This window comes from Aptenodytes patagonicus, chromosome 27 (assembly GCF_965638725.1).
Source record: "Aptenodytes patagonicus chromosome 27, bAptPat1.pri.cur, whole genome shotgun sequence".
Lineage (NCBI taxonomy): Eukaryota > Metazoa > Chordata > Aves > Sphenisciformes > Spheniscidae > Aptenodytes > Aptenodytes patagonicus.
Genome location: NC_134975.1, coordinates 1,159,396 through 1,227,670, shown reverse-complemented (window position 1 = coordinate 1,227,670; position 68,275 = coordinate 1,159,396). Strand labels below are relative to the sequence as shown.

The window sequence follows — 68,275 nt, the reverse complement described above, 5'->3', positions numbered from 1 at the left end:
GAGCCACACGGGACCTCTGCTCCCCTTGTATCCCAACACCAGAGGGACGAGCAGGTAATGTGGGCTGGGGTGCTGCCCTGCCTGGTTTAGAGCAAGGGCTGGAAACCTTTCCCCAGGAGAGGAGGAGGCTTTTACCCTCCTGACCAGGGCGGTCAAGGGCTGCTCTACCCTTCCTTTGGAGGGTGTCTGGATCCACCGAGCTGCAAACCCATCCCATAGCACAGGGTGGGGGGAAACCGTCACTCAGGGGACTTGGATTCCCCACTGCAAACCAAGCAGAGAAGGGAGATCCCTCCCCTTCATACCTGCTCTGCTTTGGCCCTTGCAGCCACCCTGAGAGGCAGCTTTGTGGCTGTGAACCCACCGAGAGAGGCAGCGGGACCGGAAAGCATCGCACGACGCCCAGCGCCGCTGTGCTAGCGTCCAGGAGCAGCGCTGGTGATGCCCAGTGGGTACCTACATCCCTGAGCATCCCACGACGGGAGAGCCAGCGAGAGGCACTGCAGGACCATGCTGAGCTCCTCAGTGGCCTCCACGCAGTCCCCAGCCCGGGGGACACCCTGGAGTGTGGTGACACAGTGCTGGACCTGCTGCGGCTCCGAGCTCAGCCCCTGGACCTGACGCAGGGGAGGGAGAAATCCCCCCCAGCGCTTATCCTGGGAAGGGCTCACATGGCGTCCCCAGGTGCGTATGCCACAGCGCTGTCAGCCCTCAGCACCTCCCCGTCGACGGCAGAGACTCGGTGGCTCCTCAGCAGAACAAAACCAGCTGGGATTTCGGCCTGAACGAGCCGGGAACGGTGCCAGGAGCAACCTCCCGGTGCAGGAGCGGCTCCCAAAGCCGTCTGCGAGACCCCGGCGAGGGAAGGAGAGCCCCAAAATGTCCCGCGGTGGCTGCCGGCCACAGCTCACCGCCCTGCCAGACCCTCCCGCCGCCCTGGGACGGGGCGTAGGTGTGAAACGAGGACTTCTGCAGACCTCAGCCTGCAAGGAAACGGGGGTTTTGGCCGGGACGGTGGGGTGACCATGGTGGGAGCTGGCGATCCCCAAAGGGGTCCAAGCCTCATCCCCTCCCCGCAGCTCCAAGGGGACCCTCAGCTGGACGCACATCCCCGTGGTGTGGGTGTCACGGAGATGAAGATCTTCCTCCGGGGCGGGGGGGGGGGGGGGGGGGGCCAGCTCCCCCCCAGCCATGGCCGGGCCACTGCTGCCCTCCACCGGCCACTGCCCACCCTGCACCCATGGGTGCTCCCAACCAGGCCGGGGGCTTAGCCCCATCTCCCACATCCCTCCCTCCCATGCTGCCGCCAAAAGCTGCTGGTGCCAGGATGGGGGTCCCCCTTCCCTTCCCCAGAGGAGACCTCTCACCTCTCACCCCAGAAGCCCCCAGCGAAGCTGCTCCGGGTCCCTTCAGAGAAGGCGGCGGCCAGTCACGCCGCCGAGGATGCAGCTGAGCCCGGCAAACTCATTTCATTTGTAATTAGAGTCGGAGCGGAGCTCGCCGCACAGCAACGCTGGCTGGCGCTCCCAACCACAGGGCTGCGGAGCCTTGGACTCTTCCCTCCTGCAGGAAAAGCATCAAAAGGGGGAGAGGCCGTCCCAACACTTCCCAAATTTATTCCAAATGTTCTAATTACCGTGGCCTCCCACCAGCCGCTGCACTGGCTGGCAAGGCTACGGAAAACAGATGATCAGGAATCAAGATGCAGGGGCCTCCCCCTACTCTAAACCTCGCTGACCCAGGGGACTCGGTCACGGGTGGGGGCACAGGGTCCTGGTCCCAGCGTCAGTGACAGGACTCGTGACACCAGGCAGAATTGGGAGGGGAAGAGCCGCTCAAGGGCCGGCTCAGCACAGTACCCAGCCTGCAGCGAGGTTTGGAGAGGAGGGACCTCCACCAGCATCAGCCCACAACGGGGGCGCACAGCCACCCCCGCGTCTGGTGCTTGGTTGGAAGAGCAGAGCAGTGGCTCCCACCAAACTTCCAGCCAACCTTCAGCGCTGAATTTAAGACTCTGCCTTGCATTTTTCCTCCCTGCTCAGCTTCCGAAAACTGCCTTCTCTTTCCCAAAATCCTAAGAGGAAGAAGAGGTGCAGGATTCCCGTTTCCCCCTCGTCTGCCGGTGGCGAATGCCGTTAAGCGCAGGCGCTGGACGAGCCTGCTGGGAGCACGCTTACCAGCTGAGACCACACAGGGGAGACAGGCAGCTTGCTCCGAGACCGCAGCTGGCGTTCAGGCAAGAGCTAATTGCTCATCCAACCCCAGCAATTTTTAGACAGGCCTAATACCAGAAGCACAAGCACAGAGGGAAGCTTCTGCGCACCCAGAGCTAGAGGGGATTTGGGAATCTCACCTGCGGGCGCAGGGATTTACACCTCCCGTGTGAATCCAGGCGAGGCTGCTCAGCCATCGGGAGAAGGTGGCGACAGCGCCGGGGCCGCAGGACGGGCATCTCCACGCAGGATGGATGCCTCCACGCAGGGCCTCCTTCCAGCCCGCTGCTCCTTCGCTGCTCCCCGGGGCAAGGGTGGATTTCTCCGCTGAGGGCTTGCGCGGGAGGTGCAGATGTTCACGGCGCAGCAGGAGGCTGGGCAGTGCTTACGCTTGGAGATGGCAAGAGCAAATGCATCGTCCCCACCGGTTTGAGCCCGGTTGGATACCACCAAAGCACTAACCCTTGCCCCGTCCATGGCATCAAATCTGCTTGGCAGAAGCAGCAGGCTGTTTATCCTCTGTCCAGCCCAGGCACATACATGCACCTATTACCAGGACTCGTTTGCAGAGGAATGGCCCTACTCATCTCTCTCGGCCCATTCCTAGATGGGCACCAAGCTCTCACTGCAGCCAACGACGCCTGAAATCCCACAGAGAGTCTCTTCATCGGCTACAGCGTCCTTTTTTGTCCATCCTTTAGGAAACTGATGGCTTAATCCAAACTCCTCCGCACTGAGATGGACGCAGCCTGGATGAGACGTGTCAGATCCGCCTACGAGATTAGATAAGCGAGTGCCTGCACTGTCTCTCTCCAAGCTGCAGACAAGGCAAGAGAAATCAGAGGCCAACAGGGGAAAATAAAACAAAGAGCTGCCTCAGATAGCTGGCATCACCACCAGGCTAATCAGCCCACACTGACAGCAAGTTCTGGCCAAGCTGAGAGGGTAAGAGGGACTGTGAGGCGGCTGAAAGAGACCCGGACTGTCTCATTCCAACAGCAAAAATAAAATCTGGAAGTCCCAAAGAGGAAAAAGAAAAAGTCAGCACCCTGGCCCCGGGCAGTCAGCATACGGCTTTTCACAGGAAGATGAAATATCCACACACACACCCCCCAGACTATTTGACACCCTCCACTGTTACACCACCAAAGCCTGCAACTTTCCAACTCTTTTAAGTTACCAGATGGCCTCGTTTGCGAAGGGCAGCACTGCTTGTAACCCCGCCGGACTTCACAATCCCCATCCTACGTCTAATTCCGTGATTGGCAACGCGACACGTACACGAGTGATGCTCTTACCTCTGCGGCTGCGCTTCGTCTGCTGTAAGAAATGAGGAGCCCTGTACACAAGCCACCCTTCACGGGACCTCTTAAAAGAGAAAATTTGTGGCTCAAATACGATACTGCACATCAGAGTGACATTTCAGGAAGGGGGGGGGGGGGGGGGAGACAGGGCTTGAAGTTGCAGCCAGGTTTGCTAAAAAAGTGGTCGAGTTTTGGCTCCTGCAGGCAGTAGTGGTGGCATGCCCGAGGTGGGGATGACAACGGCACGGAAATCAGGAGTGCTCCCATCGCAGCGGATTATCCAGCCGCCCCCCCCCCCCCCACCCATACGCATCCCTTCCCCTCGCCCGTTTGCTGCGGGGTGCAGACCACACACACACACACACTGTAGTTCAAACAGAAAGGGGCTGGAAACAACATCACTTGCTCAAAAATTCCTTTGTGCTGAAGACCCAAAATGCAAAGGGATTTGCGGGGGGGGGAACACATTAGGCATCACCACCTGTGGATCCAGATGTTGAGGGTGCTGATAACGATGCAAGGGACAGAGCACAACAGAGGGAAATGCCGGAGCTCCACATCACCCCAAAAAACAAAGTGTTTTGTACAATTCACCCGTCCTTCCCGCCAAGAGTGATGCTCCTGCAGGTCGTCATCAAGGGAGGGAGAGAGACAGAATTTAACAACTTGACAGGGAAAAAATCACTCCAGACACTGGTTTGGTGAGAAAGATGACTGTATTTCTGCTCTTACTGTGGTGTCGCATACAAGTTATAGTGTGGTTTAGTACAAGGAGACACTGGGATACACACAAATGAACCCCACTGTGAATTACATCATCCCACCGCAGGACCAAATCTTACACCAAGCGTGCAAACGAAGCATAAACAATGTAAAAATATATTATATATTTACATACACAATCTTTTAAAAAGCCGAGATGCAAGTATAAATTCCAGAGCTAAAACATGTCAGGGAGAAAATGGGGGTTAGATTCAGTGAGCTGTTTGTAGGCAAATTTTACAGTCACAAAAATAAACTTTAAAAATCTCCGGGGTAAGCCGATAGGACCTGGGGACACGTGCCCAAGAAAGGAGCCCCTGATGTGCCGCTATGAGATGCCAGTGGCATGCAGGCAGGAGGGCTCTGTAATTTAGTGAGAGACAGGGACAATGTGTTGCTGTAAGGCAGCAGCAGAGCTCCATCGGTCTGACCGGTGTCGGGATTTCTGCGTCCCAAGCACGCCACAATCCGGTTATCAGAGCTGGGGCTTGCACCGGCACAGCAAACGCGTGGGCAGTGTTGTGTTGGGGAAACGTAAGGTGAGAGATGGCTTATTGAAACGACCGATGCTAAAACCACTTGCAAACTCCAACAGTGGGTGCCACGGCTTTGGGCAGAGAAGCGAGATGAGCTATTCCATCCCCTGCCAGGCATGCTGGCAGCCTGACGTCAGCAGTAAGGGAGATTTTAGTATTTAAAAGCCTGAGTATTAACCTCATAAGTAAGCGCATTTCATACTCGCAGCCTTTGTCTGGGTTTAGCAACTCCAGCAGGTCCCTGGGCAAAAGCTGGCTACAACCTCGGTTTACAAGCTGACCCAAAGATGTTCCTCAATCTAGTTAAGTCACCTGAGGATCTTCCTACCCACGAAACCGGGGAATGCACTTCCAAAATCCCCTCAACAGCTCAAATGAATTACCGTGTGCTTGAACCACTCATCTTCCGAAGCAAAACACAGACCAGCGAAGGTGTGGATGGAGCTTTCGAGTGTGGAGAGGGATTCAAACACAGCTAGGTCAGAGCACACCGCTAGGATAAGATAACAGAAAGGACAGTCCAAGATACTCCCCAGCAGACAGCTGCACAAAACCAGACTGGGGAGTTTTGTGTGGCATGAGAGAAAGCTGGGCTGACAACAGAGCACGTAGGACCTTCCACTCGCACCTCTCTTGGTCACAAACCCCTGAGCAGGTCCCGTCACCCACCCTCTGCCACAGATTGCCAAAAAGGCACTTCAGAGAAGGCTCCAGCAGCACCTAGAGAAGTGGCAGGACAACTGTGTCTGGGAGACTCCTCCAAACACCTGCCTTGCTCACCTTCCATCGGTCTGCAAGGGAAGGGGGCTTCTTCCTGCCTCTCTTCTCACCCACCTGTAGAATTATTCGTGGAAGTTGCCATTTCCAGTTTGTAGTAGCCAGCACCATCTGCCTGACATGGCAAAACACCGGCCTGGATTCTGCCAGAGCAGCAGCCCAAAACCTTTAGCTGGTCTGAAGTACCAGCACAGTTAATAAGGAAAGATGTGAACGCTTGAAGGTTTCAAGCTTCTCAGGGTAGCTGCTGACAGGGAGGAAAACACAGGGATTAAGGAGGTCACTAAGTCCACTCAGGTTTTAGGTTTGTCAGAGCAGCACCACGCACGGCTGATGTGCAGAGGGAAGGCTTCACTGCCATCAGGCGAAAGACGTGCCGGTCGAGCCCCGCTGTTTCCAGCACACCAGCCCAGGAGTATAGACCTGTCACCTCTTAACTCACTGCACGAGAGCCCAGCCATTTATCTATGGTTGCATCATGCCGGTGGCACGCGTTACAGAGGCTTGCTGGAAGCTGACTCTGGATACCTTTCTGATTTTTGAGTACCATGGCTCCTCCCGTCTCTCATCCTGCTGACTGTTACAGGGAAGCTGAGCAAAGAAAAGCTCACAGTACTGCCTACAAAAAGATGTCTGTTTTTTTTTTTTTAGAAGAATCATATTCACGTTTCTCCTGAGGTTTGGGTAGGTAAGCCTTTGCCCAGTACATCTTTCACCCAAACACCCAATTCTACATGCTACAAATTTAAGTGTTAAATACGGTATTAAGTTCCTTTTTAAAATGATGCTGGATAGCAGCCAGAATCAGCATTCTCCACCTCTGACAGAGCCTTGAGATGACTAGCGCTTCTCTGCTGATGGCCCGTCCCTTGGGGCTCATCCAGACCACAGGAGAGAGCTGACTTTGTGTACAACGTGTAAAAAGAAAACACTGGAAGATGCGGGGTACTGGCTGGAAGGTACATAGGGACTTCTGCCACAAAGAAAGGCTCATCTCTCCCTTTCTCTGAGGAGCAGAGCAGTGCAAAAGGAGCTGACTTTCACACAGCAGGGTTCTTCGCTACACACATCTGAGGCACCCACCTGAAGCAACCTGGTGATGCACTCACAAGGACAAGATGTCGGGGTGCTGCGTCCATGAGGTATGAACCTACAGCTCCTGGAGGGCCCAGGACTTCCTCCTCACTAGAAAGCTCCCCTGGACTTCGGGGCAACACAAAGAGTGGATCTAGGCCTGCTGTGTGTAAGCACACGGAGTCCTTCACCTCACTACCAGACACAGGGACTCCCAGGGAAGTTACAGAAAGACTAGATCGACATCATTAGCCAAACTTTAAATGGTTGAGTAAAAGCAATTAGGAAAAACCCCTACTGCAGACAGACAAACCAAGCAGCACTGGGTGGGTTCCTTCTCCGCCTCTTGTACATCTCTTGCACGTACCATGCCTTTGGGGGGCAATTCAAACATCCAGCACCTTCAGACAGGATTGAAGTCCAAGCGTTAGAAGTCACTGAGGATACTGATGTCTGCAAACTCATTCCTGTACCGGTAAGCGTACAAACTGAGGAGGAAGGCCCATTTCAAGGAGATGAAACTCCAGACGCACGACAGGTAGTAGCTTCTGGGATCAGTCAGGGCTAGGAGAGAAAAGGATACAGATACATTTAAAAATCCCATTTATCCCTCTTGCAGTCTGGCCAGGAAGAACCCAACTCAGCCCCCCAGTTCCTGGGAGCTTTTCAGCCTGTATCTAAAGAGCTCGTTCTGTGAGTAAGGCTTAATCAGTGCCTTATTCCCAGCCCTCTTGATTCAGATTGTAAAATTTCCTCATCTCTTGCCACAGGAGAGTATTCTGGTCACAGGCTGAAGAAGGTTGTTATCTCTTGAGAGGCAGATCCTAAGAGCTCCAAGGTCACCCACTCAACCACCCCAAACTCTCCTTGCTCAGGGCCCAACGGATGGAGTTTGTGTGAATTCCTGGATGGCAGAAACATGTGGCTCAAGAAAACCACCTCAACCTGCAGTTCTTAATTTCGCTCACCCTGGCTTACTACTACTCCCTTCTGCCCCACCGTGGCAGGGAGAGAGGAAATCTGCACATCTCGGGGGAAAACAGGAGATAAAATATATTCTCCTTCTAAAAATGCTTTTACCAACCATTGTGACCGACATTTAATATATAATACTGGTGCACTTCAACCTGTACTGCAGGTCTTCAATACAGTGCTGTGATAATCACACGTCAGTGAATGACATGAACAGCCTCTTTTTAGAGAATCTTTGCAAATGAACGCGTTTCTTCTTTATCTATTATAAAACTGCCTCTGCTTAGGGATTACTTTGAAGTCAAGTGGGTATGGTTCTGCTTTTTGAGTGCGCGTCAGCGGTCTTCATATTTATTTTCAGCGTTTCGGGTTTTTTTTTGTTCTAGAGATGTCAACAATTTTGAAATACACTTCATACATAACCTAATGCGTAAAACAATTCCACCTCTAAGTACAAGCTGCCTGGTCATTATTAAAAAATAAAGATCCCCACTCATTAAATGTACCGGTCCTAAACCTTCCATACATAAATAACCTATGCAGATGTTCTACTTTCCCCCCAAATTAGGGCTTTCCCTAAAATATCTCCATTTCCCTAAAAAACCCCAAATTTTCCCCAGAACAGTTTTTCCTCATGTCTCCAAGAAAGGAGGCGATGAAAAAATATTTGGTTTTCTTTTTACATTTGTATTTCTAACGACTGCCTACGAGTATTTTCATACCCTTCCACCAGGCTGAAGCACTCAAATCTCCACGGGGAGTGTATTTAGGCTAAACCAAGGGCTTTTGGTGGGTTATGACCCCGACACAGCTTGCCCACCACCATGAATACAATAACAACAGGACTCTTAGTGGCTATCTGCCCAAATGCAGCAAGCAACAAACACAGGCAACTTCTGAAAAAACAAAGCCCAAACTCTCTCTTTGGTCTATTGCCAAGCAAATACTGGGAGTAATTACGTGAACCCTCCTTAGACAATGTTAAATATTTTATAGCAACACAGCTTTATATGCTGACTAAGTGTAGAAGGCATTTTCACCCTGCTGACTCGCGTTGGGATTCCAATATCCTCACCCACCTGCTTTATGAGTGCTGAAGAGACGACGTTTAAGAGCACTCCCTTTATTTGTCATAGAAATAAGTAAATTCCAGTTCCTATAGGAAAAAATGTTGGAAAACGTGGACTGCCTACCAGCAGTCCTATAGACCAGGCGTATCAAGGCAGCTATCAAATATTAGAAGATGCCCTAAGGGAGCAGCACTCATCGGGCAGCAGAATTACTCTTGTGTCATCAAGATACCACAGCAGAAAAATGAAATGCAATGGCATTCTTGCAGCCCCTCCCTAAAAGCCTCTCAACACCTCTCAGAAGAGATGGCAGGAGCACCCCCAGATTCACACCCCAGCCCTGCTTTGCAGGCTCTTCTGTTCCCTCAAATCCAATCCCAGTAATCCCAGCATCGCTAGTCATTTCTCCCAGTCGCCTACTGCAACAAAGTACTTACACTGGTGCTTGGTGATGGCCAGAACGAGGAATGTGCAGAATCCCACCACTGAGAGAGCTGAGAAGAGGATCCCGATGAAGAGGAAGAACCTCAGCCCTTTTAACCAGGTCCTCCAGTAATCCTGCACATACATCACATGCGTGATTAGGGCCCAGAGCGCCAGAACACCTGCTCAATTAGACAGCAAGGGGAATCAGTACCATGCATCACACTGCAACACAGAAAGGCGTCTAATAAATATACATCTCAGCAAAAACCCCATACAGAACGCCAGGGAACACGAACGCTTCATGGCCACGTCCCCCGCAAAGAGAGAGGAAACACCAGAATAAACGGCTGCCCGTGCAAGCACCGCTCCCCACGACCACCCCCCACGACCACCCCAGACCCCCTGCTTTTGCACAGGCTTTGAGACACAGATCTTGATTACAGGCTGGCACAGAAAGGACTTCATTCGTCGAATGGGTTCCCCCGAACAACTTGTTTGGTTTCCTGTTTTGGATAGACCCATTTAATGCATACTCAGCGCAGTTTTATTTATTCTCCATACAGCTTTCAGGACATTACACATAGCAAGCCAAGCACTTGGCAAGAATTAATGCACCTTTTCACAGAGGCCAGGCAGCCCCTTTTACATATGGAGACAATGATGAAGAGCACCACTACGTAACCACTGATTTTAGACACCTAAATCAAGATACGCAGGACCTGTTCAGTACTCAGCGTTTCACATCGTGTCTTTTAGCTCCAACGCATCTCTAGTTAACTTCATAAAGAGCCCATTTATACAAATCCCCTCCAAACACTTCAAATGTTTCAAGTAAAGGGGTGTAGAAGTTCAGCTCCCAGATGATTCATACATACAATTCCCACTTATGGCAAAGCACGGTCGCTAAGTGTTTAAGGTTGCCTAAATCTAACTCTGTACTTTTGGGTCTGGCCCAAAACGTCTGGATTACACAACCAGACAAACATCTGAGCACGTACAGTTTTTATATATATATTTTTTTTTTAAGAACAGCCAAATTCACTATGGCTTTAATAGGAATGCAGAAGGCATTTCCCTAGGCTTAGGTGACTAGTCCATAACCAAGTTTCAACTCCTTTGTCAAAAGGGAGGAAACAGGAGGGGAAAAAAAAGGGATTAAAGCATCCAAATAACAGCTGTGAACAGTTTCTGATATAGGGAAAAACAATGCATCCTTCCCTAATCTTGTTCTAAAAACTGCTATCTTTTCACCACACTTCAGAAAAAAAATTACAAGAGACACTCAACAGAAGAACTGTCCGTTCACCTGCTTAAAGCCTGTCAAAGTTTTTACAGCCCGCCAGAACAAGGCTGCCTGTCATTCCCCATTATACAATCCCAACTACAAGCAACACCACCAGCTTCAATTACAGCAAGCTGTTCCTCTGTTTAAGTCGCAGCGCTGAAGAGTATGACTAAATCTCCTTAAGCCGCTAACTCAACCTATAGTTAGCGCCACTTTACAGACTTAAAACATTTGACTCATTTTGGCAAAGACCTCTGCGGCACTTCTGAAATTTGAACCTCCAGTGGTGCAACTAACCGGCTTGTATTTCTTCTTCACTGCCACCTCCTTTCCAGATTTTATTTTAAGGGCAGCAGGGGAAAAAAAAAAAATAATTAAAAAAAAAAAATTACACCACTGATAAAATACCAGGCTGCTTTATATGATATCCTGCAATAACACAGACCTCCCTCTGCAGCTACTTCTCAACATCAAAGGAAGCAAAACCCAGCCTTGCCCGCTACAAGATAAACATTTTAATACTAAGGACAGCCACAAGTCTTGCCAGAGCTCATTTGTTACTGGATACGGTGATTAAACACGAAGCTTCCCAAGGCTTAAAAGAAGGTATTATAGCACAGAGGAAAACAACTGCGTCAAAACCGATAGATGAGCACAGCCGAGAGTCGCCCTACAAACCCGCTGGACTTGCTTTTCAGCTCCCAAGCAGCTCTCAGCTCGTTTCTAGCAGGTTTTCTGACCTCGCTGGCAACACGGACAACGGATGCACTGCAGGTGCACGTCAAACGAAGCTGAATGCACACAAAGTCACTTCCAGGCTAGACAGGAGAACCCTGGCAATGCTTTTTGCCTCTTCGATGTCTTGGGATGAGGCAAAGCAAGTTAAAATACCCTCAACGGTGGCCCACAAAAGAGGTGGGTGGAAAAAGGACAACCTTCAAAAAAAACCCCACCAAAACATAAAAGTGAAAGCAAAAGCACTCAGGGTGAACTAAAAACCCACGGGTAAAGTGCTGATATCCAGGACAGTTGGAGCTCACAGACTTTTTATCACCGCGAACAGGAAAGGTGGAATCAGTCCATTACTTCCTCTGGTCCGACCCGCTGTATCTAAGCATGTTTTCTGGCTCCAGGCAGTCAGGATTTTAATTCTGAGACTCTCGTCAAGTCAGCTACAGATACTGCTTTTCCATGACTGATTCCACACGGGCTACCACTACGCACGCGTGCTAGAGATCACAAAGCTGGCGGAAGATATTTCAGAGCTCTGCAGATGCAGAAGGCCGTAACTGCGTTGGCAATGCTATTCGAAAAGCCTGCCATGGGATTTGGTGGAAAAGCCTATCACTCAGCTTGCTACATCACCGCTTCCTTGACTTCATATTACCTTTAAGCTTGTGCTCTAGCTAGTTCAACCCACATTATTTTTTTTTTTTAAAAATGGGGAACTCGGGTTTTTCAGTCAGCAAAACAAGCTGCTTCCCCCCAGGCGCTTTCAGATGACCTGGCACAATTTATCTGAACTGCTGAGTCAAGTTGCTGGTGTTTCCACGCCAAAACTGCTGCCGATGCTCTGAAAGGTCTCTACGGAGAAAGCAGAGGCAGCACGTGAGCCGTCACTTGATCTTCCCCCCACCACCGGGCCTGCCCCTGCACCTTCCCCTGACCCTTCACTTGAAAGGAAGCTATTTGGCAAACGGTTGTGTTCGGTTAATTTTTAACATCTAGAGTGACTGCCTCATACATGACTAAGCAAAAAAAAGCCTCATGACAACTTCACCACGTGCTGAAGGACCGAGTCTGGTCACACGGTCATTAAACAGAGGGTATCCTTTTACAGGCAGCTCAGCCAACATCATGCTCGTTACCACGCGAAATAGAGGGGAAAGGAGTCTCCTCCAGCTCCAGCCGTATGTTTCCCTCCTTTCCTTTACACCCCGACAGCACTCAGATCCTTTGGTGAGGCTATCCAGCTTGCAGAGCAGTTGAGTTTTCTTCTTCCTTTTTTTTTCCCCCCTAAAATAGCAGAAAAGCATTCCAACAAGTGAAATCAGCTCACAACACTGCCTGAAAAACATCAACGCTGGCATTAAAAACATTGGCAGTACGCATTCAGGGACAGGTAAGAGAAATGGGAACAGGACTTGCTTTTTCAATTGCTTAATTTGCTCACCCTGAGCTTGTGAGATCACTCGGACGGGCACCCGAACCCCACCAGCGCTGCTCAAAACTAGGGAACAGCCACAAAAGCAAGCAAACCCCCCATCTAGATGTTGACAAACGCACGTGAATAGAAGGGGCATCCCAAGCGGGGCGATGCTACGTAACAGTAGGGCATGGCAAACCAAACTCGGAGTGAATACACGAGGAAAACAAACAATTACTGCAGGGAATCTCATTTAAGCAGAATATATTACTAAATATGGTTATCACTAACCAAACGTTTAAATACATGAAAACAAGTACCTTTGCTAAAAAGCCTTCTTTAAGCTAACTGCCTATCTACGTACGGCATTCAGCAGGAAAAAAACCCACACTGTTTCTAACTAACTCCAGAGGAAAAGTGTCCATGAATGCTGGAATGGATTCATGTGCAATTCAACTGAAATTGGGTTCAGGAAAAGAAAAAACACCTCCTATTCACCAATATACATAAGCTAAGTGGTGGGAAGAACAAATTAGTGGTACTGATTTACAGAAAAGACTTTCATTATCAGACAGAGAAACTACAACCATACTAGTATTTTTAATTAACGTGAAATCTCTCACTCTGTAGACCTTGAGAGCAAAAGGTTTGCAGGTTTAACACAAACGCGTTAGCTATATGTAGGCGACAGAAGAACAGCTAGCTCAGTCAGCTGTACAACTGAAACAGGTTTTACTGGAACAGGAAATAAAAGTTATGTCTCATTTGAAGTCTGGAATGATTAACTGCAGGACCTCCAGTTTTTCTTTTTCACCTCAAGCGATTCCCCCAAGTCCCTCCCTTCTCCACAGCCGCAGCCGTACTCGCCAGCGGAATCGCACTTTGCACAGAAGCAAAACCTGAACCTGCCCTTGGAGTGGCAATGGTGGTTGTCAGCTCCAGTTACATCGCCCGCTTAAAATAACATCAAAAAATCTTGCACCCGTCCCAGAGAAACATTTGTCTCGGTGGATTTACCCCACACATCATGGTTGGAATGACCCTAAGATAAGAGCCGCTCAGTAAGACACAATCAAGGGATTTCCGACACAGAGCAATGGGAAAGTTACCTCGAAATCAAAAACTAATTATCCCAAGCACACAAAGCTCCAGGAGAAGGAAACTGGCCGATCAACCAACCATGAGTGCATCTGAAACAACAGTGAGAAGGGCAGGTTTTTTAAACAGAAGTCAACAGGTATTTTGACAAGACAAATTCGTATTTAAAATACAAAAACTTGCAGCATACTTGGAACAAGTTTAAATAAATTCTAAAAGGCAAGTTCAAAAGCAGGCTCGCCCTCAGACTGTAACCTGGTACAGAAAAACACTAATATCTAAATATTTTGATAAGCCCTTTCGAAAGTTTGGCATGCTTTAGCTGAAGTGAAACAAAACTTTCCCTCTCTCCAAACATAAAAACAAAAACTGTGACAAACAAAAGGTTTTCTCAGACCCCTGCTCATCACTGACCGATTCTTCGGTCCCAGCAAAACAAGCTGCATTGTTGACGGGGAATAACAGCACAGCTGCCTTCCCTGAGGTCAGAGCAGCCAGAGGCCAAACGTGTCAGGCCACGTTTGCGCGCCGCGGTAGGACACTGTGTACAACCCTCACGGGCGTTACAGATTCTAGGAAAAAACAACAAACGTGCAACGGAGGCCAAAACACCAAGCAAACACACACACACAGAAGCTGTTCTGCCATGAGCATTCTTATTCCAGCCTTCTGAAGCTCAAAATGCACGATGATGATGGCAGACAAAGATGATGGCAAACAAAATGACAATAAAAATGAAAAACAGTATTAAAAACTACTTGCATAGTCCTGGAAAATATGAAGTCTATGGTGACCAATTAGAAGACTTTTTTCAGAGTGCTTACAAAGCCTTCAGACATTTTCCATCTAAACAATCTTCTTTTACGCGCTCTATTACTCTAGCTGGAGCATTAGAAATACCTGCTCTAAAAGGAGCCTGAGCTTTGCCAACCTAAGTTTGTTTTGCCATTTCTAAGTTTTGAAAACTTTGCCTCGTCTGGATGATCCCCTGAAAGGGTAAAATGTTTTCTTCCGGGAGCTAAAGCCAAGCTAGCTCAGCCTCAGCTGGTTTTGGAAGAGGTTAAAAACGGGTTTTCTTGAACAGCTCTTCTGCCAAAATAGCTGGGGATGAACACTGACATATTTTAGGAAAACAGCTCTCGAAGGAGAGGAGTCTGTGGAGTATTCTAGTGAAAACTGGTTTTCACTTGGCAAAATTTCCCTCTGGACACGTGCAATCGAGTGCTTTACTATTCCAGGGCATTTCGGTTCGGAGGAAAAGCAGATCGGGCCGCACACGTGCGAGAAAGAAAACCTGGCGTTTCAGCTTGCTGTTCAGCACCGAGTCGGTCTGCTCAGCCATTTTCAGAAGCAGGAAACAAGATTTACAGATTTCAGGTGCTCTGTGCCTCTACCATTCACACTGAAGAGGAAACCAACACCCCATTTTCCAGCACATCAGCAGCACTTACAAGAGACTCATTCTCCCCTCGCAACTTAATTAAATTATGATTAAGCAGAAGCCACATGCAGGCTTTTCTGCGTTTTCTTTTAGTGTGCTTTCCCTCCCTTTTCTCCATCCCTTAAGAGGATGGACTAAAACAGTCACGAGCCAAACCTCAATCGAACAATATGGAGTATTTTATATGCAAATCCAAACATTTAAGAATGCTTTACTCCATAACTGCAACACTTTTTGGCTATGCTATTCCAGCCTTGGACCGGGAACAAGCCAATTTGCATAAATTTATCTAGTATATGCACGTTAGATTAGTTATCAGAGTCTTCAGAGAATCACTGCTTTCGTATGCAACAGATACTGTGTTGAGCATAAACCAGCTTCTACTACTTTCACTTATCAGATATTTTTAAAGTGTCAGGAAAGTACATTTTGTGTTTCATCTTCTTTGCAGCTGCTTTAATATCTGGTCCACATTATATTCGCAAAGCACAAGCTTTATATTTTGCCAGAAATATCTGAGCAGCTTGGAAACAGCCAATAAAGTCTCTTTGGAGCAGAAAAAAAAAAAGAGAAGATGCATACACAAGAACATTAAAAGCCACTCAGGAAAGGGCTGGATACATCCTGAAAACATTTAATTGCTTTCTTCTCTTTTAAACTGCCTCTGGCAGAATGAAAACATCAGAGTTGCTTAGAGATTCATGGCCTACTTAAAAAGAAAAAAAAAAAAAAATATTAATTTAAGGCAGTGAGGGGAGAAGGTCAAACATACAAACAAGCAGTAAATTATAAAAGCCACTGTGACTAGCTCAAAATTAAATGGCAAACCACCGAGACAGCCAGTATTAACTCAGGAATGACTTTCTGGGTCCTGTGATTAGTCGATTAAGTTGCTGTCCTTCAGGTCACCAGAAGCACCTGATGGGGTGTTTCTGCTTAAAACAAGAGTATGATACACAAGGTCTGTATCTGATTTAAGATGATCCCCAAATTCCCAAGTATGCATGCCCAGAGGCATATTTAAGATTTGGAGGATTAGGGAGTTGATTTTACTAGGCATTGGGGGGGGCGGGGGGGTATTATTATGAAAGCCAACCGGAAAGACTGGAAAGCTAGTTTGCTCAGCACCTTAAATTACACGCTTCTGGTTTCATAACTAGAGGTAACTGAAGGCTCTAGTTACAGACTCATCAGTATGTGGCAATTTTCCCTCCAACAGAACTTCAATGCTAGAACTTGGAGTAAATAAATATCTAAGTCTTTAAATTCTAGGCAATGTATCAGAGCAAGTGAAAGTTAGTACAAGCAGCAGTGGAGGGCAGATTTCAATGCAAAATGTAGCAGGAAAGGTTCTCTAGAAGATAAGCAAAAGATAAATAAACTGATTACAAAGAGAAAGACAGATTCCTAATGAGACAGGAATCAGTAGGACTTCTTACAGAGAGGAAGGACATGGATACACATCCTAAAACACGCGTCCCTGACAAACCAAAGGCACATCAACAAGAGCTGCAGCAGGCTGGAACCCACCTCACCAACACAGGCAAGAGAAAAGCAACGACAAACACAGGAGGTGATGGGAAAACCAGAAAGATAGTTAAAACTAGATAAACATGTACAGACACACACTCGCAGAGAAGGCTGGCAGGCAAAGCCTCGGCTTTATCAGAGGCTTATTAACGAGGAACTGCTGCAAAGCTGCCAAATACACCAGCCTAAACACTTTTCTGCCCCCCACCCACGGTGTCAGAGCTCCCAGCCACAACAGCCTCGACCTGCAACTCGCTCTCAGGTACTCAGATCGCTTTTTGAAGCTTCGGAATGAATAAGGCACATACGGGCCAAAAAAAAAAAAGAAAACCCCATTTGTGCTAAAGACAGCGAACCCACACAGCAGAGCAAGCACACCTCCAGCACAGGGCTTTGATTTCACAACAACACCAGCTGCAGCAGCAACACGCGCTGCGCCCCAGCGTTCGAGCCGTGTCACACGTTTTGGGGGAGAAGCCGCCTTTCTGCGTTATGTCATCCTGTACAACACGCAGAAAGTTGCAACAGGTTTCTTAGCAGACTAAAGGGCACAAAACAATGCCTGACAATTAACTTTGCAATGTCTACATGGCGGAAAATTTCAGAAGCTCGCCCACTTCCTTTCCTGCCATTCTCTGCCACTAGAAGTAAGTACTAGTTAGCACGTTACGGTAAAAAAAGGGATGATTTAATGAAGTATGCCAGAAACAAACCAAGTGAATGCCCTGCTTACCTGAAACTGAAGTATCCACAGTGCCTAAGCATAATGCAAACCTCCTACACACCACGATTTTTTTTCTTAGAACAGTCTTACCTCAGCAAGTAGCCTTAGCTTCAATGCATGGAAAAAAAACACAGCTTTTTTTTTTTTTGGCTACTCCTCCGCAACTAAATAAGCAACCACTTAGCTCTCTACCCATGCAGGCTCCAACGTGAAATGTCCATTTGTAAAGGCTAGCAATGAACTGAGGGCACAACTTGACTTCAACATCTGTCTGGCAGCAGAACGAATTTACAAGGTCCTCCCCATACACGAGTGGTTTTATTCCCACTCCTTCCTGGCCCCTCCGTCGTGGGGATAACAATGTTTGTGAGACAGCACAGTACATATCCTCAGTTCAGGGGTGGGAGCCTAAAAGAAAAGTCTCATCTCAAATGTCTGGAGCATATTTCACCTATTGAGACCCTGAGGCGGTAGAAAAGTGAAGCAGAAGGGCAGGAAAAAGCAGCCATGAATTTAAGATGACAGGAACCCCTTAAATCAACTTTGTCTAACACCAAAACATATATTTCAACCTGTTTCTCAGGCTTTTTGATCCTGCTGCGACTCTACCCATGGGCATTTCACAGATGTTTGAGAGCAAATTCACACAAATTCATAGAGTCCAACCTAACAAATGACCGGTTTTTTTTTATTTTGTTTCTTGCTTACCTTGCTCCTTGTTATCTTAACTAGCTTGAATTACCTGGTAATTAACCAGTACGCAAAGCTCCTTCTCCCAGCAGACAATATCTACATAACTTCAGCACAGAAAGTACAGGATGGTTCCCCTCTCTGCTTTCTCATCAGACTCCTCTTAGAATGTGGACTTCTGAAGTTCCTCTCTGAACACAAAGACAGCACATGCATGCAGCATAAAATATTACTTGTTATTTTCTTCTGCATTTCTGGGGTACAACACTCCAACTTTCCTTGTGCCACCTAGTAAAGCAAGGTGTTGGAAGTGCTCTGCTTAATTCCCATTCCAGCTGGAATTAAAACTTTTTGGAGGGAGAGGAAGCAGAGAGACAACCACAACCCCGCACCTCGCAGCTGCTCTGCCAGCACAGCAAATACTGAGAGGTCCACGGGAGCGCTGGCGTCGCTCACACACCAGAAGCAAGCCAGATTCTTCACAAAGTTTAACTTCACTTTCTACTCTTCCTCCGGGCGATTACTCTTATTCATGAGCTGCTGAGCTGACAAACCAAGAGAGGACTACGTTCTGCTCCAACCCAATCATTAACTACGATCCATAACTGACGTAGGCACCTGAATCTCACTGATTTCAGTGGACGTTAAGATGCATTTTACAGCTTCTGGCCTCTACGACAAGTAGCCCAAACGCCTATTTCGGAGCGTCTGGCACAGGTGCTTTCAGCAGGTATAAACATCAGGAGGCTGGCGCTTTTCTTTTCTTTCCTGAAAACACAGAGCACATGTAAGTATAGGTTGCCAGACCAAAAATTTACTAGGGAAGTCAGCAAAGCTTTCAACTGTAACCTGGAAATAAAATCCCCTCTTCAGTAACAACGCTGGCTAGCGTATGGGGCTTGCTCTGACGGCCACATGCAATTTAAGCCTCAGACTTTTACAAGTTTTCGCTCCGTAGCATTGCGAGTTATACAACATCATTATCTAAAGCTATTCCACCACAAACAGCAAGTTTGCTAGATGTCGTTGCAAAAACCTTCTTGGGACCAAGGTGAAGACTAGAACAATTCCGTCTTCACTAGCGAGGTTATAAAATACACAGATTAATTTCCTTTTTCCTAAGGGATGAGCATCAAGAGATGCAGTTAATGTGTCCCACAAGCCGCGGTTTTGCATTTCAAGTTGCAAGTACAGCCAGACACTGTGAGCTAAAGTCTCCCAAACAGTTTTTATTAAAAGTCACTCTCTGAAGAGCACAACAAGTCCTTCCAGGAGGTCAGGAGTTCCTGGGCAGATCACAAAAGCATCACGTGGAGACTTCCCAAAACGGACCGCAGCCAGCCCAAGTCCCACAATCATACACCGTTCTCACCTACGCTAGCCGCCGCACAGAGCTCTTCTCCCCCCGCGTCACAAGCCCAGTTTTGCCAGCTTCGCCACCGAGATTCAAAGAAAACCAACGCGCGAAGCGTGGAGGGAAGGGAACCGCCAGGCGCCGTCGGCCTGGCGTCGACGCCATCCCCGCGCACTCACCGCCCAGGCACAAACTGTTGCTTCCCTCCATTTTCAGGCCGCTTGGCGATTTTTGGCGAGGTGAGAGCACGCACCCGGGCAGGGACCCAGGGTGGGCTCTGGGCTCACCCACCCTCCCGGGTGCTTACTGAGGGGTCTGCGCTCCCGGGGCAGTCCTGCTCGCCCCCCGCCCTATTCCCCCCCACACACACCCACACCCCTGGGACCACCCGCAGCAGCGCTGAGGCGAAGCCGCCCGCTCCCGCAGCCCGCCACCCCCAAGGGAAGGCGCTCCTCGCCCTCGCCCCGCCACCACCCTCACGCCCTCCCTCAGCACCCACCGGTGGGCCCCGCTGCGGGAGTTACCTCAGGCGGCGGCGGCGCCCCGGCCTCCCCCCCCCCGCCCGCAGCCCTCCCCCCCGCCACCTCGTACCCGAGAGCCCCCCCGCCGCCGCCGTGGCGGGCTGCCGGAAGGCCGGCGCCAGGCTCCAGGTGAAGAAGGCCGAGAAGCCCATGAGGGCGCCGGCCGCCGCGTAGGCCAGGCGGAGGGCGAGCGCCCGGCTCACCGCCATCGGAGCGCTGCTGCGCCGCCGCACGGCCCCGCCCGCCGACACCCGGCCCCGCCCCGCCCCGCCCCGCCCCGCGCCAGCGCACCCCCTGGCGGCCGGGGGGACCGGGGGGAGGCCCGGGGCGGGGAGGCGGGAGGGAGCGTGGGGATACAGGGGTGGGGACACGAGGGGACGTGAGGGACACGGGGGGGGGGGGGCATGGGGACACGGGGGGCGTGGGGGACACAGGTGGACAGGAGGGAGTGGGGACACGAGGGGGCGTGGGGACACGGGGGGGGGACATGGGGGACACGGGGGGGGACATGGGGGACACAGGGGACATGGAGGCATGGGGTGTGGGGAACGCGAGGGGTCATGGGGGACACAGGGGACATGGAGGCATGGGGGAGTGGGGACACGGGGGTGGGGACACGGGGGGACATGGGGAATACAGGGGGACGCAGGGGACATGGAGGCATGGGGGGGTGGGGACACAGGGGGACACGGGGGACACAGGGGGGACATGGAGGGGTGTGGAGACATGGGGTAGTGTGGGGAACACAAGGGGGCATGGGGGTGTGGGGACATGGGGGGCCGTGGGGACACGGGGGGTGTGGGGACACGAGGGTGGGGAGACATGGGGGGCATGAGGGACACAGGGGGACATGGAGGCTTGGGGGGTTGTGGAGGCACAGGGGGGCATGGGGGGACACAGGAGGCATGAGGACACGGGGACACTGGGAGATGGGGGAGCGCGTGGGGTTGGGGACGTTCTCTGCGCAGCTTTCGCTTCTTCTCCCGGGGATTTTTCCTTCTTCAACCAGCACCATCCTGCTCGGTTGCGGGATTGCGGTTTGGGGACACCTAATAAAAGTTCTTAAATAGTTTTGGGGCTTTTCCGTTCTCTTTTTCTTTTTTTCCTTTTTTTTTTTTTAATCTTTTTTTTTTTTTTCCATGTCCTGAGCTGCCGGCTGGGTTTGGCTGCGCTTAAACCCAGGGGGCAGAAACTTGCAATGGTGATGGAGACGAGAATGGGCTTTTTCCACCTATTTCGAATGAATTATTAATTGCACTTATGTAAGCGGCACATCGTCTGCCGCTCAAGGACGGCAGGGACAGATGCTCTGCCCAGAGCCTGGGAATCCATTACTTGCTCTATTCCAGCTCGTAATGTTTTTTCCTTGATTTTCCGGGTTTAGTCTCTACCAAGATGATCTTTCCAGGCCTGGGAAAGTGCAGTTTGGCTGCCGTGTCCGCACGCAGATGAGTCCCTGCTCTAGATGGCAGCAGCCTCCTTCCCTTTCAGCCTGAGACATCGCTGAAACAACATCTCCCTTTCCCTCCCTCCCTCTTTATCCAACGAGGTCTTGAAAACCACCAAGGATGGAGTTTCTCCATATATCCCATGTGAACCTCTCTGATTTCAGCCTCCTGCCATGAGCCACCATGGAGAACCTGGCTCCATCTTCTCAATAACCTCCTTGTGGGTGCTCAAGGCTGCTGTTCTGTGTCCCCAAAACTTTTCTTTGGGTTGAACAAGCCCCATTCCCTCATGGAGAAGCCCCAGCTTCCAAGCGGGCTTCAGCCTCCAACCGTCTTGGTGGCCCTCCGTTGAATTCACTCCAGTTCATTGGTGTCTATAGCATATTGGTGGCCCCAGACTGGACACAGCATCCAGATGCGGTGCAACGAGCGCTGAGTGGAGGGGAACAAGTGACAAACCATCGGAGAACGCGGGGAGGATGTGGAGGGTCTTCCTTTTTTGGAGGATGCGATGATGAGGACGGTCACTGCATGTCTGTAAAGGTTGGCATTCACTGGGGCTGAGAGATGTGGCTGAGGATTCAGCTCCACCAGTTCAAGAGCAGGTCATGGGATCCGAGAGCGGAGAAAATGTTTATGCAGTGTGACCGACCCGTGAAGCCTTATCACATTCTTGGCTGAAGAATCGGAAAATTCACGGGGGAGCTCACCGCAGGGCTTGGAGGAGAGACGGCATTTCTCAGACCGCGCCGTGGGACATTATTCCGCACACACCTCACGCCTGAGATGCTGAACGTGCATCGGTCACGGTCACTGGTGAAAACCCGGATAATCTTGCAGCTCGTTTGGGTTCAGCAACGCCACGTCTCGGCCTGATGCATCCTGGGGCTGAGCACAGTCCTCAAAGACTCGGTGACATTAATAAAATGCCAGGTGCCCTTGGGATGGATGGCTGCTTGTCCTGGGTGCCTTTGGCTGGGGGAGGGACATGTTGTCAGTGGTTTTTTTAGCGTAAAAGCCCTGAGACCTGCAAAAAAAACCCTCTTTCCTGACACCTCCTACAGCCATCGCAGGAATTCAGATGCTGCGTGCGCATACCTGAAAGCGCGATAAGCAGCGTCAGCAAATGCCAGTCAGCTATTCTGTGTCAAAACAGGTAAAATCAGCTCCATCTCGGTCCGCTCTGCCCAGACTCTTCTCACACCTACTTTCCACCAATTACCCAGCAGAAATTTGGAGACGACTTCTGTAGTGTCATCCCAACTCTGCTGAGCCTGCCCGAAGGGCTGGTGCCAAAGACAAAAAGAGTTTGTGGAATAATTTTTTACAGGTAGAAAACCTCTCCAAGGTGAGAAACAAGAAAGTCTGGTTTTTATAGATGATCAAGGTTCAAACAGATCATTTAGGGAAGATCAGGCCACAGCAGAAAGTCATCCAGAAGGATTTTGGGAGATATAATAAGGGGAGCAGGTTTTGGGGAGCAGGTCTATCACTTAGACCAATCTGAGAGATGGTCAATGTGTCTTTTAAAAGGCTGCAGGGGGGATCTGGAGATCACAAGTGGGTAGATCTGTCTCCAGGCTGGGAGATGGGTTCAGGAAACCTCGAGCTGTTTCCACAGAAAACAACAGGACATGGACGCAGGTAAATACCGGGAAAGAGTAAATGGTGCTTTGGAAAGTGGAATAAAGTGGCCTCATGGACGTAATGTACATTGATTTCTAAAGAAATCCGTTTTGCTGTGCTCCTTCACCTTCACTGACAAGAAGGAAACAACTCTCCTGCGTTAATAACCATCCACCAGACGAGACTCGAGAGCCGGTGGGAGATGGGCCGCCGGGTGCCCCCAGGCACCCAAGCCCGTGTCGGTGCGTCCCAGCTCTGCGCCGGGCACAGGCAGGCGTGAGGAGATCACGGAGAGCTGCTGAGATACGGGGCAGGTTTGGAGGATGGGTCTGTCGAGGAGCTCGGCTCAAGGGTGCAGGTACCAGCTCGGATGCGTGATAGGACACAGGAGCAGAATCAACATGTAGAAATAAGCTGGGCTGCAGCTGACACCAACCAAAAACCGAGGAAGAAGAGAGCAGCGTGTGCGTCCCTTCGTCAGAAACAGGATGAGAGCGGCGATGCTGGTTGCGATAGGCACCCAGGAGGCGTTGACATCACCCTCGGTAGGCTGCTGCCGTGCAGACGTGCGTGTCTGGGCCAGCCGGCGGTGAGAGAAACGGGCACTTCGGGGCATGAGTCACCTCGTCCCGAGGTAAAGAACTCAGCCAGCTCAGGAGATTCGCACCCAAGAAAGCGATTGCACCTTAAATCCCTGCCAGTACCGTGAAGGCAGGTCTGGCAGCCGGCATGAGCAGGCACCTCGGTGCCTAAAGAGTCTGGTTTTGGGCAGCAATCAGCTTTTTGATCAGTTCGGTGTTACAGTGCGAAAGCATGTTGATCCCCAGGTGGAAAGGCAGTGCCACCTGGATTAGCATCCCCCCAACACCCCCTCAGCAAATGGGATTCCCTCCGTCCACGGAGCAACCCCAAATCTGCAGGAGGTAACGAGAAGCTGAGTGTGCGTGGAGGCGCCCGGGTCCTCCTTCCTCGGCCAGGAGACATATGCAATCACTGGACAAGAGTCCTGCACTGTGTCCAGCTGACCACCAGGTTTTTGGGGATGCTAAGCTAGCGGAGATGTGGCTTCCCTGATTCCCTCAGCCTCTGCATCACCCTCGTCCACGACGGTGTCCATTCTTGGACAAGATGAGTTTGGAGCATCCTCAGCCAAGCAGAGGGGCAGGCAGTCGCTGACACATCGGAAGCAATGGCAACCTCAAGCTGGCCTCGGGATTAAGATGATTAGAAGCTGCTGGAATTTGCATGGCCTAATTAAAGATTCACTGAGCAGACACAATGAGCCGGAGCTGGAGCAGCTAGCCCGGCGCTTGCTCCGTGTTTCCCCATGGGCTGCTCTGGGTCATGTTTCAGGGCAAGATTCACATCACATCATCAGGAAATCCCTGCTCTCACGGGACCGGGTGGGAGCTGCGTCTTCCAGGCACGTGGGGACGCGATAGCCCTGGAGAAGGGGGCAGCCGGGTGTTTTAATGCCCAGGTTGCTGCAGAGCTGTTCATTTTGCCTTGCGAGCGGTCTGAGGCTGAGTTAAACCCAGCTTCGTGTCCTGGCTGACCGCACAGAGAGCTGGAGCCGCGGGCAGGGGAGGGATGGCTGCCAGCCCCTCTGCAGCTGGCAGAGACCTTTTCCAAGCAGACTGCTCCGCATTAGCAGGAGCCCACGGCAGCGGCTGCTGCCCACCCTGGGACATCCCCACCCCGGGACATCCCCACCCCGAGCGGCCGTGGGTGGTCCTGCTCCGAGGGGTGGAAACCTCCGGCAGGCGAAGGTGGATGAGATGGAAATGAGCAAGTGGGGAAAGGAGGAGTAACCGCTTCAGATGCTAATACAGACGTTCCTGTTCAACAGCTCAGATTTGGCCTGCTTGCATTTCTCAGCCTAATATTTTTTCACCTCTCGACCCAAAACAGGTTTCCCGGCTCCTTGGCACTGCCCACAAAATGGTCAGCTCCGGATGGGGTCTTAATTTTGCAGAGATTTGGACCTTGGCCCTTTTCTCCACCACCAGCACCTGGTGGCCAGGTTACCCAGAGCAAAGTCTTTCTCCTGGTTATTGCTCCTGCCTGCAAAGTCACAGCAACAGCTGGGAAACAGCCGGATTTACCGGATGAGGGATGGCCTTCCTCCTCCTCCCTCCGCCCCGCGCACCGTAGGCGGGAAAGCTGGATGGTGGCTGGATCTGGGAACAAAAGGAGGAAAATGATTCGAGATGGGGGTAGCCCTGTTTGTTTTCAGAGAGCTGGAAACGGGCTGGTATTTTATCCCGCTCATCTCTTGAGAATTTGTCCTTGAGGCTTTTCCCCCCCCCCCCCCTCCTTTAAAGAAGCATTTCATATATGGGAATAACTGCGGAAAATAACGATTTAGACCCCGTGAATATTAAAGACTCAAAGGCAAAAGGAAGAAGGAAAAGTTAAGGAAATGGGAAGGTCCCAGCCCTTCCTGCTTCGAGGGAGGGTTACAAGTGCTGCCTTAAAATGGCCCTTTGGGAAAAACTGTTGTTTTTCCTTCTCCTCTCATTAATCCTTCCTTAAACACTCCCCCCCCCCAGCTGCCTGCCAGTTCCTCACGGTCTCCACAGGTTCCCGCCCGACTGTGTTCACTGTGAAACCCACAGTGGTCTGTAATTCCGTTTCCTGGTGCTGGGTCTCGGGGATGGGGTCCTTCAGATGCCACCAAGCCGCCGTGTCTCCCTGTCTCGGCATTTCGGTGTCCTGGTGATTCGGTGTCTTGTCCTGGTGATTTGGTGTCTCAGTGCCTCTGTTTTGGTGTCTCCTCCGTGGGTCTAAAGGACTTGGTAAGGCAAAGCCTCTTCGTTTGAACGTTTCGAAGGGGCTGCAGCCGTCGCGTGAGCCCGGCCGGGCTGAGCTGTGATGGAGCGGCGCGTTTGCAGCAGGGAAAACTGGCCCCGGGTCTGGTTTTCTTCCTTAGGTTGGTTCATGTCCATAAATTAGACCTGCCTGGGACCATCCTCTGCACCGAGACCCGCTGATGCAGGGGTCCTGACATCCACACGTGAGGGACTGGGTTAGGGTCAGGCTTAGGGTTAGGCTTAGGCTTAGGTTTAAGCTTAGGCTTAGGGCTAGGGCTAGGGCTAGGGGGTAGGGTTAGGGTTGGGTTTAGGGCTGGACTTGGATCAGCAAATGTCCCTTTGCCCTCTGTGCCAGGCAGACACACACCTTGCAGCTCTGCAGACCTGATGGCCACTGCTGCCCGCGCACCCCTGCTTGCCCTCCCCGGCATCGCCCCGGCGCCCGCCTGCCGGCAAAACGCAATGCAGCCGAGGACTTCATTTAATCTTGCTTTTCCCAAGTGAAATCTGCCACTTCTAGACCAACCGTAACGCTAATTGTTCATGATTCAGAGATATTTTGTCTGCGAAGGGAGGTGAAAGCCATCGTTTTCTGGAGGGCTGATGATAAGCCCTTGCTGGATTCAGATCTGAAGTGTTTACAGCTCTTCAGAGACGCCAATCTGGGAATCATGTTTCAGGAAGAATTGGAAGAAGCAAACTGGGTATGGAAATACCGGGAGAACAAGATGCGTCACGCTCACCAAATGATAATTAAAGGAGTATCAAATGCAACTGCCAGGGAGACTGAAATCTTCCTTCCTAAAGGAGCAGCACCGCTTCCATGGCAGCGTATTCCTGCTCAAGTTACAATCCAATCGATGATCCTAAAATGGCTAATACGGCTATAGTTACGGCTACACGACTACGGCTAAAATAATACCTATAGCTGTTTTCCTTTCAACAACAAAAAGCGTACGATAGCTTGTGTTAATTCCAGAATAGCTGCTAATTCTGTGCCAATTAGGAGATAAAACGCAGAAGCGGAACTGCTTATTAAATTACAAATCATGCAGACTAAATCCGAAGATTATTTAACACCAAGTGTTTCGGGAAGACACTTGCAAAACTGCGTTGGAATAATAATGTCACTGTGGAAGTAGTATTAATCAAAGTAATGAAAATATAAATTAGGAAAGCCTCAGCCAATAAAAAGGAAATATATATAGTTTGAGGAAAAGAGATACATAAAGTAGCTACATTAAAGAATAAAACAACATGCTTAGAGTGCAGTAATTTAGAGCAATTTTCCCCAGAATCGTATTTTCAACACTGATTTGTTATCTTGTCCTGGTAAGCCAAAGAGATGATAAATGTAAAAGATTTCTTCTGCAACCATCTGCCAGCAAATACACTCATCGGTAATACAAGGAGTTCAGCCATTTCTTCTTGAGTTTCTTCTGTGCAAATGCACTAGATCCTACCGCTAATTTTCATGAAACGATGCCAAAATAGGCGGTGTAATGGAAATACCAGCGTTTAACTCATTCTACCTTTGGGTAACGGTGGCGGGAGGGGAAGCAGGTTTCCGTTTTGCTGCCCCGTGTATCCGCGGTTCCTCTTTAGGACGGCGTCGAGGTTATTAACTACCCCTATGCATCCCACCATCTCCGATGCTGCGATTCAGCGTCTCCGAGCTCCATCAGGTGCTTCAACAACCCGACGCTCGCAGGTCCTTATCTCATCTGCCGAAGCCCCTTCGGGTTTTAATGCCAGGCTCCAGTTTGCTGCGGCGGCAGCCCGGCACGCCGGGCACAGAGGCAACCAGATGCCCTGAGTTTGCAAAGAGACTGAAACAGCAGCTCCAGAAACCTGTGCCCATCGTGTCGGGGCGAGCGAGAGATGAGAGCGTTGTTGATGGGATGCGACCCCGGTTTGCGAGCACGTCACTAAAACACTTGCCACTGAATAAGCTTGGGAGTAGCATCTGTAATTTAATAAGCAATTCTGGGTCTGTAGCTTAGTCCCTAATTGGTGCAGAATTAACTTCTGTTCATCAGCCAGCACAAAGCTGTGTCCGAAAGGCGAGGGCACGGGGTCCTGCCATCTCGTATGTGCTTGGGGACAGCAGGAGGGAGCTCGATGGCTCCTCGTCCCGTGGCTGGCCAGGGGATGGTACAAGATGCAGGGACGGAAGAGGCATGCCGCACAGTCGGGAAATCGAACCTAAACCCTTGACTGTTTTTTCATCCAGGGGAAATAAACCCCATCCTTGCACGGCCGACAAGCAGCAGAGTCAACTGCTCAGCCCAAAGCAATGCCACCTGCCCATCGAGGTTGCAACGCACCCCTGCCTGCGGCTTTCTGCCCGTGCTGTCGCACGCTTGCACATGCAAACCCATCGCCCCAGTCCTGCAAACACCTGAACCCCGACAGCCGCCCACCGCGGCGCCGGGCTGGCACGGCTCCACCGCCCGCAGGGGGAGTCCCGTGGGAGCTGCCGGCCGGCACGGGTACCCGGTCCTCGGTGGGAAAGGCCAGCCCTGGAGCTATAAAGAGAATTAGCCTGACATCTCACGAGCTTTATTCAGTGCTGACACTCTGTGTTTGCTGCTTTTCCCACAGAAAGCCGGGGCCGGCCCGCTGCGTTCCTGGAATGCTATTTTATCCCCAATTTGATTTACGAAAGAACCCGAGAGGAGCCTGGAGGTGGAGGGGGCTTTAAATTGGCCTCGTAGATCTTACAGGCACTGGGGAAAGGCTGGGAAAACACCCCAGAAAACGCCTGGTGAGGCTTTTGGGGTGGGCTGGAGGGACCCGAGCTGCCAGCGGTCCCCACCAAAGCAGCAGCCCCCGGTGCGGGCACAGCTGGGGGCTCAGCAGGGACCCCTGCCCTCGGCAGAGCTGCACCCCAGCCCCACGGCAGCACCCCCCGATTTTACCCCCTGCCCATTGCTTTCGCCCCGTCCTCCCAGCCCTCAGCATCACCCCATCCTCCCCGTCCTCAGCATCGCCCCAGGATAGATTATTTCTGCTGCCACCTTTATTTATGCTCAGCTATTTAAAGCTTCAAGCTGTAGGCAATGTCTGGGCACTCACCCTGGGAATGCCGAGACCCTCAACCAAGAAAACGACCACAAAATACGGCCGCTGCCCCCAGCCCTGCTGCTGTCTCCACCACCGAAGGAGATGGCTTTGCCATGTGCCCCGAGCTGGGTAGCCGGGGCTGTGGTGAACCCCGGGGAGCAAACGCCAGCCCTGCCTGTCACCCTGCAAGCCCTGCTCTGATTTACAGCCCCTGGGAAGGGGCCAGGAAGGGTTTCCCAATCCTGCTGATGGGGTTTATTGTAGAGATGCTGAGCGGGAGCGCTGGCCGTGGCTCCCAGACCTTGGGGAGCTTCTCATCTCCCAGGGAACAGGCACGTCTTGCTGGAGACTCGGCTCCGGGGAGCTGCCACCGCAGTCTCTTGGTGATCGGGGGCGGCGGGTGCATGTCAGAGCAGCCCTGAAATTAGTGATTTGTGCTAACGAACAATGGGGAGGCAACCGGCAGCAGCGAGCCCTTGGCTCCAGCATTGCAAGGGGGGACTCAGCCTGTCCGCAGGGGCTGAGGTACCCACGCCAGGAGCACCACCGCCGGGCAGTAAATCGCAGGGAGACGGGAGGTGACAAAGCAACACTAAATCATTTGTGCCCTGAACTACCCATAAAAATGGGAATCTTTTTTTTTTTTTTGGCCAAAACATGGGTGATAACAGCTGTTCTTACGAATTATCCGAGTCCTGAAACACAGAGATCAAAGCCTGGAGGATTTTGTTAAGGGATGTGCATCGCTCCCAGCCCACGCCACTGAAGGTCTGAGCACCGATGAGATTTCAGTGGTCCAACAGCCATTTGCACTGACACCAGTACCGCCAGGTTCACTGGGAAAGATCTGGGAGCAGCAACCGAAAACTCTCCCTCTGCAAAGTCACCCGGCTCCAGCAGGTCCCATAAGCCGAGCACGCTCCGCACGAAAGGTGCATTTCCACAGGGCTAGGCCTGCCTGCTCCGGGAGATTAATTATTATTCAAGTGCAGATAAAATGAGCAAGTTAAATACAGCGATAAAGAGTTAGATAAAGCAGAGCTGCTCTGTTTGCATTTTATGGCAAGGCAGGAGCTCTCTGCTCAAAGCTAACCAGACTCGGGCAGCTGGTGCAGCCTGTTGGAAACGTGTCCCTGCAGCCGGAACCGGTGACCCAGCACGCTGGCTGGGCACGCGGCTGCGGCACGGCAGCAATCCGCCGGCATTCCCGCGCCTGGTCTGCACCTGGAAAAGCCGCAGGGGAAGTGCACGGGTGCAGCAGCAGCCGGGGACGTTGGGTGCTGGGTTTCTCCGCACCTGGCAGAGGGATCCAGCACTGGATCTGGCCAGCACTGGGCCGGAGAGCTCTCCCGTTGGATGAGCAACATCCCGCATAGCTCAGTGACACCCCTGTGCCGTACGTCGCTGGCTCCGGCGGGGGTACATCATACAACATTGCTGCGTGACGCTCTCACACCCCGTCCCTAAAGCATGTTACAGGATGGAGCCAGTTCAGAGTTTCCAGAGCTGCCATCCCTGGAGATGCTGGACCACGCGCCAGCCCATGATGGGATACTAACGCCCGATTTCCCGAGGGATTCGGACCTCCAGCAACACCCACAGCACACAGCGGCCGTGGGGTCCGTGCGGAGGATTGCTGCCCCGGCTCCCCACGCACCGTCCTGCTTCCCGAGCGAGCAGGGCCGCTCAGCAACATTCCCTGCCAGCACAGCTGCACCAGCCACGACCTTGGAAAGTTTTCTAAACTCTGCCGGGGCTGGGAGCCGTTCCCAGGAATGCAGGGTGGGAGGAAGCGAGGAGACGGCAGCAAAGGGGCAGGGAGAGCGCTTTGGTGAAGGTGGTGGGGCATCCTTCATCGCTGGGTCTAAACTGGGATGGGATGGGGTGGGATGGGGTGGTGGAAGCATCAGCCAAGACGCGGGGAGAGGGAGAGGAACCGCCCGCGGTCCTTGGTGGGGCCGAGGCAGGTGTCACGTCCTTGGCGCATTGTGCTGCATCCACACGCAGCCGCTCGGGTGGGGCTCCCCCGGGGAAACCGCGCTCCAAGAGCCTCCTGCCTTCCTCAGACCTCTTCCTCCTTTTTCTTAATTGGCTCTAATTTGCATGGGGGGACATGTCTGTGCAAGGCAGGGATCCCTCGCCCATGTCAGCAGAGACCCAGGGGCCTGTCAAAGGTGAGCGGATCCTTGATGTGCAAAGTGCGAGGCAGCCCAGAGCACTTTCCATCAGGCCGAGGAACTTTCCAAAGGTTCCTCCCTGCAGCGGCCGAGCCAGCATCCTCCCTCGGCGTGGCGGCGAGGCCGTATCCTGGCCTGCTGCCCCACGAGCGTTTCCATCACAGCACCAGCTCCTCGAGAGCGGGAGCGGTTCTCAAGAATCACTCCCGGACAGGCTTTGCCAGCCGGCGACAGGCAGCCGAGCAGGAGGGAGGTTGCTCGAACCCCGAGCCGCCTTTGCCAGTGCCAAACTCTCCTTCCACGACCCCCCTTCGGGCTGCGGCAGGAGTGGGCTGCAGCCAGGGAGGTTTCCTTTATAATGGGCCGCAGGGGTTGGGAGGAGCTGCAAAACACCGCGCTGGGAGCCCAGTCTCATTTAGTGCAAAGTTTGTGCCTGTTGCACACCCGAAGCCACCCAGAGCGGACGGATGCCTGGGAAATGACAGCTTCGGAGCCCTCCCAGGGCCCTCGGTGTGACCCACGAGAGATGCACACGCGGGTGGGGGGGATGCACATGCAGGCAGGGCAGATGCACACGCAGGCAGTGGAGGTGCACACACAACTCCAAGGGACAAGCTGGGACTCGAAGTGAGCAGCCGTGTTTTGGGGCAGACCCCATGTCGCCATTCCTACATCACCTCCCCTCTACGGTCTGTGCCCGCAGCATGGGGCTTGGTGCAGGGCTGAGGGGGGATAAGCTTTCGGCACTGGTCGTTTCCTGGGAAAGGGGAATATGTTTAATGTTGTAAATACAGAAAACACCCCGTGAGAAGGGCCAGGAGAAGCCTGCACTTCCCGGGCATGGTCTGCACGTGCACCTCGCTGTGCCAGGCTTCAAGGCAGGGGTGCAGAAGATACATCTTTTGCAGCAGAATAATCAAACGGGAACGTTTGCACCTGTTTCTACAGGGTCCTGAGTCCTCAGGTCCTGCCGCCTCCATCCAACCCACCCATGTCTGCTTTGTCCGTGGGGCCTCCGCTGGGAAACTGGACCAGCAGCGCTACAGAACAGGGAACTGCTCCACCGTGCATTTTAAATGCCACTGGTTGAAGTGTTTTCCAGGCAGCGCCCGGTCTCATCCAGCCCCTGCATTGCCCTGTCTCTCCCTGCCTGGCTGGGACCCACTCGGACCAGTAGCCATACTGGGTTGCCAGTGAAACAGGCTGGGATTCCTTTAGCGAGACTCCTGGGAGGGATTTGCACGGGTACGCAGCGGCCTCCCTGCTTTGGCTTGGAAATCCTGGACCAAATCGCCACACACGAGAGCGGACTCCAGTGCACGGTGTAAGTGGTGACAGATCTCGGCGTGAGACTCTTCAGCGCCATAATTGCACGTGGGTGGTTGTTGTTGATCCCCGCTTGCAGCAAAGCGCAGCGGCTGCAGCAGCGCCCGAAGCCTCAAGGCCTCCAGGAAAATGCCTTTTCTGCCTCCGAGTGCGCTCAGGAGAAGCAGACGGTGGGAGGAAGGATTGCTGTCCCAGTCCTGCTCAAGGATTTGCCCAAGGCCACGCGGGGAGGTCCTATCTCCCCGGGGCCCACGTGGGGTGGCCCTGAGGAGTGACAGTCCTGGAGAGCCCGGCGTGACCCCCAAAGTCCCTGGGGTGCCTGATCAAAAGAGGAAGCGGGAGTGCATCAAGGATGCATATCCAAACTGCTTGTATCCAGCTGACATTTCTCATCACTTTGCTGGTTGGGGCTTATTTAAATATATTTTTAAATCTTAAAAAAAACAGGGTTTATTTCAAAAGTAAAAGTTCCTTTTGGCAGAAACCCCTTTCTTTTTAGCCAAAAGCCCCAGCACAAGCATTCCCAGGACCACTGGGCCACACTCCAGGTCTGCTCTTCTGTCCTTCCCGGTCAAAGGCTGGGGGCCACCTCCCCGGTACAAATTGCCTCCCACTTTCTGTGCCCCGTTCTCCCCCCACCAGGCTGGGCCCTGCAGGACTGGGCAGGGCAGGGGGGGTCCCTGTGGTTGCCCAATCCCCAAGGTCTTGGTGGGGTGTGCAGGGGAAGGGCAGGGGCTCCTAAAGACATCCTGATCCCCAGAATCTTGGTGGGGTGTGCAGGGGAAGGGCAGGGGCTCCTGGAGACACCCCGATCCCCGGGGTCTCGGTGGGGTGCTCGGGGGAAGGGCAGGGGCTCCTGGAGACACCCCGATCCCAGGGACTGGGGTCCCAGGGGGCCGCGCAGGGCTCGGGCTGGATGGAGGGTCCCGCGGGAGGGGGTCCGGGCTGGCGCCCCCCCCCCCCCCCCCCCCCAGGATGGTCGGGACGGAGGGGTCCCCAAAAGGACAGGGGGTCCCAGGGCGGAGGGCGGGGGGGGGGGGGGTCGGACCGTGGGACCCCGGGGAGGGGCTGCGGGCGGGGTGCGCCGTGCCCCGGCCCCGCTCCCGGTCCCAGCCCGCTCGGGGGCGGGGCGCGCCCAGCCCGGCGCGGCGGCGGCGGCGGTGGCGGCGCCGAGCCCGTCCCGTCCCGTCCCGTCCCGCCCCGAGCAGCGCCGCGGAGCCGCCGCCGCGGCCGGAGGAGCAGCGGGCTGCGGCCGCGATGACTTCGCCCCGCCGCGCCGCCGCCGCATGAAGGTGCGCGGGGCCGGGGCGGCGGGAGCGGCCGGGGAGGCGGCGCGGCGGGGCCCGGGAGCGCCGGTAGCCCGGAGCCGGCAGGGCACACGGCGAGCCGGGCTGGAGCCGGGGGCCGGTGCTGCTCGCCCCGCCCCGCCGCCGCCCCCCGGCGGGCCCGGGGCTGACGGTAACCGGCTCTCGGTGCTCCTCAAGAAGATGCACTTGTTCCGGAGCTCCAGCTACGAGATCCGGCTGGAGGGCGAGGGGGGCAGCCTGCCCCGCATCCAGGGCATCCGCTGGGTGAGTGCGGGCTGGGCGGGAGGGGGGCGGCCCGGCCGGGGGACCCCGCCACCACCGAGAGCCCCGGGGGACGGACCGCAAGCCGAGGAGCCCCCTTCGCTGCCGCCTTTCCCCGCCGCCCCTCTCAGCACCCCTCCTTGCAGCGGGGGTCTGCACTTGGCCGGCCACAGGGTTTCGGGGGACGGGGTTCGGTGGAGCCGCTGCAGGAGCCAAGCGGCGTCCCCCGGGGCTTATCGCCGCCTCCAGCCCCGCTTCCTGAGCGCGGCTGTTGCAGGGCAGGTCTGGCCCTTCCCTGCCCTCCCAGCTGGCCTGGCAGCGGGCTGTGATCTGTGACCCGCGCCCTGCTCCCCCCTCGTGTTTGCTGGCTGCGAGGCGAGGCGTGCAAGGAGCGAGGCGAGGCGTGCAGGGAGCGTATTTCTGCAGCCGCCTGCCCTAACCCCTTCTCCAGGCGGAGCTGGCAGCCGGGCATGAAATGAGCCCGGTGCTATTGTGCTCCGGCACACGGCGGCAGGGCAGCGCACCCCAACCCCGAGCGTGTGAACAGGAAAGACCATCCCCGTGGCCCTGCGGCACACGGGGTTCAAAACGTTCCCTCCCCGCCAGGTCAGGCCGTTTCTACAGGAGAAACCTGTCGCTTGGCAGCAGGACGATGCTCAACATCACGGCCTCCCTCCCCGGGTCCGTGCTGTCCCCTGGACAGGAGCTGCTGGGGGTCTCCTGGGGGTCCCCGGGATGCAAAAGGCACCCGGTCTCTGCTCTCGGTCTCCTCCCTGTCTGTCCCCTTCGGGCTGGGAGGTGACCCTGGAGCCTGTTCACCTGCCCCGGCTGAGCCTCGTGACCTTCCCCTTCCCACACTGCCTGACCCGAGACAAACGTTTTTAAGGAAAAAAGCGAAATTACTTTAAGGGAACAGCCCCCCTTTCAGCATTTCTATGCAGCGTGCAAGCTCCTTCACAAATAAGACAACTTCCCTCTCTTTTTTTCCCTTTCTTCCTGATTTTTTCTCCCCAGAACTTTTAGGAACTTAATTATGGGGAGTTTTTTTGAGTGGCAAAAAGCCAGGGAGGTCGGGAAAGCAGCAGGCTGGAGCGTTGCTGTGCTAAACTGCTGGACTAGGATAGATCTGACAAAATCTGGCAGTGCAGTGGCACATGCAGTGTGGCAGGAGCGTCCCCTCCCCGAGTGGCACCGCCGTGCACGGGGACAACCGCCAGCCGTTTGAGGGGAGTGGATCTGATCTTTGCAGGGAAAGGGGGTGTTTTCCCCACTTTTTGCAGGTAGGAGGGCTCTCCCGGTGCACCCATTCCTCGGGGCAGGTACGGGAGAGGCGGACGGCAGGGAACCATCTGGCTGTGCCTTGGAGCAGCAATATTGTCCCTTGTCCCCATCGCTGCATGCCTACGGCTCCTGGAAACTCCTCCTTGCATTGTGGCTCCATCTCATCCCTCCTGGGGACCTGTTTGCCTGATCCCGGTGCCGGCAAATCCCTTCCAGCTCTGCTCCTTGTTGCGAGGCTCCAGCCCAGGCTCACGTTCCCTGTCATCAGCGGGACATCGCAGCCCGGCATTCCCAAGCAGCTCTGTCCTTCACCCTTCCCAGAGTACAAGTGCCATCGTGCTGGCTCTCGCCACATCCCTGGAGAGGACGGAGGGGACAGAGCGGGTCCCCCGAGACCCCCTCCCTGACAAGGCTCCCGGCTGGGACGGCAAGCCCCTGGCTGGCTGCCGTGCCTTTTGAGGCTGCGGATGGGCGAGGACTTTCTCCGGAGCCGTAAAGCCTGAAATAACTCCTGTTGTTTTCCTCGGGATCGCAAACAAAAGCAGTGCGCGAGCACGGAACGGTCACTGCCGGCCTTGGCCAGCTGCCCGCTGCTGCCGGATTTCTGGAGACAGGCAGGATCTCAGCACCCGTGTGTCCCGTAAGCAGGAAGGTGGAAAGAGGCAACTCCTTAGGAAGCTGTTTGGAGACGGCGGCCGCGATGCTGTGACAATTAGGCAGGGTGTGAGGGTGGGGAGGGCATCCTGTGGGTCCAGACCCGGGAGTTGGGGAGCAAGGATGCTTCGGGAGGGGTTTTTTGGGGCCAGCCGTGAGATTTTTGCATGTGTTTCAGAGCTGGTCTGGCAACGAGAAAACCCCAGGAGGGAGAAATCGCTCCGAGCACTCATCCTTGGGCAGGGTTTTTCTCAGTCTCCTTCGGTGTCCTTGTGAGCGCAGCTTGGAGTAGGACCGTGGCACGTCCTGGCTCCCCGCCTCAAGGACAGACCTCGCTTACGGGTTGACGGCAAAGGCTGTTTGGGGACCGGAGCAGCTTTCGCTTGCACCCGAGGGGGTGACATCGACCGCCGGGTCCCACGGGAGGTAGCTCCATGCTGCGGCAGCAGCCCGGCTCCTATTTGCAAACATTTGCACTGCAATTGCCGGCGCGTTTCCTGTTCCACAGGGCGGTCACGAGGCTCGGGAAAGTTTGCAGAGTAAGTCACAATGTCCCAGCCTCAGCGGCAGCGTGGCCGCATCAGGAGCATCCCCAGGGACCTGCTGCGTTCACGGAGCTGCTTGTCTTCCGTCCACTCCACGAATCTCTCCTAAACCAGTTGCAAACTGCTGGGGGCATGTTGGTGGCTCGAGTTGTCCGGGCTGTCCGGAGGAGGATGGGGAAGCCCCGGGGGTATGGAAAGGGCTGGAGGAAATGAGGGAGCAGCCTGAGCCCGGCAGGGTGTGAGCAGGCAGGGTTTGGGACAGGCAAGCAGGCAGCACAGGGCAGAGCACCCATCCGAGCACCCGTCAGTGGGTGTCCACCTCCATCACCCTGCTGCCTGGGCCAGGAGGTGCCAGGGCTCTTTGGTTTCCCCTCAGCTCCTGGTAGGTTGTTTTGTCCTTGAATTCATTTGCAGAGAAGGTTTCTGCAGTTAATTACTCCTGCCCTTGGCTTCCTTAATTGAGGCTTTCATCCAGCCGTCCCTCTTGCTGTGGTTGCTCAGACCTTCCCAACCAGCCCAGAGCCAGCAGATCCGAGGAGGATCTGGCCCAGATGACGCCGTGTTTCAAGTGCCCACCACCTCCGCCACCAGCCCGGAGCGCAGCAGACCCCTTACCAGCCAGAAATAAACAGGGGGGGGGACCACAAAACCTTCCCCTCGAGGTGAAGACACCCCAAGGAAGGATGGCTCTCGCCCTGTCTCGGGGTTAATGCTCAAAGTGCATTAGCTGCCTCGGCGGGGCAGCGGGTGGAGAACAGGTCTGACGGGTGCTCTCGGCTTCCCCCAGCCCGTGGTTTGTGCAGCACACGCAGCCGGGATGAAAGGTTGTTTATCCAGGGCCGTGGCCACGTGGGAGCCCTCGTCCCTCTGGGCAGCGCCTGGATGAAAGCGCGGCCGCCTTTGCACCGGGATTAGGGCGGCAGCTGGGGTGGGCACCGGCTCATCCCTTCGTTGCTCTGCTTTTACCTGGAGCATCCCCTCCCCAAGGGGAAAAAACTGGGAGAAAAATAAGCGCAAGGATTAAAAAGCACCTGCTGATGGGGGATATCCAGAGGGATGAGTGGTCATGGAGAAGCTGAGGACTCAAGCGTGGCCTGGCAGGGATTGGCATCGCTCCCGGCGGAGCTGAACCTGACCCCGGGGTTGTGCCGTGGCGGTCGGCAGCCGGTCCATCCCGGACAGCAGGGACCCGCTGCGGGGCCACGGCTCAGACCAGAGACAGTCCCCAGCTATTCCCGACGGTGTGATGACAGATCGCTCCAGGAGGGACTCCCCGAGCCATTTTAGGATCCCCAGGCTATTTTAGGATCAGTAAATGGCAGAGATACTAAAGAGAAACCGGTTTAGAAAACAGCATTGGATCAACTCATCATGTGCAGATTTAAGTTAAATAGAGCAAAAAACTCAGTGGGTGACTGGGGTTTTCCATCCCCAAAGGGCGCGTTTTTCTCCTTTAGGCTAAGGGAGCACTGACTTGCCGGTGAACCGGGATGGATCAGTGAGGTTTCCTATTTTGCTCTCTTCCTACTGACACCCGTCCCACGATTTGCATTTTTTTACAGCCGTCGAGGCCTGAGTTCACATTTTCGGTCACCGCCATGGGCTCCTGCTTGAGCTCAGATCCTCTGACCGCAAGCGAGGGAAAATTGGGCTTGCGTTCTTCTAATATGCCTTATTTTAGGCACGTCTGTGTTGAATTTTACCCGCTGCGCTGTTTCCCCATACCCAGCACATGCTCAGTGACTTTCTGCCTCGCTGGTCCATCGTTTCCAGGACCTCCCTTAAAATCCTTTGGAAAAACTGCTTCATATTCACCAGCTCCTTGGCACCAAGGGAAGCGCGAGGTTACACATCACCCGTAGCAATTCGGCTGTTTCGCTGCCGAGCTCCTCTCAGCGCTGGGGACCGCCACGTCCCGGCGGTTCGTTACAGCTGATTTTTCAGGATTTATTGCATAAGTTTTTCTGGCCGTGCTGTGATTTGAGACCAATCCCCCGACACGGTGTCTGCAGGGAAAGGTTCGGGCACGCACTCCTCATGGCTCTCTGCTACCCTGATCCTCCGTGAGAGCTCTTGCTCCCCGTCATCTGCCGTGGGACAGGCTGGCCATGAGCCCAGTCCTTGGTGTCCTCCGCAAGCTGATCCTCCAGCTCTCCAAGGCTTTGCTTGGGCCGTTCCCGTAACCCGCCGGAGTTGGGATCTTTTCCATCCTCTTTGTTTGTACCCGGCTTCAAAGCTGGAGGAAAACCCCCGGCTTTGGACACCTCTCCCTCCCCTGAGGCTGTGCCAGCTTCCCCAGGTCTTTCTGAAGTCCTTCTCTTCCAGCGGCAAGCTCCATGTCTCAAATACAATGTCTTTGATCCCTGTTTGCAAGGATTTTACTTTTAGCTTCCTTCTTTTATCTCCCAGCTCCCTCATTTGAATGCACTTCCCTTTCTGAAGTTAAACATAACCGCGGGGGGGGGTCAGGGGGTTAGGTCCCCGCTACACGTCTGTTTTCAGCAAGGATGGGGCAGAGTAAAGGCTTTGCCTTGGTTTTAGGAGATCGGTGCTGGTGAGCATCCAGGGATGCTTGCCTCCTTGCCTGGTGCAGAGCGGATGAAGCTGAACTGTGCCTTGGGGGAGGCGGGAGCCCCCCTGGGGTGTGCAGGGCGAGGGGGGGCACGGCAGAGCCCCCGTGGCCACCAACTCCCTTCTTTTCGGTTTTCCAGACCCCACTTTTGGACACTGAATCCACCCTGGACTATGGACACAGCCTTACCCAGGTGGGTGGGCTGGGAAAACCCACGAGGACATGAGTTTGGGGAGGTGGGAGATGGAGAAACGTGTGTTGAAGGCTGTGAGGGGTGGGGGGCCAGACCACCCGCACATCGTGGGGTCCTCGGCTCGGCTCTGGGATGCTCGGTCCTTGGGCTCATCTTTTCCTGGGGGCAGGTGATGGAGATCCTGGGGTGCTGGGGTGGGCGTGCAAGTGTGTCGCACCTTAGGCAGGGTGTTGGGGGCACGATCGACCGTGCGAGGTGTCAGCGCAGTCAGGGTCCGTGTCTCGCTGCCCGTGCCCTCCCCACTTCCCCTGCAAGCTGTAAAATCTCCTTCCACCCCCCCCAGGCATCCTCGGAGAAGATCTGGCGAGCTGGGAAGCTCCTCTTCATCCACCTCACCAGCACCCGTCCTGGCCTCATCCGGGACCACAAGCATCACCTGCGGCACCACAGGTGGGACGGCCGGCACCCCTGCCATGCCGGGGGGCACCGCGGGCTGCTGAGGACCCCGGCAGCCCTCCGAGGAGGGCAGGACTTCTGCTGCCCGTCCCAGGCAAGGGCTCACCTGGGGTGCCGGGCACCGCAGCCCCGTTTCGGGGGGCGTTTCTCACGCCCTCTCCCCTTGCAGGCAGTGCTGCTCCGGGAAGGAGCTGGTGGACTGGCTGCTGAGCGCCGGGCTTGCCGTCCAGACGCGCAGCCAGGCCATTGGCATCTGCCAGGTGCTGGTGGACGGAGGCGTCCTGACACACGGTGAGGGCGGGCGCTGGCAGCCCCCTGCGCAGCGGCAGGGTCTTGCAAGGCGAGACTGGGTGCACTGGGGGCTGCTGGGGTCTCCCATGGGTGCACGTGGCACCCCATGGGTCTCCCATGGGTACACGGCCGAGCTCACGCGCGCTCTCCCCCCCGCAGTGAAGCAGGAGTGGCATTTCCAGGACAAGGACACCCAGTTTTACCGCTTTGCCGAGCTGGAGCTGAGCCCGGAGCCCAGCACCGGGCTCCGGGATGCGGAGGAGCTGCTGGAGGCATTGGGCTTCCTGGCCCAGCTGGGTCCCGACGCGCTGCTCACCATGGCCCTGCGCAAGCCGTGAGTGGCCGGGTGCTCCCCAGGGGCTGGGGGGGGACGTGGGGCTCATTTCTACCCTGCTCCATGGGAGTCTGGAGTACCAAAGGGGCTGCTGTGGATGGGGCGACCCAAGCATCTCTTCCATGGCTGTCAGACCGGGGAGAGAAAGAGGGTGCCTGGCCAGGGGGTTGTGACTGGAGAGGGGTGTCTGTACCTCGGGACGTGGCAGGGAGAGAGGGAACAGATGGCCGTTCACCCCCCTTTCCCCTCCCAGGCCTGCCCAGCGCACAGAGGACGAGCTGGAGCTCATATTTGAGGAGCTCCTGCACATCAAAGCCGTGGCTCATCTCTCCAACTCGGTGAGTGCGGCTGTGCCCTGCTTCCCCCGCGGCCTGTGTGTCCCTCCCAAACTGCTTCTGGCCCCCAAATCCTCCTGCATCCCATCGCTTCCCATCTGGGCATCCTCTCCTGGCCCTCTCCGAGACCTGGACCCGCTTCCCACCCCATCCCACCTGCCCATGTGTGTCCCCTCCTCGCTCAGCTCCGGGCTGGGGTGACCCTAATGGCAAGGTGCCTCTTACCGCAGGTGAAGCGGGAGCTGGCGTCCGTGCTGATGTTCGAGTCGCACCAGAGAGCGGGCACCGTGCGTGAGTATCGTGTGCCCCAGGAGCCGTGCAGGGCTGGCCGGTCCCCCAGGAAAGGGTCCCCAGCCCAGGGAGGACGGCTGGAGCTGTTGTCATCGAAGTGGTTGCTCCTGCTGTGTCTTCGTGGACCAGGGATGGAGGGGACCAGAGCACTCGCTGCGTTCGCCTGGGCTGGGGGCTTGGGATGGGGGGGGACTGAAGAGGGGTGCTTGGGGGCTCCCCCTCTTCGGCTGCTGGATGCCGCCGTTTCCCCTGCAGTGTTCAGCCAAGGAGATAAAGGCACGTCGTGGTACATCATCTGGAAGGGCTCGGTGAACGTGGTCACCCACGGCAAGGTAGGTGTGTCCCTGCGGCAGCAGGTCTCTCCAGACACCCCACATCACTGGCCCCCGGCGGGGACGAGGGCTCCCACCCCATCCCTCACCCTCTGTGCTCCCCCCTCCCTCCCCCCCCCAGGGCTTGGTGGCCACCCTGCACGAGGGGGACGACTTTGGGCAGCTGGCGCTGGTGAACGATGCGCCCCGCGCGGCCACCATCATCCTGCGGGAGGACAACTGCCACTTCCTCCGCGTGGACAAGCAGGACTTCAACCACATCCTCAAGGTGGGCAGGGGGCTCGCGGGGTGCTGGGTCTGAGCCGGGTGCCACCGTGCACCCTCCATGGTGTTTGCAGGAGAGGACACTTCTCTGCATGCCAGTATGGGGGTTTGGGGTGCAACCAGCCAGCCAGGATCCGAGCTGGGCTGACGGCTGGTTTCTCTCCCTAGGACGTGGAGGCCAACACCATGCGCCTGAAGGAGCACGGGAAGGTGGTGCTCGTCCTGCAGAAGAACCTGCAGGGTGGCAGCAGCCAGCCAGCCACAGCGCGGAGCACCAGGTGACAGCAGCCTGTCCCCATCCCTCCTTGCAGCCGTGCCGGCAGCGCTGCCAGCCGATGCTGCCTGTCCCCCTGCCTTCTCTGCTGCTCTCTGGCTGCCCTTGGAGGAGTCTGCTGGGACGACCGTGTCCCCGGAGGGGTAACAGGGATGCCAGGCCATGCTGACCAGCTGTGTTGAGTGGCCCGGTGGCCCGGCGTGGTGGTCCTGCCCACAGCTGGGGTGCCGCATCCTTCCCTGATGTGCCCGGTGCTCTGCCCACCAGGTACTTGGTGATGGCTGGAACGCCGGAGAAGATCCTCGAGCATCTGCTGGAATTCATGAGGCTCGACGCCACGCTCTACGACCCTGTGGGTAGGTGGGAAGTCACCCCCCTGGTCCAGGGACCACGTCCCAGAACCACCCCGAGATGGGCAGGAGGCTGGGGACGGGGTGCCAGCAGGAGGACCAGTACCGAGCGGGGCTGCCTTCTTCCCGGTGTTCAACCCCAAAAGCTGCTCCTCTCACCCTAAAATCCCCCATTGAGGCCAGGAGAGGGAGGCAGATCCAGGGCCAGGAGCATCTCCTCCCTCCTGTCCCACCTCCCTCTGCCTTTGGAGAGGAGCAAAGCCGGGCGAGACGGGAACCAGGAGATGTCCCCAGCGGGTAAAAAATCAGAGCTGCCGAGCTGACGTCATCAGCGGCTGCCTTGGAGTTAACTCTCCGCCGAGTGCTGCACTTTTAGTGCAACCCTTTAATTTTCTTTCATCCCCCAAAGGCTGCCAACCTTGCCAGCCCTTTCCGTGGTGTTTAGGAGCAAAAAGTGGCGCGCAATGAGCACGGTCACCGTGGGGGTAGACCACAGGCCAACGCCACGCAGGGCACGGGTGACCCTTTCGCAGCCAGCTGCACCGCCTGGCTGTGATCACCGTGTCCCCAACCCGCTGGACACCGTGAAGGGTGAATGATGGTGGCCTGGACTCTTCCAGATACCCTGCTGGGGGATTTCCTGCTGACTTACACCGTGTTCATGCCGACTTCGCAGCTCTGCAGAGCCCTGCTGCACCAATATCCTTCTGCGGTTGGAGTTGGGGGGGGGACCGGTCTCCATCCTACGCCATGCACCCCCCTGCGAGGGACCAGCACGCTCAGCTTGGTCCCTGTCACCCCGCTGGAACCTCAGGGGTTGGCCAGGGGAGCCCCAAATCCCCCAGGCTCTTGGGCACAGGGTACATCCCCATCTCCCATCCTGTCCTGGGTGCACACGTACGGGGGTCCCTGCCCGCTCCCCAGCCCTGCATCGCCCGTGCTGGTGCCCTTGACTGGTCCCAGTTTCCGCGCGGAGCTGCTGGAGGGCTCGGAGCAGGAGAAGGCCACCTACTCCCTGCACAAGCGCCGGAAGATCCTGCGGCTGGTGAGCCAGTGGGTGCTGCTCTATGGGCGGCTGCTGCAGGGCGACCGCAGCACCACGGCTCTGCTGCAGGTACCGGGAGCGGGGGGTGGGGGGGGATGTCCCTAGGGTGGGGGGGCTGGCCACAGACACCCCATGCTGACCGCCAGGCACCTTCCTCCCGCAGAACCTCGCGGACCTGGCAAGCCAGGACCCCCGCCTGGGCGGGCTGGTCCAGGAGCAAGCGCAGGACCGCCGGCGGCCCCGAGCGTGAGTCCCCCGGGGAAGGAGGGGTGTCCCCGTCTGAAACGGAGCCTGGCTCTGTCCCCCCATGCCACTGCTGATGCTCACGTCCCCAGATCCTGCACCCCTCGTGCGCAGAGGGATTGCACTTTTCATGGGGCTGAGCTTTCGGCCAGCAAAGCAATGATTGTCAAGACTGGGGGGATGCCAGCAGCTCTCAGGCCACCTTGTCCCCAGCGTGGGGGTTTCCAAGCCACAGGGAGGGTGTCAAACACCGCCGAGATCCCCCGGTGCCCTGTGGGGCAGGGATGTTCGGGGGGCTCGGTGGTGGCCTGGATCCTGGGAGCTGCAGGACCCAGTTCTGTCTCCAGCGCAAGGTGTGGGCTGTGGGGCTCTAACACCACCTTTATCCTCTCTCTGCAGGCTGGAGAACGGAGACGGCAGTGTTTCTCCCCAGCCCAAGGTAGGGGTGGCCCTGGGGGGTGCCAGGGCAGCGGGGGGTGGAGAGCTGGGTCACCCCTGCCCTCTGGGGACCGTCAGCAGGAGGGGTGGCCGGTGGGGAGGCATCCTCCTCGCTCTCTCCCACCTTGGCCGCAGGCTCGGAGCTCGGTGAACTGGCTCGCAAGCCAGGAGGAGGCGATTTTGAACAGCAGCTGTGCCTTAAGAGCCCAGGACAAAGGTACGGCCACGCATGGTGGGGACTGTGCCCTCCCCGGCAGCCAGGACACTAAAGCCCTTTTCCCCCCGCCGTAGTGCCCTACGAGATCTACAGACCGGACCACTCGTGCCTGATCACGGTGCTGCCCATCAATGCCTCGGTGCGGGACATCCTGCGGTCCCTCGCCCCCCGGCTCGGCCGGGACGGGGAGCACGTCCTGGTGAAGGTGAATTCAGCCGGAGGTGAGCGGGCTCTCCCGGGGATGCCACATCCTCGGGGTCTCTCCTGTGGGCTGCCACCGTGCCATGGCGGCAATTACCCCGTGCCCAGCCAGGATCTGGCCCCTTCTTCGTCCCAGCACTGACCGTCCTCTCTCCTGCAGATAAAGTGGGGCTGCAGCTGGACGCCGTCGGGGTGTTCACGGCACTGGGGCTCAACGAGAGGCTCTTCGCCGTGAGCGTGGAGGAGCTGGGCAGCCTGGTGAGCGCAGGGTGGGGGAGTCTCGGGGATGGGCAACACCGGGTTGGCCCCCCAAGCGGGATTTGGGGCTGTGGTGCCTCCATAGCAGCTCAGGGTTGGGGGTGTCCATCCTGGGGAAGGGGCTGGTGTTGCCTTCCCTGCCACGGCGGCTAATGGCAGGAGAGGTCGGGCGTCCTCTCTCCCATGCACAGACCCCCCACCCTGAGCAGCTGGGCCCCCACATCGGCTCCTCAGAGACCCTGGACCTCATCAGCTCCAAGGACCTGGCCAGCCACCTCACCGACTACGACTGGAACCTCTTCAAGAGCATCCACCAGGTAAGGCCAGCACCTGGACCAGGGCAGGAGATGGCTCTGGGGTGGCTTTCGGGATACCCCTCAGCCGCCGCGCTGGGCTTTGCAGGTGGAAATGATCCACTACATTGTCGGGCCGCAGAAGTTTCATGACGTGACCACGGCCAACCTGGAACGGGTCATGCGGCGCTTCAACGAGCTGCAGTACTGGGTGGCCACGGAGCTGTGCCTCTGCCCCGAGGTGGGCAGGCGAGCCCAGCTCCTCCGCAAGTTCATCAAGCTGGCCGCACAGTGAGTGCCTCGCCGCCTGCGTCCCAGTCCTGCGGGGACGGAGCCGGTGACGGCCTCCTCGCCTGACTCTGTCCTCGCCTGCAGCCTCAAGGAGCAGAAGAACCTGAATTCCTTCTTTGCGGTGATGTTCGGTGTGAGCAACACGGCCGTCAGCCGCCTGGCCAAGACCTGGGAGGTAACCGCCTTCGGGCTGCTGCCAGCCCTGCGAGGTCCTCCGAGGTCTGCAGTGATGGATCTGGGGCCCCTGGCTTGGGCAAGGAGCAAGGGTGGCCTGGGTGCTGGGGTCCAGGCAGACCCTGCACCCATAAGCTCTGAGCAAGGGAGCTGCTAAGGGCAGGGAGCATGTTTCCCACCGGGCAGGGGGCCAGGATGAGCCCCTGGGTCTGGTTAGACCCAGCTGGGAGCCAAAATCCCCCGTACCGGAGTGGCAACGGGCTCCGAGCCTATTGCTCACGAGCACCTGAAGCAGGCGGTGCTACAGACCCCCACAGAGGTGCAATGGGGTGGGTGGAGAGCAGGAGGTGCCGAGGGAACTGGGGAGTCTCTGGGGGTGGGAGAGCCGGGGTGCCGGTGCCGGTGACCCTCTCTCTGCGCAGAGGCTGCCCCACAAGATCCGGAAGCTGCACTCGGCGCTGGAGCGGATGCTGGTGAGCGCAGCCCCTTCCCGCCCCGTATCCCCCTTCCTGGCAGGGTTTGCCCCTGCTTCCCAAAAGGTGCAAGGTCACAGGGGTGCCGTGGAAGCGCTGGCCCCCCCCTTTCTTCCCTGCACCCGTGGCAGGCAGCAGCCAGGGCTGCGTCCCCTGCCTGCCCTGCGCTGAGGTCTCACTCCACACCCAGGACCCTTCGTGGAACCACAGGGTCTATCGCCTGGCTGTCGCCAAGCTGAGCCCCCCCATCATCCCCTTCGTGCCCCTCCTCCTCAAAGGTGGGTACCTCGGCTCGGGAGCTGCGGGGCCTTTGCTGGGGGTGCAGGTGGGAATGGGTTGGGCTGGGCTGGCAGGGACCCCTTTGGACTCATCCAGCCCTCCCCAGGGTCCAGGAAGCCAAATCTGATCCCTGAATTCCTCCCCCCCCTCCAGACATGACGTTCATCCACGAGGGCAATCGCACGCTGGCCGAGAACCTCATCAACTTTGAGAAGATGGTGAGTGGGGCGGGTTGGCTCCCCATGGATCCCCACCTTGAGGGACCTGCTGTCCCCCCCATCCCCTGGGATGCAGATCGAGAGCATCCCCGTGGCATTAGCGCAGCCCCCCCCCCCCCGGCAGCCAGGACCCCTGGCCGTCCCCTCGCGGGGGACACGGGGCAGCCGCAGTCACCGCTGAAGCCAGAGGGGACTGTGTTTTACCAGCCTGGGAGCAAAGTGGGGCCAGGTGACAGCAAGTGACCTTTGTGCATTGCCCACAGCACATGATGGCAAAGACCGTGCGTGTCCTGCAGCGCTGCCGGGGCGACGCGCATGGTGAGTGCTCCCGGCTGGGGGCGAGGACGGGGCCAGGGACCAGCGCTCCTTTGGGGATGGGGCTGAGCTCCTGGTCTCTGTCCGCACCCAGCTCCGCTCTCCCCGCTGCGAAATCGCTCCCCACACCGGCCGGAGGACCCCAAGGCCGTCAGGATCTCCACGTGTATGTCTGGGGCTCACCCATCTGCCCCCCACCCCTGCGCTGGGAGACCCCCCTACCCCTCGGGGCTACGCGGGGCCGGACGAGGCCAACCCAGGGGAGCATGCACCCACCGTCCTCGTGGGGGGGATCCCACGGGGACGTCCCGAGGGCCTCAGCCTGGCTACAATGGGTGAAAGCTGGTCCGGATGCTGTTGATGCCTCGGAGTACCCAGGGATGGAGGCTGAGCTCCCTCTCCTGAGTGGTGCAAACCCATGGGTCGCACACTGCTGGCTGGAGGCACCAGTCAAGCAGCAACTCCTCGTGCTGAAGAGGGTCATGGAGTGCTTCCAGCATGTCTGAAGCACTCCAGCTGCAGGCTGGCGCATCGCTTTGCCCCATGGAGCAAGTCCGTCCCCACTTGCTCCTGCTCCTTCAGCTCCAGCGGGTTCCTGGAGGTGATGGAGGGGATCCATGAGCCGAGGGAGAGGCGATGGAGGGGGATCCATGAGCTGAGGGAGAGGCGACGGAGGGGATTTCAATGAGCTGAGCAAGAGGTGATAGAGAGGGATCCACGAGCCAAGCCAGAGGTGGTAGAGAGGTTCGATGAGCTGAGCTAGCGGTGATGGAGGGGATCAATGAGCCGAGCCAGCAGCAGTGGAAGCGGATCAGTGAGTCAGGCGAGAGGCAGTGAAGAGGGATCCATGAGATGAGCCAACGCTGAGGGAGAGGGTTGGCAAGCTGAGCCGGAGGGGGAATTGGTGAGCCCAGCCAGAGGCAGGAGCCCAGCCCTGATCTCAGTTCTCCCTGGCAGGCTCGGAGCAGTCCCTGAGCGTGCGGAGTCCCGTTTCCACCTGGGCATACCTGCAGCACCTGAAAGCCATCGACAGCCAGAAGGAGCTGCTGCGGCTCTCCCACGACCTGGAGTCCTGACAGGGATGGAGGGACGGAGGGGGCCCGGAGCAGGGATGCGGCAGCCTGTCTGCCGGCGGCGGGGGCAGCCCTGTGGCTCTGCTCCCGGTAGCACCGGGCACGGGGCTGTGCTGGAGCCAGCCGAGAGCAGCCTCTGCTCAGCCGTGCCACCGGCTGCAGGTGCCAGGTCCGGCACCACGAGGCAGCCGGGAGCCCATGTGGGCTGCGGGCAGGCGAGGGCCACGGACAGCGGAGTGAGCAATAGAGGTATTTTTGTATGCAAGGCTGCACTCGCCTTTCTTCTCCGTGCAGCAGCCTGGATTCGCTCCCTGCACTGGCCAGGGGGGAAGGAAGGAGCCCTGGCTGCCCCCCGACGCTGCCCGCCCTGGAGGTGCCGGGCTGGAAGATGCCCCTTCCTCCTGGAGGGACTCAAGCCAGAGCATCCCTATGAGCAGGGAACACCACGTCTGTCTCCATCGGCATGCAGACACCCAGGCTGAGCTCAGGGTCTGGCTCGTGCTGCTGTGCTGCCCCACGGATCCTGGGGGCAGCCCTAGAGGGGACTTGCCCTTCCTTCTGTCCTGTGTGTCCCATGGGAGGTGCTGGCTGCGTCCCCTGTCCCCGCCTCTGGGACCTGCACGACCCCAGCAGCCATGGGGAAAGTATCTTGATCCCCCCCAGTACTGTTGGGGCTTAAACCAGCCCATGCTGCCAAACCTTGAGCTAATCACAGCCTTCTCCGTGCCTCGGTTTCCCCCACATAGATGGGGGCAGGAATAGCCACGTACAGCCATGGCGCGGAGGCAGGACAGCACCCGTCATGGAAGGAAGCTGTGGTGGCCTTGTGATGGAGATGGTGACCTGCTCTGGCCGTTCCCAACCCATGACCAGTTGCTGCTGGGCTACGAGCAGGGGTTTGGGGGAGATGTCTCTGAAGGAGGCAGAGCTGACAGACCCCAGGGGTGAGGACCCCCATCCCTCCCCCCAGAGCATCTCTGTACGCGCACGGAGCAGTTTTAGCAATGACCTTCCCAACACTCTGAGCAGGCCTGGATGAAGCTACGGGGTTCAGGGGAGATCGCAGCCCCTAAAAGCTCCCACATTTGCAGGGTACCAGCGCGGGGGAGGCTCGCAGCCCCTGGCAGGTCTGTGCCCCAGCCGGGACACCATGGAGCCACAGCACGGAGCCGCAAGCCAAAGCCCCCCCCAGCCTTGCCCCAAGTACGACTGGGCTACAAGGGACCAGAGCACCGCTGCATTAATTGCTCTTTTCAATCTCGCCATGCAGATGAATGGGTTGCTTAAAATAAAAGTCCCCATCACACCTAAATAACGTTTCAAGCGATGCAGCCAGCTACGAGATGGGATGCGGGTTCCTTGCAGCTCGCAGCACCACATCCATCCCAGGACCCCCGGGTCCCCCCCAGTGCAAAGCTTGGCTTTCTGGTTCTCTGCAAGGCAGCGAGCGGGTGGCTGTGCTCGATGGGGAGCAGGTTTTGACACCTGGCATCTCCCAGGTTTCTAACTCCAGCCCCATGCATGATCCCAGCAGCGTGCGTGTCCAGGCAAGCCAGGGCAAAGCAGAGAGGCGATGGCAATTCCTTGGCATCTGGACCCAAATCGGGCAGCCCACACCTCCCACAGTCACCTTTCCCAGGATGTTTGCCCTGAAGGACCAAAGGAGCCCTGAAACGAAAAAGCTCATGTGTGGGGAAGGAAGGGTTAAACCAGAGTTGCACATTTTCCAGATGTTTCTGGGCCTGCAGATTACCTTCAGTCTGCAGGTTGGCTGGCCGGGTCGATGGATGTGTCTCGGGGCTTTCCCTTCCTCAGCTGCAGGTGGGATGCTGGTCCGGCCGGCTGGCTTGGCTGGAGAAATCTCCACTTGAGTGGAAAAGTTAACCCTTGTCTGGTTTTCCCGGTGCAGGCTGTGAAGAGCATCCCGTTGGGGAGCTCGGCACGGTCCATGCACCTCCACAACCCACAAGCCGGTAACCTCCACAAGCTGTGTTACCCCTAGGAGCACGAGCGTGAAGGTCCAGCCCCACCAGCAATTCCCATGGAGCTGCAGAAGCCCCATGATGTCCCAAGGGTGAGGGAAAACCTGGAAAAATATTCTGGAAAAGGGCAATGAGTCTAGGGGGATGTGGAGAGGAGGACGGCAGGAGGGGATGGGGATGAAGCTCGGTGTCGGGCAGCCCTGCTTGTAGAAAACACTGGACCGTGGAAAAATAAGAGGCTGGATGCCTGCCTCCTCGAGCAAGACCATGGGTAAAGCCGGGGTCTGGACGAGGGTGTAATGCAAGGGGCGAGAGCTAACGGCATTGTTGGGCACAGGAGCAAGCGTGGCTGCCCGGACTCCCGGCTTCCCCTCCTGCATCCCCGGGGCCGGGGTCGGGGCTGGCTGCCACGGGCTCAGCGCGTGGGAAATTCCTGTCTCCTCGGCTCTAATGCAAGAGCGCCGTGGAGCCAGCCCCGGGGCGCTTGACTCACCGCCCTCCTGCAACACCCATCATGGGCGAGCGCCCTGAATGGGGTCACGGGGTTCGGTGACAGCCGGTGATGCTGTCCTTCTGTCGCCAGTGACTGACTCTGGACCGTGGCCCAGCGCACACCTACCTGCTCTTGTCCCTGGACCTGCAAACCATGAGACTGGGCGAGGAGAAGCAGGTTGTCCCCAGGAGCTCGGAGGGCTTTGGTGCCTGCAGGTCCAGCACTGCTGGAAGGTAGAGGTGGCAACAAGACGTGCTGGACCATGGGGGTGTGCGAGGACGGCAGGTGGGGAGTGCTTACACCCGGCCACCAGCTTCTGGAAAGCGTGGCTGAGAAAACGGGGACAAACACGCTGTTCCCACGCCTTTGCTGGTGGAGCTGATGCTCCCAGTTAAGCCCAAGGCAAAAGGCATCATCTTCCACGGTGAGGCTGGGAAAGCAACCTTCTGCAAGAAGAGGTGGGCTCCACCTCCATCCTTCTCCATGGTGGGCATCCAGCTCCCTCATCGAGCGCTGTGGGACTCGCTTCATCTCCAGGCACTGCAGCTTCTGCTCTTCCTGGGCATCTCAGAGGAGCAAGACGGATGCATGATGCCTGCAGCCATCCACCCAACGTCCAACCCCTCTGATGTGAGCTCCTCACCTCCAGCAGGGCTTGAGGCACAGCCTGGAGTTGGGGAAAGGTTGGCTTGTGCACGAGCCAGCTGATAGATTCAAAGAGCAGCCTCAGCACAGAGCGACACAAAGATGTCAGAAAAACCAAGGCTGCTCTCAGGGAGGACAGGTCAGCAGGGTCACCAGCCCAGGGTGGAGGGTAGGAAATGACTGAGGGGTGAGAAAGAAGCCAAACCTGGTCCTTATTACACCAAACGCCGCTCTCCTGCGCCAGCTAATAAGGCTGTTGCAATGCTGCTCTGTCGGCAGGATGAATTGCAGGCAGTTGCTGCCCGCTCCGCTGGTGGAGGTTAGAAATTGCCTCCCCTTGGCTCAGGTGGTGTCTGGAGATGAGTTATCACCTGCCGAGGTGGAGATGCACAGGGAGCGATCCCCTCCTCGGTGGGGAAACCCTGCCCCGGACCTGCTGCTTCTGGCGATGAAAGCGTCGGGAGCGTGGCCGTCTGGCAGCCGCTGGGGCAGGCAGCCCAGGAGAGCCCGGGGCTGTTTACAGAAGCTCCAGGAGCCTGCGGCTGGGGAGTCTTCCCAGGCAAACACCCGGCCAAACCAGAGGGACACGGACCACAAGGGACCAGCCAGTACTGGGCCGTTCCCGGGTCTGTTACAGTGCACCGGCGAGGAGGTGGAGAAGAGGCTGGTATAAATCATTTGGGCTTTGGGCAAGGGTTGTGATGAGGCTTCCTGAGAAACCACGTCACCGTGTGAGGAGAAGCCAGAAACCAGCTGGTGCCTGTGACGGACCCTCAGGTGCAGCACCAACACGCGCTGTTGGTCTCTTTATTATTTTCCTGGAAAGACAAGGAAGGGTGATGCGGACAATACAACCATGCTCCCTGATGGATGAGTTGAGGTCAGCCCATGCCAGCCCTTGAGGGACCGTGGCTGGGAAGAGACAGGGAGATGTGTGGAAGAGCTGAACTTCATCTCCAACATCCTCCAGCAGCAAAACGGGTTGAGGAGGTTCCTTCCTGCTCGCCTCGGTGCACCGCTCCCCAGACCAGAAGGGGAAAATAGCAGTTTTTAAACCAACCTCCAGAAGGATGGTGAGTTAGGTCTGGGTTATTTTCCCAGTGTGGTTTTGAGTGCAGCCCCATGAGCGGCTGAGCTGGGCAGCGGAGGGTTGTGGATGGAGATCGGCTCAGGGACGATTGCGATGCCCCTTTGAAAACTGAGAGGCTGTGCCACGGCTCCGAGGCAGCTTGAAGATGCCCTTGGAGGCAGGATGGGCGCTGACCTGTTCCAGTCTGATCACTCCCATGCCTTTGGGTGTACTCGTCAGCATGTACGACACGCTCCAGGACTGGGAACCGGTGGGAGCAGGGTCCCCCCCCAGGTTGTGGTAGCATGGAAAGCTGTCTCTCCTGCCAAAACACCCACCATCTGGGAACATCTTCCACTGGGATGCACTGAATTGAGCCTGGGCTGGCCCTGCTGTGGGCAGGGAAGAGCCTGGTGACCACGCCAGGCATGGGCTGAGCTCCCCCTCGGCGTTACCCGGGGCTGTGGAGGCTCCCTGGAGAAGGGCAGCCCCACGCAGGGTGGGGATGGACCAGCTCTGGGCTTGCCTCAGGAGTGAGACCACACTGGGACAGTCCACAAAACCTACTCCCTGAGCAGCCTTGATGCTGAAGCCTGGCTTGTGGTTATGTCTCAGGGTTTCTTTGTGCTGCTGGAGGACCTGGAGGCTTCAACCAAGGCTGGTCTGTGCCGTAAGGGGGGGCACAGCCTCCAGAGGGAGCAGCTGAGGAAGGAGAGGTCACTACCTCCAATTAACTGGGGAGCAGAAAGTTGCTCCCAGTTAGCACCAGTTGCGCGGGAACATGTGGCACACCGAGGGACCAAGCTGTGGCACTGAGCACCAGCTCGCATCTCTAATGGACTCGCTGGGCTCTGGGTGGGCAAAGACCCCACTGAGAAGCTTTCCCCGTGCTCCTCAATCACCCCCCAGGGGCCATGCACGTGAGGAGTGGAGCAATACTGGGATACTGGATTTACCAGCCCTCCTCCCACTCCGGGCAGCCTATAATTAAGCTGTGCACATAATGAGTTTTGGCAAAGTTTGGGTACAGCCTGCCTGTGAAGTCCTCAGTGGCATCACGCTCCTCCCTCCCCTCCGCGCTCCCAGGGGCCCCACATATAGCAGGGAGCGCCAGGGAGCACCGTCATTCCCAACCTGCTCTCCGGGACGCTCCGAAACGCCCAGCCTGCCGTCTACGGGACGATGAAGACCTGGATCCTCCTTGTCGGGGCAGGAATAGCCCTGGGCTGCGTGTCTGGCAGTGAGTAATGGAGCCTTGCTTTGGCAGAGGGGCTAAACCAGCTGGTGCATCCGATGGGAAGGGGCCAACGATGGGTTGAAAGCAGACGGTGCTGAGGGCGCTGCCGTAAGCCAGGAGCTCGGCTGTACTGGGGCAGCTGGTTCCTTGCGAGGCTGGATCCAGCAGAGCTTCACAGGGGAAAAAGTGAGGGGTGTTTTCATGCTGGAGGGCTTCCTCGAGCTCTGGGGGACTCAGCTGGTGATGAGGGTGGTTTATCCTTCCCTTTGATGGGTTGAGACTTCCCCTGGTCTTCAGCCTTGTCCACCAGTTGCTTCCTGGTGCATCTTGCTGTGCTTTCGTCATGTAAGCCCTCCTTCCTCTGGCTCCTTCATCCTCCCACACCGGGCGAGGATGAAGGGAAATATTTTTCTAATACCTTATCCACAATCCCCCCCGCGGCCGCTGGAGGTGAGCGGAGGAGCCAGTCAGATGCAACGGAAAATGCAACGTGAACTCGGGTGTTTTGCCCTTCACGACTCCACGGTTGTTACGAGAGGAGACAGGCTTGGAGAGATGATAAAGAATAGCTCTGTCTTTAAGGCAGATGCTGCAACAAGGAGTGGCTTGTGGGCATCAGGTTTTGACTCCCAGTTGACCAGGATCCTGCACGTGACTAGGTGCCTTCATCGCCGTCTTCTTGCACAAAATGTGAACTGTGATCTATTTGCAAGAAGGGAGTTTCGTCACTTCTGACGCTGCCAGAGGGCTGTATCTGATGCTTCAGAAGCGGATGACTCCCCTCGGAATTAATGGTGAGGAGTTTCGCAAGGCCAGCGCAGAAGAGGAGCTGCTTCTGCTGCAAACCAGCCATTGGGTTGCCCTGGAAGCAGGAGGATTTGCCATGGTCTCATCTTGTTTAACGCAAGTGCTGAGTTATTCTTGCTTGAAGGAATAACTGGGCTTACCATGGCTGGGAAGCTGGGCAGCTTTCCTGGCTCGTGTCGTGGTCTGTCCTTGGCACACGCTTTGGACCAGAGCTATCGGAGCATCACCCTGGTGGACCCGTCTGAGCTGTAACACCTCCACCGTGTAGTAACTTTGCTTCTCCTCGGCTAGGCAGGACAGTGGTGGGAGATTTTGCCTGATCACCTCACAGAGAGCTTGCACCCAGGGTTATATGTGGTTTTGGGGGCCAGGAGCATGTAACTAAATATTTGGGGAGCTCAGTCTACCAATAGCTCTTTTGTTGCAAGTTAATTTGTCCTTCAAATGGGCCCTTTTAGAGGCAGGGTTGATCTTCGGTCTGTGTTTGCACAGCGCGGCGAGGTCTTGAGTCAGGCCAGGGACTCGCAGACGCTGCTCTGACACGAGCCGTAACTCATGTTCATGTACTAAACCGAGCTGGGAGCTGCTGGGAGGGCTCCGTCATGTCTCAGACATTTCCCCTCACCTTGGTGAATGGAGCTGCTCAGGAAATAGCCCGTGTTTTCTCGGTCAAAACTTTTTTGGTGGAAACGAAAATGAGTTTGTTCTCGTCAAAAAAGCTGTGCTTGGGGAGGGATGGATCTGGCTGAAGGGCTAAAAATGAGAAAGAAATATTTGTCTGGCTTTGTGCAGCCAGAAAATATCTACTGGCCGGACCAGCCAAATATTGACTGAGTAGTTGAGTGCGGATGCGCTGTGCTGAGCACTGCTGGCCGTGTCCTTCTGCTCCAGCCACCGTCCCTTGGCTGCAGCGTTGCCAGCTCTCCCGGCAGCCCTTCTCTCCCCAAAAGCTCCAGCAGCCCCTCTGAACTTGACCATCACAAGTGGCCGACTGCTCTGCAGCTATTTAGGTTCATGCCTGTCTGAGGAGGAGCAAACACCCTCCTGCAGCCGTCCCCCCTGCCCTCCTCACGTTCCCCGTGCGGGGAGAAGCCTCGGCACCCTGCAGCTGAGCCCCGCGGGAAATGGGACGATGCTGAGCTCGCTCCTCCAAGGACTCTGCAGGGCTCCCGGCCTTGGCTGAGTCACTGCACACCCCAGTATTGGTGTTTTGCTGCGACATGCTCTGGCAGCACATGCCCCAGGACCGGGAACATCTCAGCGGTGACTTATGTGTGGGTAGTTCCTGCCTTGCACAATCCCTCCGGGACTGCTGCTGGAAAATGAGCCTGGATGCGTGATTCAGGTTGACTTATCCCGACTGCCGCTTTGGGGGCGAGAGGGGTGCTGTCCTGGGGACAGGGATCACTTCTGCCGACTGCATCAGAGCTCCAGACCTGGCTGCTCTGCTGCGTGGACTGGTGAGGCTGGGGTGTCTGGACACCACGAGCATCGCTCTCCACCCAAACCACGGGTGCCCCTTCCCTCTGCAGCCCTTCCCGGTTCTTCCTGCATCAGTACGAGCAAAGGTGGGACTAAAGTAGCACCAAGGGCAGATGGCCTCCAGGAGCGTCTGAAGCAACCCCTTCCTACTAACACCCCTCTTGCTATAAAGTGGATTTGCGGAAAAGGACCTGGTGGCGAGAAGCCAAACGGGAGTCAGCAGCGTGCCCTTGCCGCACGGTCAGCCAGCCTGGGCTGGGTTGGCTGGTGGGGCGAAGAGGTTCTTCCTCTCTCATCAGCACATGTGGGACCTTGATTACCTGATTCTGAAAAGCACAAATAATTTGGGTAAAATGGAAGACAACAGAGCAAGCAACGCGGGTGCAGAGAGAAGCCAGCAAGCATGACACTTGGACGTCAGTCTCATCGCTGCTGTATCAGGATTTGCCCTGAGGGCATGTTTCACCTGCTGGAGTTCAAGGCAGGCAACCCAGAGGTGTTTAAGATGTTGCGTGATTGCAGGTTTGCAAGGGAAAGCACCACCCTTTCCTCCAAGGATCGCTTTGCAGGCTGGAAGCTTGGTTGGGACATGGCTTCTCGGCACCTCCTTGGAGATGGTCACCTTCCTGGCTGGAGTAAAGGGTTGCCGAGAAAGCCATGCCCGGGCTGCCTGCTGTCCCGTTCCTCCTGTCAGGAGCTGATGGGCAGCACAGAAGATAAGGCACCTTCCCTAAGCTCACAGTCTCTGGGTTGTCTCCTAGTACAAACCCAACATCTTGGTCTCCTACAGCCCCTCTTTGCTTGACGGCAAATGTCCATCGTCCATCTGAGATGTGGCACTTGCCCTATTCAAAGCACAGCTTGAGTTGCTGCATTATTTTTAGCTTTGCCACCATGTGTAATAAAGCACATGCTCAGTGACACATTTATCATATAAATAGCTCGGGAAGGAGTTCCCAGTTTTCCCAGCATTGCAGAAAGAACGACGGTCGGGTTACAAATAAGGGTGTCTGGAATGTGGCACTCCTCCTCCGGCCTGGAGACGGCAGGACCTGGGGCACTCTTGCTAAGCCTGGCATTAAAAGGGTGAATCAGAAGGAGCAATTAATGGTGGGGACCCAAGAACGTGTTTCCTGGTGTGAAGTGGCCCTGACGTGGTGGACGTCCACGGCTGAAGAGGAGTGACCCATGGCGATGTGCATCCCAAGGATTCAGCCGGTCAAAATGCCACCCCTAAACGCTGACAAAGGATCCCAAATAGCTCCAGGGTAGGAGCCTGGTCCTTCAGGCTCTCTCAGGAGGGGAGCGTGGGCAGAAGGAAGGATGGTCTCAGGTCGTGGGCTGGATGGGGCAGGGTGGTCAGTCCGTCCCGCGGACCACGCTGTTGTTTCTTTCTCCCAAAGACCTGTACACAGCCCCCGACTCCTGCAAGGGACGCTGCGAGGAGCCCTACAGCAAGGAGGACGAGTGCCACTGCAACGCTGAGTGCGAGAGGTACCGCAACTGCTGCGAGGATTACTACAGGCACTGCCGACCCGGTGAGCACCCTCGGGCGACGGGGAGGCTTGGGGGAGCCGCTCTCCCCCTGAGGCTGCCAGACCCCAGCTATGGGGTGCAAAGGGGTTGGTTGCAAGCGTGTCTCTGCCCGTGCCGCTGTGCATTTGCGTGTGTGTCAGCCCGTGTCTCCGTCACTCTGAGTTCCTTTTTCTTCCCCCCCCCCGGCTCCACGCAGGTGGAGAATGGGCCGAGGAGGCAGCGCGCGCCCGCGGTGAGTAGTTCCGCTTCTGAGCAACGGCAATAAACCACCACCCTGGTTTCACCCCGCGCACCTCGGGGCAGCTCGCTCCTCTGCCGCCTGTGGCTCTTGGGGGTCGATAGCGTCGGGGTTTCGCGCTGGTTTCTGGCCACATATGTGCCCGTACCGCCCCGTTGCCAGCCGCTCCGAGCCACTGCGTGTCGTTGCTGAGCAGACGGTGCAGCGAGAGCCCCAGCATTGCCTGCCTATTTACCAGCAGCGTTATCTCCCTTCACCAGAGCCAGGTGAAGCAGGCAGGCGCAGAGCGGCCAGAGGCAGGGGCAAGCTGGCGTTTGCATCCCCTGGTCGCCGCGCACCTGAAACGTGGGAGATCGAGAGGGGGCTGATCCCAGCAGACGTGTTGCAAAGAGCAGCGTCGTGCCTGGGAGACGGGGACTGACGCTTCCCAGCTCTCCCAGTGCTTAACGAAAGGCTCCCGTGCCTGCAGCCCTGTGGCCAGCTCTTTTCCCTGGGGCGTGGGGTTGGTGAGGGTTGGGACCCCCCTGCCGCCCCTGCACCCCTTAACCCTCCGTGCTGAGCACCCGGCTCTCACGGTGTCCCAGGGTCGTGACACCCGTGCATCGGTGCAGCATCAGGTGCTGCATCACCCTCGCTTCTCCGTGGGCAGCTAATCGGCAGCCCCAGGAGCTGCTGTCTGCTCTTGCCAGCCTCCTGCCTCTCCTTGCAGTGGGTTTCTCCAGCAGCCGGGACGCCATCGCTGACGAGGACCTCTTGCACATCTCGGAGCAGCTTTACAAGGCAGATCACAACAAAGCCCGGCCGACCGACATCGCCATTAACCCCCAGTACCAGGCCTCCCCCGACGAGACAGGTGACCAGGAGGACCGCTCCCCGCAGCCGTGAGTGTGCGCCAGCATCCTCGGGGGGTGGCCAGGGGTCACCACGACAGAGACCAGCCAGCCGGGCAGGCTGCGGGGCTGGTTTTGGAGGGGACCTCTGCTTCCCCGCTGAGTGCAGGATCCGCTCTCTCCTAGGCTCTACAAATACGTCAATGAGGAGCTCTTCTCCAAACCCACCTACGCAAGCTTCATTAAACTGCTGGACAACTACCAGAGGGTGACTGGCAGGGAGGAGGACGTGACGGCGGAGGAGCTGAGGGAGCAGGACAACTTCCTCAAGGAGGTGATGAAAACTGAGCTCATGAAGAAACTCTTCGCCTTCCTCCACAAAAAAAGTGAGTGCGGAGCAGGGCAGGACTGACCAGGGGGAATGGGGTCCCTGGACGTTGGGCATCCAAAAGGAAAGCCCCGGCTGGGTGGGAGGTGACCTGGGAGGATGCAGACTGGAGGAGCACGGGAGCGGGCTCTCCAGAGCTGCCAGGACATGGGAGAATTGAGCAGGGCAAAGCTGAATTGTTCCTGAGGGAGAGGACTGGGTCAGGGATCGGGGGGAGCCCCAGCTCTGCCCTCTCCCAGTGCTCCCATCCCGGGACACTGCTCCCACCTCTCCACGCCACCTTGCCTGCAGACCGCTACGGCTCCGAGCAGGAGTTTGTCGCCGATTTGAAGGAGATGTGGTTCGGCCTCTACTCCAGAGGTGATGGCGAGCAGGACTCCAGCGGCTTCGAGCACATCTTCTCAGGTAGAGCCTGCACCGGTGGGACAGGGGGTGCTGGGCAGCATCAGGCTGGGGGGCTCACCCCAGGGTCTCGCTTGTGTTTAGGAGAGGTGAAAAAAGGGAAAGTGTCTGGATTTCACAACTGGATTCGCTTCTACCTCCTTGAAAAGCAGGGCATCGTCAACTACTTCAGCCACAACTTCAACGGGCCGGTAAGTGATCCTGTGGGGTCTGCAGCCGGCGGCGCTGCACCAGCCGGCAGCATCCCAAATAGGGCGAATCAGAACCCTCAGAGATGCTCACCCTGCCGCATCCCCTCTGCCTCCCTGTGTGGACCCTGGGATGGAGGCACGGTGGGAAGGTCCAGAAAAGACGATGCAAGGGGCAAAAGGGGCTCCCAAACTACAAGCGAGAGATTTGAGACTGGGGGCCTCTGTCTGGCAGCCCCTCAGACCATCTGAAAGCTGCTCTGGATCTGTCCCTGGAGAGGGTGCGAGGATGCCTGGCTTCATACACAGATGGGCTTTGCTTGAATTCCCTGCCCTGTTGCACCTGGAGCCAAGCGGAGCCAGAGGTCTGACCCCCAAACCCCCTTTCTCTAGTGGGACACCTACCCCGACGTGCTGGGGCTGCAGTTCAGCTGGGACGGCTTTTACAAGGAGGTGGGCTCTGCCTTCATCGGCTGCAGCCCCGAGTTTGAGTTTGGCCTGTACACGTTGTGCTTCATCGCGCGTCCGGGGAGGGCGTAAGTACCGTACCTGCCTGCATCTGTCTGTCTGTCCTCTGGCCGTGGAGCCAGCAGTGCCCTCCAGAGCCCCATCGGCAGCCGGGTCGGCCCCTGAGCCCGGCACAGCTCTGGGGCATTGCGGGGGGGGGGGGGCTGTGTGGGGACACCGAGAGCATCCTGGAGATGTGATTGCAGGGCTCGGGGACGGAGCCAGGACTATGACACAGGCTGTGTCCCCACAGTTGTCACCTGAGCCTGGGCGGCTACAGCCTCAGCATCCAGACCTACGCCTGGACCAAGACCACCTATGGCAACGGCAAGAAGTACATCGCCACCGCCTATGTGATCTCGCCCTAAGGCTGGGAGGAGCCGGGGGGGACGACTGCAGCCCCACTCTGGGGCCCTGGGCTTCCCCCAGGCCAGGGGCCCATGGCACTGGACAGGACTGGTCCCGCTGTGGGAGGCGGACGGCTGCGCTGCAGGACCGGTGCAGGGTACCGGAGGGAGCTGGGCAGGAGGGCGGTGGCCGTGCCCTGCGTGGAGGCAGCAAGGGGATGGAGGCAGCAGCCTCAGCACCTCCCCAGTCACATCGAGCGTCGTGTTCCCCAGTCGCAGTATAAGAGGAGGGGGAAGGGACGGACTTGCAGTGGAAAGTAGCACCCCCGAGCAAAATAAATACTGACCGTGAATGGAGAAGTGTTTAATTCCTCGGCGCAGGAGCTGCTGATTGCCTTGCAGCCTGCCCTCTGCCCCATCAGCAGCTCCCCCTGCCCATCACTTCTGTGCCAGGGACAGGGCAGGTACTGGCCCAGGGTGGGTGTTGGGACCCCCCGGGTGCTGCCAGGGCCGCATCCAGCCCATGGGGTGTAGCAGGATGGGCTGCACGCCCTTCACCTCTTGCTGCAGCCTCCAGCCCTGGAGCTCCCTGGTAAGGTTGGTGCAGTGAGGGACGTGGAGCAAAGCCTGTGCCTGCGGTGATGACCCTCCCACACCCCTCCAGGAGCCCTGCCTGGCGTGGGGGAGCGGGTTGGGGGGGCTGCAGGGCTGCACCCACCCCCCCCCATTCCCTGCAGGCAGCCGGTCCCGCAGCCGCAAGGTGGTGCTTGCAGCTCGCAGCAGTGCTGCAGCCTGGCCCGACGGAAGGGCACCCCACTGGGGAGCTGGCTCTTTTGGGGATCCCAGATCACAGGGGATGGCTGAGAGCCCCCAGGACTGGGGCATCTTACCAGATGGGGGGACCCTCATCCTCATTTATCTCCCCTGCTTCCAGGGAGCAGCCCCTCACTGTCCTGGGTCTACTGGTGTGGGATACCAGAGGAGTGAGGATACTGGAAAAAGCAAGCTCCTGCCAGCCAGCGTCAGTGCCACCCTCTGTGCCACTTACTCCTCCAGTGTGGCACCCAAAACTTGTCCCCTACCTTCCTTTATCCACCCCTGCACCCAGCTTCTCCGAATGCAGCGGGCTCAGCCTCGCTCCCTGCTGCCTGTGAGCCCCAGGAGCTGCTCGTGGGTCCTGCCCCGAGGAATTGCCCCACTTGGGGACCGAGGAGACGGCTGAGCTGCTGGGCCCCTGGGTCTCTGTCCCAGAGGCAGCCTTTCCCTGGGGACCATCACAAGGAAATTAGGGTCTGCGGTAGGTGCATCCTCACCCAGCTGTGCTCTCTCCGGGGGCCACAGGTCCCCAGAGACACCCCCCAACCCCGCACCCAGAGCTGGGGCTGCTCAGGGCTCCAGGTGCTTTTCTCAGGACTGCGCTCTGGGGGACAAATCCAGAGCCCCCTTGGGCAGCAGGACAGACAGCTTGGCGGTGGGACCCCCAGGATGACACCCCCTCTAACTCCATTCGCTGCCTCCCAGGCTGGTTCAAGGACACAATGCCCCATGCTCGGGAGAAGACCCCCGCCAGCCCCATCGCTGCCTGACGATGCCAGCCCTACCCGAGAGCTCCCCCCGAGGCACTGGGATCCCATAATCCCCTCTATGCTCAGCCCCCTCTCCCGCTTAACCCCCCCACCACCCACCCGGATTCGCGTGGGCAGCAGGCAGGACAGCCACCAGCTCGGGGCAGCCGCTTGTCGCGTCCTCCCCGTCCCCTCCTGCCTGCACCCCCTGCCTTGGCAGGGCAGGCAGCAGCCCGGGTCCCAGGGTGGAGATGGCTGCGCAGCAGCTCCCAGGCAGGACCGGGGAGATTTGAGCTGCCTGACAGATGGCCGGCTGCAACAGTTCCTGGGGAAGGGGTGGGAGTCCCCGCACCATCTGCCAGGGGTCACAGGTGACCCCCAAACCCCGCCGCAGGGGGAGGGGGGCATGCCAGAGCTTGATTTATAGAAATGCACTGGGAAACTGGGGAAGAGGCGGTTCGGAGGGACCCGGGATGGGTGCAGGTCGGCTCCTCGCCATCGATTCCCTTCCCGGCAGCGTGGGCATCGCTCGTCTCCCGTGCCCGGGAGCCAGGGCGCAGCAGGGGCTGATTGCAGGAGCCATGGTGGGGGGGTTAAGCTGCGGGTTCAAGCGCTGCGGGGCAGCTCAGGGCCCTGGCCAAGGCGGCTTGTGCCAGCTGGTAGATGCTCTCACGGCGGGGCGGTTTGCAAGGGGCAGATTGCACGGGGCAGAGCACAACCCGGCTGTGGAACGAGGATGCTCCAGGCACCTTCATCCTAGCTAAAGCCCGTCCTAAAGGTTTGCACCAGAGCTGCCAAGAGGCAGCGGGTGGTTGCTGCTCGCTGCAGGGCTGCACTGGCACAGGACCCAGTTCCTCCTCCTGGTTCTGCATCTCTCAACCCACTCCCATTCCTGCCCGCCTCATCACCAACCTCTCCATCTAGAAGGACTCCGGTGTCCCCAGGCATCACAGACAGTGCCGGTCCCGTGCCCACAGGTCCCCTGCACCCTGCAGTCACTGCCAGCCCCACGCCCAGGGCTGGGAAGCTGCTTTTCCAGCACCCATCTCTGGGGTGAACGGAGACAAACCCTCGCAGAGAAAGGTCACCCACCCTGACCCGGGTTGCTGCCGTGGTGGTGGGTGTAGCACTGGGGGACTTGCCAGTGCTTGGAGATGCTCAGGGGATGCTGGGGAGCTGCTCTGCACTTCATCCGCATCCAGAAGAACCCCCCCACCCACCGGCAAGCCACGGGGGAGCAAGGAGGGACAAGGTGAGCACGTTTCTGGGTGTCTGCTGGTCTGATGGACCCCCTGCCTGCATCAGTTCAGTCTGTAGGGTGTGAGGCAGCAGCCTGCCAAGGCCAGGAGGCTCCAGGTCATACCCAGCCGGCCGGACCAGGCAGAGCAGAGGAAAGCTAGCTGTCAGCGGGGCTCCCCGTACCCCAAAACTCCCTGCCCGCTGCTGGCAGAGACACCACAGCATCCTCCGCAGCATCATCCCCCCCATCCAAAGGACCTCCTGGCCCTCCCCGGGGCCAGCACATCCCTCTTCATCTTTTTGCCGCCGGGTCCAGCTCCCGGGACAGGCTCCCTTCGGCCAAGGGGAGCAGCACGGTGGAGCCCTCCGGCTTTACCTAAAGTGCTGGGAAATCAAACAAAACGAATGGAGAAGAAAGGGAAGGGCAGGAGAGGGGTGGAGAGGAGGGGCAGGTGTCAGCAAGCTGCCTCCAGCCATCTGTTGCCAGCTCGGGGACTCCAGGGCCCCCCCAGCTCTGTGCCTGACGGGGACAACACTCACTCCTGGGGGGGACACACTGCGCGGTCGCATCCCCCACCTAAGCGCAGCCACATCGGGGAGTTTCGGAGGGGGATGCTGGCCTGATGCTGGCCCTCCCTCCCTCCCTCCGTGGGGCTCGTGGGCTGCCTGGGTGCCTTCACCGCAGCTGAGCTCATTGGGGAGGCTCGGGTGACCGTTGGCCCCCCGCTCCCTGCGTGGAGGGAATACTGGGGTAACCCCTCAGCTCCCCCCCAAAACTCTCTGGCCAGATGTGTCCCCTCCTTGCACACGGGAGGGGTGTGTGCAGCGACTGCCTGCAAACCAGGGCCAGGGCTTGGGCTCCTTCACCTGATCCGGGACAGCCAGGACCAAAAACCTCCAGGCAGCATCACTTTGACCCTGCAGTGGAGATGCTCCTGACTTACACCAATATTAGGACAACCGGACCCTGGGCACAGCTCTGCCAGTGTGATCTTGAGCCGCTAGCACACATAGGGTGTTTTTCCCATGTTTTCCCCTTTTTCCCGTGCTGTACTGGGAACAGGGAACCAGGAGGAGGAGAAATGAGAGGCTGACCATCGCAGCATCCCTCCCCTGCCCTGCCAGCCCAGGGGCAGCAGTGCTCCGTCCGTCCCTGGAGCCTGGTTTGGGTTCCCTACATCGAGGTTTATGCGAGGCCAAGATGAACCACACCTGGATGAGCCGGTGCACAGACACCCGGGCAAGGAGGGCTACCCTTTGAGATAACCGGGGTGCTGGGAGACATTCACAGGGCTTGCGGACCCAGGCTCCTCCGGGGAGACTGTTGGAGGCCAGGTAGAACACCCCAAGCATCTCCCAGGACACCTGCACGTGTGTGCCCGAATCATTCCCCTACCCTGGGGCAAGGTGAACTGCCCTGGGGGGGGAGGCAGGAGAGGTCCCCCACGTTTTGAAAGAGAGATGCTGAAAATTCGGGGGTCCTGGGTGGAGGGATGCTCTGTCACCCACAGGTACTTGCCCCAGCTCAACCTCTGCGTCTCACCTTGTTCTCGCTCTTGGAAACAGCTGAGCTTTCTGAAAAGATCCCTCCAGGATTTATCCTGGCGTGGACCATGGCAGCCCGGGCATTACAACTGAGGGCTCTGGACAGCCGCAGCCCCGGGTACCACCACCAGCTCCCGGCCATTAGAGCTTTTGCAAAATGAGGATGAAGAGGGTTACAGCTCCATCTGAGCCCCCGTAAGGCAAAGCCTGCTGCATTATATCCTAATCTGAGAGGCCTTGGGGACCGTGACTCTAAGTGGAGGCTCTCTAATCCCCTCCCGTAAACGATACGGCACTAACTACCCCAATGGGACTCTGGCCACATCTGGTAGGAGAGCCTGCCAGGAGTACCCGGCTATACCTTTTGCTAAGAGGATGAGGATGCAGAGGGGAATATGCTAAACCATTTATGCCACGGGCACTTCTTTATCCACTGCGATCAGATGTCTGAGCTGGCAGGACGGGATCTCCATCTGGATGTACGGCCCCGGCCCTCGGCTTGCTCCTGCACCCCGGGCAGCATCCCTCCTCGCTGCCGGCCGCTGGAGAAGCACCGCTGGGGTGTTCCTACAAAAAAACCCGGTGTGGATATGGCCACCTCCCTTTGCTGGGGCTCAGCGCCTTAAGGGGGGCAGAAATGCCCCCCACCGATGAGCCCCATGCTCTGCCCCATCCCCAGCAGGACTCAGCGCGCAGCTGCGATGCTCAGCTGTACGGTGAGGGAGATGCTGTCCTGCGTATGGGAAACTCCAAGGTGGCTCAGAAACCCTCTGTCCCAGCCTTGAGCACGAGTTCACTGAGAAAACGACCCAAAACAACCCAACCCAAGCTTGCGCGGTGGGCTCTGTGAGCAACCGGCTGGAAGGAACCCCGGGGCAGCATCCCCCTTCTCCCCCAGCCCACCCGGGGATGCAGCGGAGATGGGTCGAGTCCTGCCGCGGTCAGGGTAGGAGGCCAGCCAGGGTTTAGGTACGCTAAATCCTCCTTTTACAGTGCTTCATCCTGAGGGCGAAAGGGGTGGGGGAGAGCAGAGCTCCCCCCCGCGCAGCCGGGGAGGGGGCGCGAAGCATTGCTGGCAGCTGGGCTGGGGGTCCACCCCCGGAGCAGAGGTTAATGAGCGAGAGGAGCCGGGAGCCGCCGCGGCAGCGGCCGTTAGCCCATATGGACACGCGAGCAGTGGCGGCAGCAGGGGGGATCGGCGCATGCCAGCGTCCTGCCCCGCATTTGGGGTGGCAGAGCCCCCTCTCCTCTTGTGCTGCCAAAAGTCACCCAAGATGCAGGGTTAGGTTGCTGATGCCCCAATCCGGAGCTGGTCCCCCCATCTCTCCCGCATCCCTCCCGTCCCAGGGATGCTCTTCCTATGATCAAATAAATACCACCGGGGAAAAACAAGATCACAGCGTTTCACCTGGGGGGTCCAACACCCTGCAGGGCAGAGGATGGGAGCACGGCGAGGACCACGCACCCACTGCCGGCACTGCCTCCACCCCAGCCACGGCACGGCGAGTGGGCAGGGATGCCTGCGCTGCCGGACCACGGCTGGGTCCGGCCGTTGGAGAGGCAAGCTGAAGTCTCGTCCGTTGCCCCCGAGCTTCAGCTAACGGCCGGGAGCCCGCTGGGCCCCCTCTGCACCTTTCTCCTGCTCCCCGCGGGGACGCCGAGCAGCCAACTGTTCCCCGCAGAGGCTGGCGGGCTGCAGCCCGGGCTAATCCAATCCATCAGGGGGGTAATGAGCTATGAAAGTGCGGATTCAATTAAGGGGGATTGCGACGGAAGGCAGAGCCCAGCGGCAGACGGAGAAAGGAGCCCGCTCCCCTCTGAAAGGGTCCATCTGTGCCGCCGTGTCCCGTCTTTGTGCTCCCTGAAAGAGCCGGCGCGGCACAAAAGCAGCCGCGTCCCCGCCGGGCGCTGGCGCTGCACAAGGGTCCGGCGATCCCGGCAGCCCTGGGGGGGAAACTGAGGCACGGTAAGGTTAAAGGAGCAGCTTATGGCACCCGTGGCAGGGTTTGGAGGGCAAAAACATGCACCCAGCTCTCTCGATGCCGGTTGCAACATCGTTTGCAGGTGATTTAACTTTTATTTGTGAGTTAGGTGGGTTTTGTGCAGGGCTGCTTGCCCGGGAGATCTCCTTCCAATAGCCCAGCACGGCTGCTTGCTCAGGGCCCCATCCGGAGCACAGGGGGGCTGTGGGAAGCAGGATGAGCCCCCGGCTTCGGGTTAGTCCTCAGGGTTGGGCTCATCCTCGTGCCACCTGCCTTTCGGTGCCCATCCCATCGTCCAGGGGGGATTCATGCTTTCCTGGCCAGGTGACATCCCAGTGTCCCCCCCCCTCAGCCTCCAGGTACCTCCAGGGCTGACACCGGCTTGGGCATCTCGTGGGCATATGGCTGAATCTGGCAAGTTTAATCCTTTGCAGAAACCCGTATTGAGTCACCACACAGGGGGAGAGCAAGAATTAGAGCCTCAGGGTTTACTGGGGTCAGTGCCTCAGTTTCCCCTTCAGGGAACGGCTGGAGGAGGTGGCAGTGCCCGTGGGTGGGCGCGTACGGGGTCTTCAGCACCTGCCTGCCCTTGGCTCACATCTCTGGGGCTCCTCCTGCATCACTTGGGCTGGAAATACCCCCCAAGGCCTCTTCATCTGAGAGACTCCTGCCTGATTACAACTTGGGAGGGATTGGGCCGGGGACGAGTTTAAAGACGGGATTATTCCTGTACAAATTCTGATTAAACCGTCCCCAAACCCTCCTGCTACAAGATTAAGCCGAGCTCTAATCTCGCCCGAGCAGCAAGACTTCGTCAATAACTCCAAATCTCTCCGCTGTTAGTTTATCTGGTGGGGATTAAGCTGGGAGGTTCCTGAACTTGTATTGTAATATAAAAAAACCCCAACCCTGTGTGTGTGTGCTGGCCAGTGCGTGACAGCTGCCATCTCCCACGTCTCAGCCAAGGAAGGGGCTGAATGAAACGCCTGGTGCCACCCAGATGCCAGCGTGGGCTCCGGGGATTGCCCAGGGCTGCCTGTCCCTGCCCGCGCTGCCTGTGCTGCCGCCGGTCCGGACGGAGCTGCTCAGCCGCCGGGATGGGGCGTGCAGCCCTGGTCCCATCCCAGCCCAGGCAGCGGGGCCGCCTGTTCCCGCAGGCTGACTTTGGGATGCTTCAGGCTGCCAGCCCTTGCCGGGAGCCCAGATCCTTGTGTGCAGGACAGCGACGTGCTCTGCTCTTGCAGGACACGATTTACTGCCCCAACAGCAGCCCAGGTGGTGACCACGGCCCTCAGCAGAGCGGACTGTGGGACGGCTGTGGGCTGGCACAGCTTGGGGACGAGCAGCCGCGTCCCCACAAGCTCTTCTGGTGGCCCAGGTGTTTTCCATCCAGTCTGCTGGAGCACCAGGGCTCAGGTCCAAGTGACACCCCAGGAACGTCCCTCAAACATGATCTCTGAGGCTTCCAGACCAGGGCAGATGGTGGGAGAGGGGGAGAAGGCTGCAGTGCTGCGTGTGGCATCCTCCAAACAGAGCCCATCGTCCTCCCTCACCCCGGCCACCGCTGCCTGCAAGCCCAGCCAGGGTAAGACTCAGTTCATGGTGGCGTCTGCATCCCCTTCTCTCCGCATGGTCATCACACTCTGGCTCAGCTCTGGACACTAAAGAGGGGTTCAGGAAGGAGTGGACCCTACGAGAGGGGACCTTCTGCTGCTGGAAGCTGGCACGGGGTTAGGATTGCCCAGGTACTCATGGGTTCATCACTCAGGGATGTCCTGAGACTCCCCGGAGTCCAGGGGAGGGGGGTGACACCTCTCCCAGGTGCATGACAGTCCCTCTTGTTGCCCTGAGCTCTCCTTGGGGTCAGCCAGCCCACCAGGACCCACAACAGCTCGGGGGTAAGACCATGACATCCCCCCTATGAGTGAGACCCTTTGCCAGCAGCAAAATCCCTTTGGGTGCCAGGAGGACCCACAGCACCTTTGGAGACAGCGCACTCCCTGGATCCCATGGCAGGGTGGGGATTGGGAAGGCTGGGAGAGCCGGGATGGCCCCCCGAGGCAAGGGGTGCCCCGACACTGGCCGCGGCTGGATCAAGCAGATGCTGGGGGAGCGTTTCCCCTAATCCCCTGGACCAGTCCCCGCTGCGTAAACAC

At 57.2% G+C, this 68,275-nt stretch overlaps 3 protein-coding genes across 5 annotated transcripts; 2 read left to right on the top strand and 1 right to left on the bottom strand.

Annotated features, from left to right (window-relative positions):
• Positions 1 to 4,214: 4,214 nt before the first annotated feature.
• On the bottom strand, positions 4,215 to 20,132 carry SLC48A1 (solute carrier family 48 member 1). Its single transcript, XM_076360400.1, has 3 exons — positions 19,994 to 20,132; positions 9,146 to 9,313; positions 4,215 to 7,230 (listed from the first exon to the last, which is right to left on the bottom strand). Exons 1-3 carry the CDS (start codon positions 20,130 to 20,132, stop codon positions 7,094 to 7,096), a joined length of 444 nt encoding a protein of 147 aa, XP_076216515.1. The 3' UTR covers positions 4,215 to 7,093.
• A 13,466-nt stretch (positions 20,133 to 33,598) lies between these two features.
• RAPGEF3 (Rap guanine nucleotide exchange factor 3) lies at positions 33,599 to 47,897 on the top strand. 3 transcript variants are annotated; one of them, XM_076360391.1, is made up of 28 exons: positions 33,599 to 33,671; positions 33,864 to 33,950; positions 39,139 to 39,192; positions 39,536 to 39,642; positions 39,818 to 39,939; positions 40,099 to 40,273; positions 40,527 to 40,611; positions 40,839 to 40,899; positions 41,155 to 41,231; positions 41,353 to 41,499; positions 41,664 to 41,773; positions 42,037 to 42,125; positions 42,740 to 42,818; positions 43,083 to 43,233; positions 43,328 to 43,410; positions 43,807 to 43,846; positions 43,981 to 44,062; positions 44,137 to 44,283; positions 44,424 to 44,521; positions 44,713 to 44,838; positions 44,924 to 45,105; positions 45,190 to 45,280; positions 45,702 to 45,752; positions 45,943 to 46,030; positions 46,185 to 46,249; positions 46,513 to 46,567; positions 46,659 to 46,730; positions 47,522 to 47,897. In XM_076360391.1, exons 1-28 carry the CDS (start codon positions 33,666 to 33,668, stop codon positions 47,638 to 47,640), a joined length of 2,649 nt encoding a protein of 882 aa, XP_076216506.1. In that variant the 5' UTR covers positions 33,599 to 33,665; the 3' UTR covers positions 47,641 to 47,897. The 3 variants fall into 3 exon arrangements, with proteins under 3 accessions (XP_076216506.1, XP_076216507.1, XP_076216505.1); XM_076360392.1 differs by lacking the exon at positions 33,864 to 33,950; XM_076360390.1 differs by having other exon boundaries at positions 33,666 to 33,950.
• Positions 47,898 to 52,967: 5,070 nt separating this feature from the next.
• On the top strand, positions 52,968 to 60,141 carry ENDOU (endonuclease, poly(U) specific). Its single transcript, XM_076360398.1, has 9 exons — positions 52,968 to 53,066; positions 56,756 to 56,890; positions 57,085 to 57,120; positions 57,836 to 58,007; positions 58,143 to 58,342; positions 58,636 to 58,749; positions 58,831 to 58,937; positions 59,328 to 59,470; positions 59,695 to 60,141. Exons 1-9 carry the CDS (start codon positions 53,009 to 53,011, stop codon positions 59,807 to 59,809), a joined length of 1,080 nt encoding a protein of 359 aa, XP_076216513.1. The 5' UTR covers positions 52,968 to 53,008; the 3' UTR covers positions 59,810 to 60,141.
• Positions 60,142 to 68,275: the final 8,134 nt, after the last annotated feature.

Excerpts from the sequence above, each read along its gene's own strand:
- SLC48A1 (XM_076360400.1), bottom strand. The coding sequence starts at position 20,132 with ATGGCGGTGAGCCGGGCGCTCGCCCTCCGCCTGGCCTACGCGGCGGCC. Across the intron at positions 9,314-19,993 it reads GGCGGCGGGGGGGCTCTCGG|GTGTTCTGGCGCTCTGGGCC; the intron begins GTACGAGGTGGC and ends CTAATTGAGCAG. Across the intron at positions 7,231-9,145 it reads GGCCATCACCAAGCACCAGT|CCCTGACTGATCCCAGAAGC; the intron begins GTAAGTACTTTG and ends TTTCTCTCCTAG.
- RAPGEF3 (XM_076360390.1), top strand. The coding sequence starts at position 33,666 with ATGAAGGTGCGCGGGGCCGGGGCGGCGGGAGCGGCCGGGGAGGCGGCG. Across the intron at positions 45,281-45,701 it reads GCCTGGCCAAGACCTGGGAG|AGGCTGCCCCACAAGATCCG; the intron begins GTAACCGCCTTC and ends CTCTCTGCGCAG. Across the intron at positions 46,031-46,184 it reads CGTGCCCCTCCTCCTCAAAG|ACATGACGTTCATCCACGAG; the intron begins GTGGGTACCTCG and ends CCCCCCCTCCAG.
- ENDOU (XM_076360398.1), top strand. The coding sequence starts at position 53,009 with ATGAAGACCTGGATCCTCCTTGTCGGGGCAGGAATAGCCCTGGGCTGC. Across the intron at positions 53,067-56,755 it reads CCTGGGCTGCGTGTCTGGCA|ACCTGTACACAGCCCCCGAC; the intron begins GTGAGTAATGGA and ends TTTCTCCCAAAG. Across the intron at positions 57,121-57,835 it reads GGAGGCAGCGCGCGCCCGCG|TGGGTTTCTCCAGCAGCCGG; the intron begins GTGAGTAGTTCC and ends CTCTCCTTGCAG.